Below are 72,089 nucleotides of genomic sequence, written 5' to 3'. Positions count from 1 at the left end.
ATCATCATCATATCATATATGCATAAATATATAAGCTACCCGTCCATATCGGATCGGTGTGATAATCATTAGCTTGCGTCTAGGCCTCCCGCGTCTGGGGTATCATGTCATGCCGCCCACTAGTGGTGTCTGGCCATGCCATCTGGCCATGGTGTATACGCTGCCCGCCATAGCGGTGACTGCCCGGCCATATAGGCGCGGTGTTATATCATCATCATAATATGCTCATCATAGTGCATGCATAAAGACTCAAGGACAACTATACTTTATCGGGGTGACGTAAGGTCGTGATCCCTCAATTTCATTATGGAGCACTCATTAACATTCTTCCTCACTTTGAAGGGAATATTATATGTGTTGAGTGTAAGAAATAAATGACATTATTAACGTTTTAGGAACATCATATCATGAACATCTAGAATCTCTATACTTTAACTCATCATCATCATTACTGGGCTCATAACATAACTCTTACCTCATGTAGCTATTCATGAACATAGGCTCAGAGTTTTCCGGAATTTAAGAGATTCAAGAAGAGGAAGGAAAGTCATACTATAGGATTCATGCTATAGAAAGAAAGGACTAGCCTCACATACCTTTGTTGTTTAACTATTCTATCACTTAATCGTCCTCCTTTGTTGCTCGCGTTTCTACCTTCAAGACGATTCGCATTAACATTAGTTACTCGGCTATAAGAGCATTTTACTATTTCTAGGGAAAATTGGGCAGCATTTCCTTTGTTTCTACTACTTTCCCCACATTCTATATCAACTCTCAAACGTTCATAACAATATTCACAATATCGCAACAACAATCATCAATCATTTACATTTACCCCAATTCACCATTTCCCTTCAATTTCTCCACAATTATAGTTATAGCTCATTATCGCGTTTTCTCATATATAATACTTATTGCATGGTCTAGATGTCATTTATAACATATTTACAATCACAACATATCGATAATCACGACTCAATCCAAACCTTTTACCCAACAATGTCACCATTCCCATATTTATGACCCATTTTCTACATCCTTCTATAATCCAAGTGTTTCAACTTTTCAATACCTTAAATATCATGTAAATACCATAAAACTCACCTTGGATGATGGATGAACAACCTTTGAGTGGAACTTCTCTTCTTGCACCAAAATCCTAACTCTTCTCTTGAGTTTTCTTGGCTTAGATGAACTTTTAAATACACTTGATTTCATGGATTTGGTATAGTTGATCATGGTTTTTCCCTTGAATCCTTGTGGATGAATGATGGAGAAAGTTCTAGAGGTTTCTTGGTGTGTGGAGAAGTGAGATGAAATGAATTAAAATGAGGGAGGGGTCCTTATATAAATTTATAAAATCATTCCCAACTGAGATATACGGTACGATCGATGGAGCGCCGATCTGGTTGTCAAAGTCGTTAAATTTCCAATGAGAAATCTGTCGTTTCCTTCATTCTACAGTGAGAAGGACGGTCCGTTGAACTGATCGATAGAGCGTCGACCTGTTCGTCGAATGGTCTTCGCTCTAGCTCAATTCTATGGCACAATCGATGAAGCGTCGACTCATCCGATGGTACAAAGAACGACCGTCGAACCCCCTTTTCGCAGAACTGTGGTGGAGTTTCATTTAACGAACTTTTCTCCCTTGCCTCTAACTTCTTTGGAATCTTAATTAGAATTATTCAGTATCCCTTCTTACTTGTAGGGACATAATGTACACCTTAAGTTACGTTAGTCCATTCACCGCTCAACAACCCAAAGTTCCGAGGTGTAACATTAGGAATGATTGACCTTCTTTCTTCATAACATCGTGCGATAGAGCTATGATATAAGAACTTCATTCTCCTTAACCGTGTATTGTGTATTTTAGAGATGCCTGTGAAAAGAAAGGCTACAGCAGCCCAAAAGCGAAAAAACAGTGGCAGAAAAGTGGGCAGAAAGAGCACCGCCAACAGTTGTAGAGGAAAGTGAGTCCCAGAATGCGGCTCCATCTCAGTCCTCCCAGACAGTACCTATTTATGAGGAGCGTGAGGGAGCCTCAGCCAAAACTCCAGCACCTCCGGCTCCTCCACCGGATGCTTCAGGCCATGATGTAAAAGAGACCATTCATTTGCTTACTCAATTGGTTGCAGCTCAGACTCAGCGGCAAAGTACAGGGAAAGGTGATAGGGCTGTTAGTGCAAAGGCCTGTGACTTCATTAGCTTAAACCCTCCGGAATTCTTTGGATCAAAGCCGGATGAGGACCCTCAGAATTATATTGATGGAATGTTGAGGACGCTTCGATTGATACATGCTTCGGACATCGAATCGGTGGAGTTAGCATCCTATAGATTGAGGGATGTCTCGATCCATTGGTACACGGTTTGGATGGCTTCACGGGGAGCCAATACGCCTCCCCCGGTATGGCAAGAATTTGTTGATGCTTTCCTCCGACACTATATGCCTCTAGAAGTTCGGCGAGCTAGAGCCGATAAATTCTTGAATTTGAAGCAAGGTAGCATGAGTGCTTTAGAGTATAGTCTCCGCTTCAATTCTTTGGCCAGGTATGCTTCGGCCATGGTAGCGGATATGAGTGACTGAGTGCATCGATTTGTGAAAGGCCTAGGGCCACATTTGATGGATAGATGCTTGACTGCGTCCCTTCAGGACAATATAGATATTTCACGCATTGAAGCCCATGCTCAAAATTTAGAAGAAAGCCTACAACAACAAAGATGTGGTTACAGGTATATTGTCGGTCTTTTCTCATGATGTATATGCTTTGATAGATCCGGACTCCACATTGTTATATGTTACTTCGTATATTGCGGGTCGATTTAGAGTCGAACCGGAGTCGATCAAACCTTTTTAGGTGTCTACACCCGTTGGTGAATCGGTAATAGCTAGCTGAGTATATAGAAACTGCATAGTTGTGGTTTGCGACCGTCGTACTATGATTGACTTGCATGAGTTAAAAATGATAGATTTTGATGTTATTATGGGCATGGATTGGTTGGCTTCTTGCTATGCCAATGTTGATTGTAGAATGAAAATGGTTCGTTTCCAATTTTCGGGAGAACAGTTTTAGAATGGAAAGGGAATACTGCGTCACCAAAAGGTAGGTTTATTTCCTATCTAAAGGTAAGGAAAATGATGACAAAAGGTTGCATTTATCATCTAGTGCGGGTTCAGGATGTAGAAGCTGAATCGCCAACTCTTCAGTCAGTTCCCGTGGTGAATGAATTTCCGGATGTGTTCCCGGAAGAGCTTCTAGGCCTCCCTCCTGAGCGGGAGATTGATTTTGCTATTAATGTATTGCTAGACACTAAGCCCGTATCTATTCCTCCTTATAGAATGGCACTCGCAGAATTGAAAAAGTTGAAGGAGCAATTGAAAGACTTGCTTGAGAAAGACTTTATTAGGCCTAGTTCATCCCCATGGGGAGCACCTGTATTGTTTGTCCGAAAGAAAGATGGCTCCTTGAGAACGTGCATTGACTATCGGCAATTGAATAAGGTGACGATTAAGAACAAATATTCTCTTCCAAGGATTGATGACTTATTTGATCAATTACAAGGTGCCAAATGGTTTTCCAAGATAGATTTGAGGTCCGGGTATCATCAAGTGAGTGTTAGGGGGAAAGATATCCCTAAGACAGCCTTCAGAACAAAATATGGCCATTTTGAGTTCCGAGTAATGTCATTTGGGCTAACTAATGCACCGGCAGTATTTATGGATTTGATGAACAATGTGTTCAGGCCCTTCCTAGATCTGTTTGTGATTATATTCATAGACTATATCTTGGTGTGTTCTAGGTCCGAGGTAGAACATGCGAATCATTTACGTACCGTCCTTAGAGTTCTTCAAACTCGAGAGTTGTTTCCAAAATTTTCTAAGTGTGAGTTTTGGTTGAACTCAGTGACATTTCTGGGGCACATTGTTGCAGCCGATGGTATTCGGGTAGATAGCCAAGAGATTGAGTCCGTGAAGAATTGTCCATGGCCCACAACACCTACGGAGGTTCGTAGCTTTCTGGGCTTAGCAGGTTGTTATAGGAGATTTGTTGAAGGTTTTTCTTCTATTTCTGCAACACTCACAAAGTTGACCCAGAAATCAGCAAAGTTTCAATAGACAGATGCTTGTGAACGTAGTTTCCAAGAGTTAAAAGATAGATTGAATTCTGCCCTAGTCCTGACACTTCCAGAGGGATTGGAAGGATATGTTGTTTATTGCGATGCTTCAGGCATTCGGCTAGGCTGTGTGTTGATGCAACATGGTAAGGTGATTGCATATGCTTCAAGGCAATTGCGAAAACATGAGAAATATTATCCAACCCATGATCTAGAATTGGCTGCAGTGGTTCATGCATTAAAGATATGGATACATTAATTATATGGTGTCCATGTGTATATTTATATAGATCATAAGAGTCTTCAGTATATCTTCAAGCAGAAAGAGTTGAATTTGTGGCAACGATGATGGTTGGAATTGCTGAAGGATTATGATGTTGATATCCTATATCACCCCGGAAAGGCAAATGTTGTGGCTGATGCTCTTAGCCGTAGATCTATGGGAAGTTTTTATGATGTACGACTAGAGAAGAGAGAAATGGCTCGTGAGCTCTAGCAGTTAGGTAACCTAGGAGTTTGAGTAGTGGACTCAGGTAGCAGGGGAACTACCATTCAGAATTCAGCTGTCTCGTCGCTAGTAGCGAAAGTCAAAGAGCGACAATATGATGATTCCATGCTAATTCATTGTAGAGATACACTCCATCAGAAGGAGGAGTCATCATTTGATCTTGCAGGAGACGGAGTTCTCCGATGCCGAGGCAGATTATGTGTTCCTAATGTGGCAGGTTTACGCCAGCAAATATTGGAAGAAGCCCATTGCTCCCGTTATTCTGTCCACCCCGGAGCAATGAAAATGTACCATGATCTTAATTCTATATATTGGTGGAATGGGATGAAGAAAGATATAGCGGAATTCGTAGCTCAATGACCCAACTGCCAACTAGTGAAAATCGAGCACCAAAAGCCGGGCGGGTTGCTACAAGCCATAGGAATTCCAACTTGGAAGTGGGAAGAAATTAACATGGACTTCATTACAGGCTTACCCCATTCTCGATGTAAGTATGATTCTATATGGGTGATTGTGGATAGACTCATGAAGTCAGCTCATTTCTTACCATTCAGAACGACGTATGTGGCGGAAGATTATGCAAAGCATTATGTTGAAGAGATAGTGCGACTCCATGGTGTCCCAGCATCTATTATCTCTGATAGAAGGACTCAGTTTACAGCTAATTTTTGGAAGTCCTTCCAAGAGGGTTTAGGGACCCAAGTGAGTCTTAGCATGGCATTTCACCTGCAGACTGATGGACAAGCTGAGCGTACCATTCAGACTCTTGAAGATATGTTACGGGCATGTATGATAGATTTTGGAGAAAATTGGGATGATCACTTACCACTCATTGAATTTGCTTGTTATTCTAGCATCCAAATGGCACCGTATGAGGCTTTATATGGGCAAATGTGTAGATCCCCAATTGGGTGGTTCGAGATAGGAGAGACTAAATTGATGGGGCCAGACTTGGTCCAGTAAGCCATAGAGAAATTCAAGCTTATACAAGATCGGTTATTAGCAGCTCAAAGTCGTCAAAAGTCCTATGCGGATAATCGTCGAAGGGACTTAGAGTTCCAAGTGAAAGATTGGGTATTCTTAAAAGTGTCACCAATGAAGGGTGTAATGAGATTTGGCAAAAAGGGGAAACTTAGTCCCCGATACATTGGGCCTTATGAGATTATGCGCAAAGTAGGCAAAGTGGCCTATGAGTTAGATCTACCTCCTGATTTGGAGTCAGTTCACCCAGTTTTCCATGTCTCGATGCTTCGTAAATGTTTTGGAGATCCTACTAGGATCATGCCAGTAAGTGATGTTCAAGTGACGGAAAAGCTGACTTATGAAGAGGTACCCATTGCCATATTAGAGAGGCATGTACGGATGCTTAGAAACACAGAGGTGGCCTCAATTCAAGTTTTATGGAGAAGCAATAAATGAGAAGAAATGACATGGGAAGCAGAATAAACTATGTGATCCAAGTACCAGCATTTATTTCATCCCCTAGAAGAGATCCAAGATGAGACGTCAAGATCATAAGGTATGTATGTTTTCCTTTTATGCGTTTGGGTCGTGTGTGACCAAATTCTATTGCTATTATGTTGTGGCCCTGTGAGGCAATGTTATTATGGGTTGTTGTGACAGGATGGTAGTGCCATATTATAGGGAAAACTCTGGCAAAATTTTATAAAATCCCCGAGAACCTAACATTCGAGGACGAATGTTCACAAGGGGGAGGCGGGAAAATGTTACACCTCGGAAAATTTTCCGTTGATGCACAGTGAATAGGCTAACGAAGAGCACGAAGTATGCGGTATTTTAATAAGTAAGAAATAACATTCGATGACCCTAATTAAGATTTCAAAGATGTTTGAGATAGGGGAATAAAGTTTGCCAAGAGAAGGCAAGGCGTACGATAGGTATCGAAAAGAAATTACGAGTAACAAGTTAACGAGGATTTAATAATGCTTTGGAAAAAAGTTACAACGTCCCTTAGATTGTTAATGATGTGATAAACAAGTGCTAAGAAGGTTCCATAAGGATTGGAGATCAAACGAGTCGACGAGAACGAACCTCGGAAAACTGGGGATTATACGGCCAAACATACTGGCCGTATAAAACATACGGACTGTATGTTGGTCCGTAGAACTGGTCGGGACAGAATTTGGTGTATTAAATAAGGGATCCAAGTTTCATTTCATTTCCCTATCACACCCCTTCTCTCTAAAACATCTCTCTACATTTCCCCCACAACAATTCAAGAGATATTAGTAATCAACAACATAAACTAAGTGAATCAAGTGTAAGAAACCCATTAAAGATCATCCAACTCAAGAAATCTCATTAGAGATGAACTAGGGTTTTGGCTCAAGTGAAGTATTTCCCCCCAAAGCTTTTTCCTACAACATCTAAGGTAAGACTTATGGTATTTCCATGTTGTTTAAGGTATTTGAAAGTTGAAATACTTGGATTGTAGAAGGATATAGAAAAATGGGTCATGAATGTGGAAATAGTGCCATTTTGAGTAATAGCTTGAATTGAGTCATGATTCTTGATGTGTTGTGATATGGATATGTTATAAATGATGGTAATAACATGGGATAGGCAATGTATATGAATGAACGTAGTCGTGTGTTATGACCATGGATATGGGTGATTGGCAGTGAATTGAGAAATATAGATAATGCGGATGAATAAAGACTATTGTTATGATATTGTGAATGTATTATTGACGTTTGGGAGTTGATATATGATATGGAGGAATATCATATAAATAAAGGAGATGCTGTCCGATTTTCTCTAGTTTTGGTCGTGTATGCTAGCTATCGATTTCTAATGATAGTATAACTTTAATGAAGGTAGAAACGTGAGCGTTGAAGGAGAACGTGCAAGTGGTAAAATAGTTGAACGGAAAGGTATGTAAGGCTAACCCTTCTTTCATAAGGCATGGTTCTTTGGCCAATCATCCAAATGATTCTATCTTCAGAGCTATTAAGCTCATGATTCTTGATATGTATTACGATTGTACTAAATTCCTGATATGGCGAATAATCCTATAAGGATAGATGTAATGAAAAACGATAATTATAACGACGATAATAGCGATGATGATAACGATGACGATGATGACAGTGATTATAATAGTAAAGATGCTTATGAGCTATTATATATATATGCCTATGTATGACTATTACGGAACCCCGAGCTTATAAGGTCGGGTATAATATGTATATATTTATGTAATGCGCGCGCACCTCTGGAGTTGGGTATGGATAACCTTGAAGCTTTGGTAGGGCCAAGTATGTGCAACCCTGAAGCCTTGGTTGGCTAGGTATGTATGATAACCGAGCCTAGGCGTGGTCGGGTATGTGAAACACCGGACCTTCGTGATCGGGTATGCTATGTAAATTCTATGTATATGATGTGAATATGTATACGATATAGATATGATTATGAATACGAATATGATACGAATACAGATAAGAATATGTATATGATAAGAATACGAATAAGGATATGTATATGGATACGAATGTAAACGAGCACGGATATGAGTACGGATACGAATACGGAGGTATGTACGTAATCTCGCATTAGAAATGGAAAGTCCCTATGAAAGGCAAGTAAGTGCTTATGACGATGATTCTACTATCTCCCATCTTATGTTATTTATTATGTTGCTTATTATGCTTCTATATTGATATTGATCATGTTTTACATACTCAGTACATTTTTCGTACTAACGTCCTTTTGTTGTAGACGCTGCGTCATGCTCGCAGGTGGCCAAGGAGACAGACTTGATTCATAGCTACATTACTCAGGGACTACATAGTTGAGCTCCATTTCTTTCGGAGCTAAAGCTTTTGGTACTTATTCTTTTGTGTATATATTTATGGGCATAGCGGGGTCTTGTCTCGCCTATATGATATGATATACTCTCCTTAGAGGCTCGTAGACATGTGTATATAGTTAGATGTGTTTGGCCTTGTCGGCCTATATTTTGGATATCATTTTGTTAGCCTCGTTGGCTTATGTACATAGATATGGGCTTAGTTTCTAATGTTGATATAAAGGTATTGTTGCCCAATGGTATTCGTATGATTGAAGAATAGAAATGTATGATTTAATATGTGGCTCACCTAGATGTGAATGTAAAGTTATGTTAAGAGGTGCCCGGGTGGGCTAGCACCGGGTGCCCGTCGTGGCCCTCCGGTTGGGTCGTGACAATCAGAGAATGCTTTTGGGTGCATGTTGGGGCAAAATGACGAAACATGCAAGAAAGAGAGAGCCATCTATTACATCTGTAAGAAGTTCACACCCTGTGAATCCAGATATTCCTTGGTGGAAAACACATGTTGCGCTCTAACCTGGGTGTCTCAGAAATTAAGACATTATATGGCTGCATACACGACTCATTTGATCTCAAGAATGGAACCCTTAAAGTACATCTTTCACCAACCTATGCCGATAGGGAAGTTGGCCAAATGAAAAATGCTATTGAGTGAGTTCGACATCTAATACGTCGCGCAGAAAGCAGTTAAGGGACAAGCATTAGCAGATTTACTGGCAGGAAGCCTAGTGGATGACAACCCCGTAACTTTTTGGACTTACTTCCTTGATGAAGAAGTGATGACAATTGAAGGGGAAGAAAATGAAGATGAATTAGGCTGGAAAGTATACTTTGATGGAGCGGTCAACTTTAAGGGATTAGGAATCAGAGCCGTTTTGGTTTCACACTCAGGCCAATATTATCCAGTGGCCACCAAGTTGAATTTCCATTGTACCAACAACATGGCAAAGTACGAAGCTTGCATCATGGGCCTTCATCTAGCCCTTGACATGGATGTGAAATATCTTCAGGTAATTGACGACCCGGATTTGCTGATTCATCAGGTTGGAGGAGAATGGGCCACCAAAAATGAAAAAATCATACCATATGTGGGACTTGTACAAAGGTTGGCAGATCGATTTCAAGAAATCCTGTTCAAACACATACCAAGAATCCAAAATGAGTTTGCTGATGCATTAGCAACAATAGCATCCATGATTCAACATCCTGACAGTATATACATTGATCCTGTTAAAATCGAAATCAAAGATCAACCAGCCCATTGTGCTTTGTAGAAGCAGCGATCGATGGGAAACCTTGGTACGCCGATATAAAAATGTTTTTAGAAGAAGGAGAATGTCCTGAAGGAATTACCATCAATCAAAAGAAAACTATAAGGAAGTTGGCAAATGGTTTCTCCCTCAACAAGAATGTTTTGTGCAAAAGAAACTCGGATTTAGGATTGCTTAGATGCGTTGACTCCGTCAAAGCCACAAGATTGATTGAAGAAGTGCATGCTAGAACCTGCAGGACTCACGTGAATGGGTTCATGCTAGTAAAGAAAATCTTAAGAATAAGTTATTACTGGATAACCATGGAGAACGATTTTAGCAAATTTGTCCAAAAATGCCTCAAGTGTCAGGTTCATGGAGACTTGATAAAGGTTCCTCCAACAGAACTAAACGCAATGACATCGCCTTGGCCATTCACCGTTTTGGGCATGGACCTCATAGGGCCAATTGAGTTGGTAGTGTCAAACAAACACCGCTTCATTTTGGTCACTATAGACTACTTCACCAAATGGTTAGAAGCAGCATCTTATGCATCAGTAACAAAGAAAGTGGGCACAGATTTTGTGCGCAACAACATCATATGCCGATTTGGCATCCTAGAATCAATCATAACAGACAATAGGGCTAATCCAAATAGCCACTTGATGAAAGAGATATGTGCTCAATTCCAAATCACTCATCGAAATTTAACTGCATACCGACCACAAATGAGAGGAGCTGTAGAAGCCGCCAACAAAAACATCAAAAAGATCCTAAGAAAGATGATTGATAACTACAAAGACTGGCATGAGCACTTGCCTTATGCATTACTGGGATATCGCACTACTGCCAGGACTTCAATTGGAGCCACTCCGTACCTGTTTGTGTATGGCACTGAAGCAATAATACCAGTTGAAGTATAAATCCCTTCACTTCGAATCATACAAGAAGCTGAATTGGATGATGCAGAATGGATTTGCAAGAGGTATGAACAACTAGCTTTAATAGATGAAAAGCGAATGATTGTAATTTTCCATGGTCAATTGTACCAACAAAGAATGGCGCGAGCTTTCAACAAGCATGTACGAACCAGGGTTTTTCAAATTGGGCAATTGGTGCTCAAACAACTATTCCCAAATGAAGAAGAATGCAAAGGAAAGTTTGCACCAAACTGGCAAGGGCCCTATATGGTGCGAAAGGTACTATCAGGAGGAGCAGTGGTACTTGCTGAAATGAATGGTCAGGAGTGGCCAAGAGCAATAAATTCAGATTCCATCAAGAGATGCTACGTGTGAAGAAGAAGACGACTACGAAGATTCAGAGTTTTTATAGTTTATGTTGCTTTAATTGCATTTTATTTGCTTGTAATTTTGCATTTTCTTAGAAAAACCAAATCCAAAATTATTTAAGAACTACGCGAGAACCTGACTCCCTATACTTATAAGGGGATACGTAGGCGCTTTTCGAAGCTCGGTCGCTTTAACCCAAAAATCCAAAATTATGTATTTTTGAACTACGTTATGACCTGATTCTCATTTGGGATACGTAGGCGCCCTTTGACTTCGGTCACACCAGAAAAATCCCAATATGTTTACTTCGAACTACGTTTCGACCTGATTCCCGAAACGGGATACGTAGGCACTCTCCCGAACTCGGTCATTCCAAACAAAATTCCCAACGAACCCTAGGAAACCTCAGAATTGATCTAGCAAGAGAGAGATGAAAGTAACCCCACATAGAAACTGGGGGAGAATTTTTTAGAGGACCTCAAAAATTCTATATGTATATCAGTTCAAAGGAATGAACCGATTAAAACTTCTAAACTGGACAGAATTTTTGAGTTTGACGCCATAAAATCCAAAATCAACAAGTGCACATTTACACAGGGGCAGAATTTTTGAAAGGGTCTCAAAAATTCCTTTGACATAGCAAAATTCGAGTTGGTACAAAGACATATACAAACTGGGGAAAAATTTTCGAAAGGGATTCGAAAATTTTACAAGCTGAGATCACGAAGAAGAAGAAGAAGAAGAAGAAGAAGAAGAAGAAGAAGAAGAAGAAGAAGAGATGGAAGACCTTGTTTGAGCAATTAATGTCATGACATTAAAAGGTTGTGTATAAAATATATCATTTTCAAAAAATATATAATATACCAAATATATATATATATGTTTTCCAAAATCATCGCCAAAATTTTTCAACTTTGCTAAAAAATAAAAGGATTTTTAAGGAAAATGAGCATTCTTTCCTGCCGAAGTATGAACAAAAGAAGTCCATGTGCAGGGAGAGCGGTCAACCATATAGGAAACTAACGAATTTTTCTATGGATGCAGGAACAAAGAAGCGTGACGCTTTTATGCTAACCTGTTTTCTAAGATGTTTGAAATGGGATAACAATGTTTGAAACAGGATAACAACAATGAGCAAAGTGAAGAAGAAATTTCAAGGAAAGCGGCAAAGAAGAGAACACGAAAGGGTAACAAAGCCCTCCCTAAGTAAGTTCGTTTACGCTGCCAAGTTTATTCGTTTTGTAGAGTACGGAGATTTTTACAAAAGAAATATTTTAAGATTACAAAAAGATATAATCACAATTTACTGAAGTCTGGTCTCCACTAAAAAGTATTGTATCAAAGTATTGAGACCCCGGCCTAGACGTTGCATGGCTTTCCTTGATATAATGACTTATTAGACGCCTTAAATTTGGTAAGCACAGTCCTCACTTAAATTAGGTGATGTAATTCTGATATCAAATTTAAGATCGTTGACCCAAAATGTCAGCAAAGATGGATTAATTTTGAACTGAAGTGTCACACCCTAACCTTGGTAGGGCATGATGGGCACCCGACTCCCTTCAGAGTCGAGCGAACCCTAAGATATTAGCTCTTATCAACATCTCTTATCAAAATCTGTTATCTCAAATTTTTTTTTTATTTTTTATTTTTTTAAAAGAGTGACATGAAACTTTCCAAAGTAGAGATCACTGTTTTTATACAGACCATAATACGTTTCAATCAACTATGTACTCCTTACCAACTAACGTTATCTGAAAATGCATACTCTTTTAACATATACACATGACATAGGACAAGGCGAGCCAAAGAGGCTACCTCCACTTCTGTACAACAAAATAATGGCCGATAAGGCCAAACAAAAATCATGACACACATGCTGTTCGCAGACTTCTAAAGAGTATGACCTGCAAAGTATATACACAAAATTATACCAAAACAGGGATAGCCTCCGAAGCAAATGGAGTTGTCTGACTCCCAGTGCTGACTCCCCCTAAGTAGCTGGGTCGCTGGGTCGCCGGGTCGCGTCCCTGAACCTGCGGGCATGAAACGCAGCCCCCCCCCCCCCCCCCCCCCCCGCGAAGAAAGGGGGTCAGTACGGAATATGTACTGAGTATGTAAAGCATCACTGAATCGTAAATCAGGAAAGTGCGACAATAAACGAGTTTAGAAATCAAACTGTAAATAACCGGATACAGCATTTCGAACCAAGACCTGTGACCTTTGTCCAAATTCTAGCATAGACAATATAAATACAACATACGCAAGTATTAGAATATACAATATGAATTTAGTATCATAATAGTCCCTTCGGACGGCCGCTTCCGGCCTAATAGTAAAAATAATAATGATAGTAATAATGATAATAATAATAATGATAATAGTAATAGCCCCTTCGAGCGTACCGGTTCCGACATACGTCTATCCTGGCCCCTTCGGGCATGCCGGTCCCGAAATAATAATGATAATGGCCCCTTCGGGCATGCCGCGTCCGGCGTAATAATAATGGTGCTGGCCCCTTCGGCATGCCGGCCCAACATACGGCTATCCTGGCCCCTTCGGGCATGCCACTCGTGACATACGGCTACCCTGGCCCCTTCGGGCATGCCACTTGCGACATTTTTAATAATGATGATGTCACTCAACCTAATCCATAACTGTGAATACAAGGAAGAAACGCTAGGGAGTGTAAACATAAATCGCAAGTGAAATGAAATGGTAAAATCTCGCACCCCCTTCGGAGTAGTTTTGGAAAATAAATTTTTATGTTTGTTTGTACAAAACTAGTTCCTTTTAAAATCATTAGTGAACTACAAGCACGTCTCAAATTAATCCGAGTTAGCTTACGAATATTAACGACCATATGCACACAAATCGATGTTAAGACTCGATAGACACGTTTGCTTATCGAGACCCGAATGATTAGAAACAAGTTTCGAGTCAATCCGGTTTGATATGAGGAAGTTATGAGCGTTTGAAGTATAGAACGTTCAACACATGTTTCAGAAGCTATCTTTTTGGAAGACCGAAGCAATAATCATATTAGAGACGTTATTACACAACAAAAGTATTATAGAACTTAATGAGGTAGTTAAAACACTATCCTTCGGTGGTCGGGACAATAGCCAAAGGTTTCCCTTAATTATTATACAGAAATAAGTCAACTGGAACAATACGAAAAAGGTTTCGAGGATTGTGGGCCCAACTCGGGTCAAGTCGAGGTGGCGTACATAGATTTCGAACAATAGGCTTTGTGAAGTCATCCATGAAAGTTTGTGGGGCGATCCGGTTCAGTATAAAAAGTTACGAACGTTTAAACTATTTTTCTATCACAACATAAGGTGCCTAATTCAATTACACTGAATGAATAAGAGTCAAAATTAGGCTCAGGTTTCTAGGAATAGAGTTTCCCCCGAGGCTTGTACCATAACCTATTATGTCTAGGACATGCCAAAAGAAAGAAAGGTTAGGCTTTACATACCTTATTTGCTTCTTACGCTCGTCCAAACTCAATTCCCGTTTCGTCCAAAATCTACAATTGGTCATAGTTGTCAAATGTAAGTCATATACTTTTAGAATTTAAATATTAAATTCATATTGTCTACCGAAATTTCGGCAGCATTTCCCCTATAAATTCAACATCCCCGAGATTTATCTCGGCCATACCACCAACAACAACACCCAACCATACCAACAACAACATCAACACTCATCACAAAACACATTATAGCACAAATAGTCTCTCTTCTACATTATGCAACAACTTCCATTCCAACTTCACAATTTCAAACTAATATCAATATTTCCATATTCGTTAATTTACTTAAGACCATATAAATACGATTCGGGGCCATTCACATATAATCCGAGAGCATTTCATATTATTCCACAAAATATACCATAATTCCATCAAAACCATAATTCACCTAAAACTTCCAATCTTCCACATAATCATTCACAACACATTTTCATTTTCCAATTTCACCATCAATCATCATAATTTGCATCTTCCAACTTCATTTTCATAGTTACATGGACTATAATAAAATCACACACTTTCCGACAACAACTTAGTACCAATTTTCTCATGCCAACTAAAACCATTAGCCTTCCATTTTCATCACAAGGCTACAACAACATGATTAACATACTAAATAATTTGATTTATGATCCTCTTCCACTTAATGTTCACGGCCAACACATATACATCCACAACACACAAAATTTTCATACTTTTCATTCATTCCTACATATTATAACATATATAACCTTCCATAACATGATAAGAACATGAAACTCTTACCTTTTTCCCAAGATTTCCACTTGCCACTAAAGTTGTTCCCTTGCCAAAATAATTATACCATGTTGGAGAGGGTTTTGAGCTTAATGAAAATACAAGAAAATTAGGATTTTTGGATCAAAGATTGAGGGGCAAAAAATTTTCTCTTCTCTTCTTTTTCTCCTCTTGGCCGAAGGCCTTTCTCTTTCTCCTCTCTATCTTCTTTTGTTTTACTTTGTCTTGAATCTTCTATGGATAATCATCTATTTATTTATCCTCTTAATTAATTTGTCACATGAAATAATTCCATGGACTTGGGCCTTTGGCCATAGGGCCGGCCACCCCCTCCAATTGGGCCTTAATTTTCATTACTTATTTTGAGCCCAATGACGTATGGATCACATTTTGTAATTCCCGAAACAAATTTTCAAAATTCCAAATTTGCCCTTGGCCTTCCTCAGTATTTCTGCACCCATATCTTTCATGAGTAACACACACATATTGGCTACAACCAAAATATGGCCTCATTTCTTACAAGCCAAAATTATTTCGAATTTCTTTCCGAATGTTCAAAATTACGGGATATAACATGAAGGGTGGTCACAATTTTCATCCTAACAATCTGTGATTTGAAGACGACGCATTGATATCGGCATTGAAATGTCGTATTCACAAAGAAAAGAGTCTAGTCCTTTCGGAAGATGTGAACTCTATCGACGGGTGGGTATTCTTCTCCGGAGTCAAAAAAAAGAAGGTATCAGTCTTGCCACTGAGGTAAGATTCAATCCTCAAGATGAAAATATGGATTAAAAGACTACGTGTCGAAGGGGCTGATTCGTTGCCCATATATATAGCAAAAAAATAGGCAGCCTAATTCCGATGTTGATGTCCACAATCGTTGAAATACGAATGTGATTCCTACATCAAGATTTGTGGTCGCTATTGCAGTTTATTTCAAGTTAATGTAATTCTGGTTCAGGGATAGCGGGTGTCATGAGAAAAAGCCTACACTTGAGTATGCAGTTGTTAACTTGAATATTCTGATCGAATGTTGTAATTCTGGACAAGGAGGTTAGAGGTTATCATGAAAGGAATATGATACTGCACTTTGATGTGCAGTCTTTATTTGTGCATTTTTGACTATAAGTGATGTAGTCCCAAACTGCTATACCGTGGACTTTGTATGAGGATAACGATGCAGTCGACACCAGATTTGCGACAGTCACCGCAATATGTGAAAATGATGTGATCCCAAATTCTCAAGGGTAGCAGATGTCATAAGAAACAAAAATGACCCCACACTTAAGAACATGGTCTTCGTAAATAGCATCCTACTTCCGAAAATGAAAACCATACTGGGGTCTGTAGGTTTCGCAAAAAATGTGGTATAGCCCAACCCAGATCCCAACAGAAGTTATTATTGAACAATGAAAATATCTGAAAATGACAAGAAAAGAGTCGGTCAAAGTGTCATGATCACTATCCAAAGTAGTCTAAAATTAATTTTTCAAAAATATACGAAAGCACACACTTACAGGAGAAGAAGAAAGAAAAGGGCCAAGCATTTGTGGAAAGACGGACATAATGTCAGAGGATGACAAGTCAAGGCCAATAAAATGAAAAAATGCCGCTCAGGTATGACTATGTTAAGATTAAATTTTTAATTAACTAACACGCAGGACTCAGCATTTGGAGGCGAGTTAGAAGCTACCAAGGACGGAAGCAAAAAGCCGAATTCAAAACATGCGGAGCATACGTGGAACTTTTTCTTGCACAACCGGTCAGAAACCATGTACAAGAGTCACGCTTTCTACACCAGGGATTGGAAAATTACTTCAAGCACCAACACTAATAAATCCTGTAATTTTATGCTGCTACTGTAATTTTTTCCTCCCTTTCTATTCTTCTCCTATTGTTGTGTTCATCTACTTCTTTAGACTTTAGCTTTTATATTATTTTTTTTGTATTTTATTTTTCCACAAATATAATTAAATTTTATTTAATTGCACTGAAGGTGTTTATTCCATCATGTGCTCTTTGTTTTTCAATTTGCTATTTGTAGAAGAATAGAATGTTGATCCATTTATATTTTGGTTTTGATTTTTATTTTAATCATTTATTTGTTTAAGGTTAATTTTAAATTTTCTTAAAAATTGCGCTTCGCTACTTCTCGCTTCCTGCTTTAAGTGAGGCGGACTTTTGTCTCTTTTTTCCGCTTCGCGCTTCTAAAAATTACTGGTAAAAATATTAGTAGCTTCTAGATCATACAAGGGAATGCTAGGTACAACATAAAAGTTACGAGTCTTATTAGATTTCCATACTAGCATGTTGTTCTTGAATCAACTGAAATTGTTGAAACTACTATGTTAAACCTGTATGTTTTTTCTTTTTTTGGTCTGCATGTTTGTAAATATATTAATCACATCACCGTGACATACAAATTAATTTGTCACTAGTAACTCTAAAGTTCTTAATTTCATATTGTTGGTTAAATTACTTATTTTTTAAAAAAAGATTGAGTTTTGTGTTTAATAATATTTGTGAAATGTTGCAGGATAAATTTGACAGTGATGACATGAATTATCAAAGAGATCATGTCTGGAAACATATGAGAAATTTATGGAAAAATTGGAGAGGATCGTTGCACAAGATTGTGAAGTCTAAGCCATTGCGTGATGTTCTAAAAGACGTTCCAAAGGGGGTAGACAAGGGTGATTGGGAATGGTTGATCAAGGAGCACTTTCTAAGTGAAAAATTTAAGGTATGACTTCATAACTATTTATTAGAATCTTGTTAACTTAAGCAGCATATCACACTTTCTACATTGTGTTGTTAATATAGGAAGCAAGTACAAGAAACTCAGCGAATAGGTCTAAGTTGATTATGCCGTATCGTACAGGTAGCAAGCCTACTAGAGAGATTATTTATCAAATGGTAAGTTAATCTTTCAATTGTGTTAAGAAACTCCTCTTTGTTGAAAAGATTTGCTTGACTTCTTTATTTATATGTGAAGGGAGGCAAAGATGGTAATCCACCAAACCTGGGGACTCTTTTCTTTGAGACTCATAAGAAGGACGATAATCTTGTCAAACCTGAAACCATTGAAATATATATGTATGTTTATTGGTACATTTTATTTTACATACTTCCTTTTATTTAAAGCGTTGCATTAAGTTAAATATTGTATGTTTTAGGCCGAAATCCAAGAAGTGATACAATCTGAGCCATCTCTTACAAACATTGAGGTAGTGGAAAGGTGCTTTGGACCTCAATGCAAGAGTCAAGTGATTGGATTTGGGGGTGGTACAACTGCAACGGAATTGAAAGGTGGTAACTCCTCGATGAGCTGAATACAACTCGAAAAGAAAATGCATCACTAAAAAAATGCATAGATGACTTAGAGAGTAGAGTTGAACAGATTGCAAGTGAACGGTCTTGTCATCCTCCATCAACACCATCTTCAAGTGAAAAAGATGCATGAATTTAACAGGTTTGTACCAACCATTTACAATTATAACGTGTCAGGTTCATTTATTTAGTAATCTTCCACATTTTCTTGACATGTTTTCTATATGCAAACTATAATTTTGTTATGATGTGATGAGTATTTGTAAATGGATCTAGTCCTTTATCTTCTTTTTGTGATGTGTGGAGTTGAATATGTAGTAGAAAGGTTTTCAAATTCTTCATTGAATCTGAATAGTAGATCATGTGGTGATTTGCCCGATTGTCTTACATTTTTGGGCCTTTTGAGTTTGTTTGTGATAAGAGACATGTAAGTGAAGCAAACAAAAACCAGTGAACAAATATACAAAATTCAGCACTTCTTGTTCTTTCAACTACCTATAGGAATATACACCGATGATCAATCAATGACCACTGCTTCTCTACAAACAGCAACTGCCACATCCCAATAGCCGTGTCCAAGGCCAAAGATTTCTAACCTGGAAAATTTAGAAGACTACATCTGTGTCTCTGTATCACTTTCGTAGTACTTTTGTTCCATCAATAATATGTCACGATCATCAAAAAAATACATTGAGGTTCTTATCTGAAAAAATAACAATTCTACTCCTACTCCCTTCCAATAACAAAGTAAGATTACAAAGACAAACTGGAGAAACTTCAGAACATTTCCTCCAAAAACCATGATTAATTATATACACATTAGGCTAAATACGGAGAGCTTCCTAGTTTAAGGAAGCAGTATGTATAATTAATACAAAGCAACGAAGAGTGGAAAACATAAACAGCTACTGCAAATTGGATTACAGATTTTTCGTTTTCTAGTTTTGATCATCTCAGCTATCTGTACAGAGCTGTTTTAACTTTATATATTTTCTTTCTTTACGCAAAGAACGGCAAACATGAGCATATGTGGTTTTTCTTTATTTAGGTGGTCAGTGAGTATGATTTCTGTTCTTTATAGGATATATGAAGTTTGTTCTTGGTGAGTACTGAAAAAGACTGAGCTTTTGCTCCTAAAAGCCTGCTAACTTCCTTTAAGTCGATTAAAGTTATCATTCTTAACTCTAAAACAACTTTGCTCTTAATTAATAGTGTGGTAACTGTAGTGCTGCCTTTATGGAATTTCCTTTTCAAATATGTTATGCGAATCAGTTTAGTTTCTCATCTAGTTCCTCTCAATAGAATTTGCACGTTATGCAGATTTCATGTGCATCCAAATGTTGGTTGATTGAAAGATGATCACTTTGAAATACATTTTCCCTGGCTTGAGACGAATTAGACTACTATTTATTACGTGATCAGCTCCTCTATTTAAAAAAAAAATCATTTGTGTGTTTTGCATCCATGGCATGGCAAGATTCTCATTTGCCTTGTCATAACACACATCTGAGCCCCATTTGCTTGAAGGGGAAAAAAAAACGAAAATCTTATTCATGATTTGGGTCTTATGATTTAGATTTAATGGCCACTTGATTTGTTCTCTCTGTTTAGTTAATATGGTTATTTAATTATTCATTTGTTTTCTAAATCAAAGTAGCTAGTGGGAGTTTTGTTACTAAACTGACATGAACTTGTTTTATCAACAAATCAAGAATTCAACGTATGAAGAAGGTGTAGTTGAAGAAAGTGTGAAGGAAGTTGATACACAATGATTTTTTGCTTTGTCAGTGATGGTATAGGGACGTCTGTCATTTCTACATATTCTACAATTTAATTCTCTTTTAAGAAGTTGATAGAGATAATGTCATACAATTTAGATGGATATATCGTTTGACACTTGGTGTTTTAGTTCTTTATAATTAACAATTTAATTTTATATGAGTATTGATTGTTTGTTATAATTTTAGCTGCATGTGTGAAAGCATATGAAATAACACTTACTAAAGTGAAACCACAAGAAAATATGAATTATTAAGATCTTACATTAGCGAAGGAAAATATGGTCTTTATGACTCTATAACGATGGGATTCTCAAGTTGTTAAATGGGCGTTAACGAAGGGAAATTTGGTTGTTATTGATGAAATTTATTGTTGTCTTAAAGAGTTCTAACAATTGGATAACAAATCAACGACGGGAAGATTCGGTCGCTAAAGAGGAACTATAACGACTGGAAATTTTGACGTCGCTAAAGAGTCTTGAACGACCGGATCGAAATCCGGTCGTCAACTTTTAACGATGGGGCTACTAATGACCTCCAACGACTAATTTTTTGTTGGTCGTTATTGTCTTATGGCAACTGGATTTGGGGTTTTAACGACCGGATTTCCCCTCGTTAAAAGTCACTTTTCTTGTAGTGCAATCAGTGTTGCGGTACATGCAACCTGATCCAAGTAAGTATTGTAGAATGTGCAACCCGGTCCAATATATATGTATATATATGTGTTGCAGCGTGCAACCTGATCCAAATATATGAGTATGAATGCATGCATGATATTAATTCCAACAAGAGTATATCAATGACAACCGTGCCACACATGGACTCATATCCCAACTTCAAGATTAAAATCAATTCCTTTCTCTTCACAAGTCAATAACCAATAACTGGGAGATATGGGTTCACAAACCTGAGCCGAAAGGGAAAAACTGTAACTTCAATGAAAAATCGGGTTCAATATAGTCAAAATAATACCCTACGAGTCTAAATGAGTCCAACGATACCCATATTAATATACTTTAATTTGAAACCCCAAAACGGTCACGACCCGACTAGGGGCCGTGACGGGTACCCGGGGCTTACCACCGAGCACCAATCATTCCCTTACTTATCATACTCATATCATAAGAAAATCATTTCTCAATTGAAGACATAATTACTTTTATATACATAAGCCTTTCGGCTATTAAAATAATACACGCATGCCTATATGCATATATACACTTATCAAAATCGCGAGACCATACTACCCACACATACGCATCTACGAGCCTCTACTAGAATACTACACATATGGATGGGACAGGACCCCGTCATGCCCAAAACATACACGTACATAAAATAGTAAATCAATGGCACGTCCGGTGTCACCACCCATCCCCGTGGGCCATGACTGGCACCCTACTTGGGCACCCAGATAGACTTACATATCCAATTATCATATCCAAACATAGCTCAGAGTTCACAATAGTTATTTCAAACATAATTTAAATCAAAACTTGTCTTAAGCGGTCGTGCATATCAAAATATCATATCGGAACAGATAGAAGCGGCGGAATGCACATCGCCGATCATGTGTACAAATATAAACATAAGGGCCATTTTGGCCACCATAACAGACGGACCACATTAAGACACAGATCGTAATCAAACAGACACATATAGGACCCTCGACCCACATATATGACTACAGGCCTTTACAAATACAAAACGAAAACATAAGACGAGACAGGGCCCCGCCGTACCCCAAATAGTCAAGTATACAGATACATATACATCACAAAAGATATATATACCGACATATGGGCTCCGAGTCAAAAGGAGCACTCTGTAATAGCAGGACGTGGAGCCTACAGTAGTGGATCACCGGCGTCTGTACCTGCGGGCATGAAACGCAGCCCCCGACGAAAGAGGGTCAGTACGAAAGATGTACTGAGTATGTAAAGCATAGAGTACAGAAGTATAAACCATAACTGAAAACAAACAGGATACAAAAGGGAATACTGACCAGTATATCAAAATTCGTACCAAAAACGTATATACATAATGCAGATAAAATCATGCAAAGCTCAGGAACGTGGTCACCACTCCGACGCTGGTGCCACACACAGCATAACACCAGAAGGTTCAAATCTCCGTACATCCCTGAACACACATATCATCATAACATATCACCAGCCATATCACAGCATAACTCCAAACGGAACCATAACCGGCCCGGGAACCGGTGAACGAAATCATAATAAGGCACGAGCGGAGTCGTGAGCAAACGATGCAATTTATATATCAAAATACTTTTGCAAACTTGATAAAATCATATGTTGACTCATTGGTCGAAATAGTTCGAACAATTAATCAAAACGGGGTTTATTTTACCAAAGTATTTCCAAAATAGTAATTATGGTTCAAAATATAATTTAGGATATCGTGGCAATCAAAACATTATTTTTCGATAGCCAATTTCACAAACGGAATTCCTTTGCCGACATTATACAAAAATGAGACTAATAGAGCAAACAAAAGAGTCTTGGAGTTAGCGGGCCCACCTCGGGTCTAGTCGAGGTCATGGACATGAATCGCGGACATTTGGGGTCTATGGAATCATACATGGAGGTTTCGAAGCAAATCGATTACATTTACAAAATTTTTGAACATATGGTCACTTTCCAACAAAATATGAGTTTTATAGTTCAATTCAATTGAATGAATAGTACTCGATTTCCATCTGGGATTTCAAGGAACAGAATTGCCCCCGGGGCTCCAATATCGACCTAGTATACCTAGGACATGCCAAAAGAAGGAATGGGGTAGCCTTACATACCTTTCTCACTTCTTATGCTTGTTCAAACTCGATTCCCGTTTCGTCCAAAATCTGCAATTGGTCATTGTTACCAATTAGGAATTGCAAGACTTAAGAATTCACTTAACTTCATATTTGTCTACCGAAATTTTGGCAGCACTTCCCCTATACATATAACATCCCCGAGGCTTAGCTCGGCTCAATATATATCAACAACACAACCCACAATACCAAAGTTATCACGAATCACATCAAAATGGTTCTAACGTCAATATTCTTCTTTTCTACATAAAGCAATACTTCCATTTCAAATTTCCAAACAAATCTCAAGGATTTCACAATATAATTTGAAAACATTTCATACCATTTGTACGAAATATTCATACGATATACCAAATATACAACCTTCCACCAAAGTCATAATTCATTCAAAACTTCTAATCTTTAACATACTTATTCATAACATGCTTCCATATCCCAAATTCATCAACCATCATCATAATTTTAACCTTAACAACTCCATCTTTATAATGTCATAAAATCATACTAAAACGACACAAACTTCTACATTCCATTTCAATGCAAACTTATATCATTTTATCTTCATTTACATTGCAAGCATCACAACAACACAACTAACATATTAAACAAAAGTGATTCATTCCCATTCCAATTCCAATACACCTCACGGCCACATACCATTTTTCCAACTTCAACCAAATTCATTCAACTTTCATTTCCAATATACATTCCACCCTACACGCAACTAGAATACAACATCAAATTCAACACATCTTAACTACACAACCAAGCACTTACACGGCCACATATATACATACACACCCGCTTTGCAAACTTCCATGGTTTCATGAATTCTACTCATTTTCATACACTACAACACAAACAAAACTTCATAACATAATAACATGGAATGAATTCTTACCTTTTTCTTCAATCTTCTTCACTCAACCATGTTGTCATATTGAAGAAACAAGGGCTCTTTCTTCCCAAACAATTGCACCATGTTGTAGAGGACACTCATTTTAGTAGGAAAATCACAAGATACAAATTTTTGGAGGAAGATTTTTGGGAGGTGAAAGTGGGAGCATGGGGCCGAATGCCCTTATTTTTTTGCTCTTCATTTGCTTTGTTCTTTCTCTTCCATGCTTCTTGAACCTTCAAAGGGATAAGACCACTTATATATTATACTTATATGAATTATAACACATGGAAAATTAATTAAAATGAGGGGTTGGGCCTTGGTGCTTGGCCGGCTACCCCATCTCTTTTTGGGCCTCATTTTTCTCTTTTATTTTGAGCCCAATTAATGATAATTCTTGTTTTGTAATTCCCGAAACTAATTTCCGAAATTCCAATTTTTGCTCTTGGCCTTCCTCCGTGTTTCCACACCAATATTTTCCATGAACAACACACACCTATGTGAATTCAAATCAACATATAACCTTATTCCTTACAATTCACAATCATTTCGAATTTTCCCGAATACGCGAAAATACGGGTTATAACATCCTCCCCCCCCCTTTAGAACATTCGTCCTCGAATGTTAGATTAGTCTTATAGGGTCTGTACATACTTCGGGGGAGTTTCTTTTTCGGTCAGCACAATTGATGCACATTCGTCTTTGAATATAATCAAGTAAGGAATTTAGATTACCGGTGGGCATAAGACATAAATGAGGACACTTCTTTTCCATTCCGTCCCTTACTTCCAAAGTCATTGCTTCTCCATTATTGTTTTGCCATAAGACCTTAATAGGGGTACATTTTTAGTGCGTACTCTCTGCACCTGGCGATACAGAATAATTACAGATTGTTCTTCGTCAGACAATCCTTCCATCATTTGAACCTCTCTGCACCTGGCGATACAGAATAATTACAGATTGTTCTTCGTCAGACAATCCTTCCATCATTTGAACCTCTTCTACTGGAATTATTTTGGGAGGGCCACCAACGCATTCGCGAAGCATAGGTACATAAAATGTCGGATGTATCGCTTCCAGATCAAATGGTAAATCTAACTCGTAGGCGACATTCCCAATCCTTTAAATAATCTGGTAAAGTTCGATATATTGCGGACTGAGCTTACCCCTTTTTGCTGAATCACGTTACACCTTCCATAGTCGATACTTTCAAAAATACCCTATCGCCGACCTGGAATTCCCAGGGTCGACGCCGTTTACCTGCGTATGACTTCTGACGACTCTAAGTTGCTAATTGTCTTCGTCGGATAAGTTTCACTTTATCGACGGCTTGCTGGATCATATCCGGACCGATTAAATTCTGTTTCACCAGTATCGAACTAGCTGATCAGTGACCTGAATTTTTCCTGTCATACAAAGCCTCATAGGGCCATCTAGATACTAGAATCGTAGCTGTTATTATGAGCAAACTTGATCAATGACAGATGATCGCCCCAGCTACCTACGAAGTCAATAATACAGGCCCACAACATATCTTCTAGCGTTTGTATAGTGTGCTCGGCCTGTCTGTTGATCTGAGGGTGGAATACTGTGCTCAGACTTATCCGAGCCCTTAATCCTTCCTGGAAACAAATCCCCAGAAGTTAGTTATAACTGAGTACCACTGTCAGTGAAAATAGATACAGTAACTCCGTGGAGTCTCACTATTCCTTTAATACATACAGTCTGGCATAATCCTCAGCTGAATCAGTGATTCCAACGAGAAGAAAATGGACTGATCTTTGTCAGTCTATTAACCATACCCCATATGGAAATCATACTTCTGTGAAGTGCGAGGCAAACCCGTAATGAGATCCATATTAATTATTTCCCACTTCCAAATCAGAAATTCCATTTCCTGAAACAGTCCACCCGGTTTCTGATGCTCAATTTTTGACTTGCGGACAATTCGGGCAACGGGCCTTGCAGTGTCCCATTTCATGCCATTCCATCAGCATAGACATCCGAGGTCATGGTACCCTTGAGTGGATTGGGGGTAAACAGAATACCGAACGTTATGCGCTCCGCTCATAATTGGCCATTGCCGTCCTATGATGTCGGGCACACATGATCTGCCTCGGTATAACAATACTCATCCGGTAAAATCTCGAGCTAAATCTTTTCCTTATGAAAGGTCGTCTCTCTACCATACCAGGACAGACTCCTCAAACTGGCGTTGTTTTACCTCTTCCATAATCGATGATTCTGCAACTTCTCAGACGAAAATTTAAATATCTTCAGAACCGACCAGACCGACTCCAAGGCTAGCCGACTGCTGAGTCCCACAGACCAATTCTTTATTTCTGAACGTACGCCGGTCAATGCCGTCCTTAGGTTCACGACTAAGTGCGTCTGTCACAACGTTAGCCCTTATAGGGTGGCACAAAATATTAACATCATAGTCTTTCAATAATTCGAACCATCTTTGCTGCCACGAATTCGACTCTTCTTGGCTTAAAATATACTGGAGGCTCTTAGGGCCCGTATAAATGTCAACGCGGACCCCATATAAGTAATGCCGCCATATCTTTAAAGCATGAATCGCCGTAGCTAATTCCAGATCATGAGCGAAATAATTTCTTCTCGTACGGTCTGAGCTACCGGGGAACATAGGCTATAATCCGACCGCTTCCAGACAACAACATATTTCAGTCGATGTCGAAGGCCTAGGCTAGTCCTTTATCACTTCAGTCTTCTGCATGTCAGTCGTTTTCATGTATACTTACTTTACTTACTCTCCTTCGTTCCCCTCTTTGGGGTTATACTTACACCATATTTGTATCTTTTCTTTCTAACCTACAACTTGGTTATTTTCGTACGAAACCTTAACAGAATCATAATTACGTAATACACAATCTTATCCAATAGCTGACACTCAGATATCGCAATTAATATAACAATTTATCTTTTAATAATTTCATCCTTCCTCATGGGATGATTTGGCCAAGTTATTCCTTCTTTCACACCCGTTCCTTATCCGTCGTTCTGTTTTTCTCGATATTCGAATTACCTGATATGCACATGATTCATCATTCCATGCCCTAGGTTTCCTTTGTCCTGCACTACTACATTTTAGTTCGTTCTCGCAAATAATTCTCGTGCTTTACCCGTTGACTCTTTTAGAGGCTCTGTTTAATTACGTTTCCTACGACTCACTTTTTCTGACATTTTGATTACCTTCCACTCAATCATTCTCTTTTCTTCCCAAACATCATCGTATTAGAATCTCCCAATCTCAACCGGTAGCGAAGTGAATATCAGTTTATTTCGTAACATCTGTGCCATACCTTTCGCTTTGTCTCATAAATTCTGTCCGGTTAACGTTTTCCATATATTACAACAATGGCTATCAGGGTTCTCCAATCAATCGACGCAGTCATAAATGGGGGCCCTACACATACATATATATATATCACTACTATTTGTTTTACAGTACATCTTCAATCACTCGCTCATACTTACTCTAGCTTCGGAGCTGCGCTGCTTTTTCTTCCCTTTTTAGCAATCTAATCCGTCTCAGCTCGTGTGGCCCCTATAAAGTTTCTAGCCATATCACACATCCTAATTCCCCTTTGATTACCCAGAATTTTCTATTCGTCTCTCATATCTAAGTTTGCGAAAATTTTTGTACACTTCCCACGGGGTCACCCATCCCAGAATTGCTCTGGCCCTGGCACGCTTAACCTTACAACTTTAATGAATTTAGGCACGTTAAGGCCGGTATAATTACGCCAATTTCCCCGCACAGCCTTTGTCACATAATTTAAGACAAATCGGGGTCTTAACAACTTTTCAAAATGTTCTCGTAGCGGGTCCTACCCCGGCCTAACGAGAATCTTTTTACTTTTCTGACTTTATGATTACCGTGTCGCCCCCCTGTAAACCCTCAATATTTACCTTCATGTATATATATGTTTCTAGACAGCCCACGAGTTTAAGTTTTTATCCCACAAATCCCATCTCCAACCAGTCGAGGAAAACTGATAAAATGTTACTGTAGGGTATCTTCTGACCACCAGCAAAAGGAAGCTAGAGTCCGACGAACTTCGCGGAATCTTTTAATACTTAATTCACATAATCACCTCCACGATTATATACATATATCCATATATTGGAGTCGAGAGCGAACCGCTCAGTTCTCAACTGCTTGTCATACATTTTGTATTTTTTTCAATTAAAGGAAACTTAATCGTCGGGCATTTTTGCCCTTCACATGGGCTGTGCTAAAACAAAATGGGTTGGAACATATTTCTGGTCCCTCCAATTAAATTGCAAATTTTCTACTCGTATATGCTTTCTCAAAATAAATTTTTTTGTCCGATAAGGGTAATGCTTCTTACAATTAACATGGAGGGTACCTCTTAAACTATTAATCCACCATAATAGATTTATCCTATCGGTATCGACCTTTAAGATATGTTAAGAATGTATATCTCATTTTCCTTTTCGTATTTCTAGAAAAATTTGGGCAGAGGTTCCTCTGTATTTCTTACTATCCCAAAACCTATACACAGGAAATACCAACCATGCCTCACAGGGCCAACACATATACGTATATACATATCACATCATGTCGCATCATAGCCACACGGGGCTAAAAATTACAATAGAAGTACACAGATATCGAGGCTTACCTCACATGCCCAATTCAACTACACCTGCTACACTTTCCTGTTTATTTTTCATTTCAACCTTCAGCTTTATGTTTCAATCGTATTTCAAACACCTTACCCAACATACATCTTTCATATCATTACTTACCTGTGTATTGTGTAGCTTCCAATATTATCAATCCCTATCTTACGTCGATACCGTTCTCCAGCTGCAATCAAGGGTTAGTAAGAAAACGGAATTCATTTCCTACAGCTGGCTCTATCGCACGATCTAAGATCCAAAGAAAAGTAACACCCTAAATGCCCTGTAGACTCCTGTTTATAGATGTGGTGCACAACACACCGATAAACAAGACTCTACGAGACACGGCCTGTAAACATTCCGAGGACAGACCGCTCTGATACCACTTTTGTCACGACCCAGCCGCGTGGGCCATGACTGGCACCCTACATGGGCACCCAGACAGACTTACATATCCAATTATTATATCCAAACTTAGCTCAGAGTTCACAATAGTTATTTCAAACATAATTTAAATCAAAACTTGTCTTAAGCGGTCGTGCATATCAAAATATCATATCGGAACAGATAGAAGCGGCGGAATGCACATCGCCGATCATGTGTACAAATATAAACATAAGGGCCATTTTGGCCACCATAACAGACGGACCACATTAAGACACAGATCGTAATCAAACAGACACATATAGGACCCTCGACCCACATATATGACTACAGGCCTCTACAAATACAAAACGAAAATATAAGACGAGACAGGACCCCGCCGTACCCCAAATAGTCAAGTATACAGATACATATACATCACAAAAGATATATATATCGACATATGGGCTCCGAGTCAAAAGGAGCACTCTGTAATAGCAGGACGTGGAGCCTACAGTAGCGGATCACCGGCGTTTGTACCTACGGGCATGCAACGCAGCCCCCGACGAAAGGGGGTCAGTACGAAAGATGTACTGAGTATGTAAAACATAGAGTACAGAAGTATAAACCATAACTGAAAACAAACAGGATACAAAAGGGAATACTGACCAATATATCAAAATCCGTACCAAAAACGTATATACATAATGCAGATAAAATCATGCAAAGCTCAGGAACGTGGTCACCACTCCGATGCTGGTGCCACACACAGCATAACACCAGAAGGTTCAAATCTCCGTACATCCCCGAACACACATATCATCATAACATATCACCAGCCATATCACAGCATAACTCCAAACGGAACCCGACCCTATGGCGAGGTCTCAGGAACCGTAACATAGCATATGGCCGAATTTATCATAGTGCGCACGAACCATAACCGGCCCGGGAATCGGTGAACGAAATCATAATAAGGCACGAGCGGAGTCGTGAGCAAACGATGCAATTTATATATCAAAATACTTTTGCAAACTTGATAAAATCATATGTTGACTCATTGGTCGAAATAGTTCGAACAATTAATCAAAACGGGGTTTATTTTACCAAAGTATTTCCAAAATAGTAATTATGGTTCAAAATATAATTTAGGATATCGTGGCAATCAAAACATTATTTTTCGATAGCCAAGTTCACAAACGGAATTCCTTTGCCGACATTATACAAAAATGAGACTAATAGAGCAAACAAAAGAGTCTTGGAGTTAGCGGGCCCACCTCGGGTCTAGTCGAGGTGGCGGACATGAATCGCGGACATTTGGGGTCTATGGAATCATACATGGAGGTTTCGAAGCAAATCGATTACATTTACAAAATTTTTGAACATATGGTCACTTTCCAACAAAATATGAGTTTTATAGTTCAATTCAATTGAATGAATAGTACTCGATTTCCATCTGGGATTTCAAGGAACAGAATTGCCCCCGGGGCTCCAATATCGACCTAGTATACCTAGGACATGCCAAAAGAAGGAATGGGGTAGGCTTACATACCTTTCTCACTTCTTACGCTTGTTCAAACTCGATTCCCGTTTCGTCCAAAATCTGCAATTGGTCATTGTTACCAATTAGGAATTGAAAGACTTAAGAATTCACTTAACTTCATATTTGTCTACCGAAATTTTGGCAGCACTTCCCCTATACATATAACATCCCCGAGGCTTAGCTCGGCTCAATATATATCAACAACACAACCCACAATACCAAAGTTATCACGAATCACATCAAAATGGTTGTAACGTCAATATTCTTCTTTTCTACATAAAGCAATACTTCCATTTCAAATTTCCAAACAAATCTCAAGGATTTCACATTCATCATTAACCAAGATCGTCACAATATAATTTGGAAACATTTCATACCATTTGTACGAAATATTCATACGATATACAAAATATACAACCTTCCACCAAAGTCATAATTCATTCAAAACTTCTAATCTTTAACATACTTATTCATAACATGCTTCCATATCCCTAATTTATCAACCATCATCATAATTTGCACCTTAACAACTCCATTTTTATAATGTCATAAAATCATACTAAAACGACACAAACTTCTACATTCCATTTCAATGCAAACTTATATCATTTTATCTTCATTTACATTGCAAGCATCACAACAACACAACTAACATATTAAACAAAAGTGATTCATTCCCATTCCAATTCCAATACACCTCACGACCACATACCATTTTTCCAACTTCAACCAAATTCATTCAACTTTCATTTCCAATATACATTCCACCCTACACGCAACTAGAATACAACATAAAATTCAACACATCTTAACTACACAACCAAGCACTTACACGGCCACATATATACATACACACCCGCTTTGCAAACTTCCATGTTTTCATGAATTCTACTCATTTTCATACACTACAACACAAACAAACCTTCATAACATAATAACATGGAATGAATTCTTACCTTTTTCTTCAATCTTCTTCACTCAACCATGTTGTCATATTGAAGAAACAAGGGCTCTTTCTTCCCAAACAATTGCACCATGTTGTAGAGGACACTCATTTTAGTAGGAAAATCACAAGATACAAATTTTTGGAGGAAGATATTTGGGAGGTGAAAGTGGGAGCATGGGGCCGAATGCCCTTATTTTTTTGCTCTTCATTTGCTTTGTTCTTTCTCTTCCATGCTTCTTGAACCTTCAAAGGGATAAGACCACTTATATATTATACTTATATGAATTATAACACGTGGAAAATTAATTAAAATGAGGGGTTGGGCCTTGGTGCTTGGCCGGCCACCCCATCTCTTTTTGGGCCTCATTTTTATCTTTTATTTTGAGCCCAATTAATGATAATTCTTGTTTTGTAATTCCCGAAACTAATTTCCGAAATTCCAATTTTTGCCCTTGGCCTTCCTCCGTGTTTCCACACCAATATTTTCCATGAACAACACACACCTATGTGAATTCAAATCAACATATAACCTTATTCCTTACAATTCACAATCATTTCGAATTTTCCCGAATACGCGAAAATACGGGTTATAACATCCGGAATAATGGAGTGCTCTCAAAAGTCTGCTTATCGGCTTTTATAAATCTGGGACGCCTCCCTGTCTACCTGTGGGCATGAACACAGCGTCCAAAGAAAATGGACGTCAGTACGAATATTGTACTGAGTATGTAAGGCATGAATGAAATGAACATGATAGAGAAATCATAAGTCATAAGGTGGAGATACAACTTGCGTAACATTTAAGGGAGGATACCTTTCATGCCTATATCATATATAATCACAGTACATGTATTATCATAGCGCATACATTATCGTATCATACATATATCATAGTACCGTATCGCTCATACACATTAAACATTATCCGTATTCGGCCACGTAGTGGCTCGACAATATCACATGCATAACTTTCGGGCTTTTCATACATATATCATATATATAATCATAGTACATGTAACGTTATAGAGAATTCATCATCGTGTCGTATAAATCATCATCGTTAACCCACATCCGGATAACCATCATATGCCGCCCACTAGTGGTGATCATGTCCGGCTTTCTAGGCGCGGTGGAATCATAAGCATCCCGCTTTAGCGGTGACATAGGCACGGTGGAATCATAAGCAGCCCGCCTTAGCGGTGACATGTCCCGCCTTTTGGGCACGGTGGAATCACAAGCAGCTCGCCTTAGCGGTGACATGTCCGACCTTTTGGGCACGGTGGAATCGTATCGTCATATAATCAATCATAAACTCATAGGCATATCATAACTTTATCATAGTTTAACATCATCATACATTCATCATTACCCTCGTCACTATCAACATCGTCATCGTTATCATCACATATATCGCATAAGCTTATCATAACTTCTCATAAAGCATGCATTTGAATTTAAGGACAATCTATGAAAATCATATCATATTCGTAGCCTGAACTTTGTAAAAAATATCGTATGATAGGCTTTATAATCTCTAAACTTAGGCCCATCATTACCATTTTCGTATCTATAGTATATCTCTTTCCTTTATCTCATATGGAACCCCTTATTAACATAGACTCGTAACTTTTCGGAACATTGGTCATAGGACATGCATTAGAGCTTATAGACAATCTATAACAGTGTCGGGGTGACATAAGGTCGGGAACCCCTGATTCCATTATGGGGCATTCATAAGCATTATGCCTCACCTTGAAGGAATTAACATACACTACTAAAAAATCAGCGTTTAGTGACGGAATATTAGCGACAGACCATATTTTGTCGCTAATTAACGACGGATTAGCTACGGATTTCTCATTTTGTCGCAAGAAAAGCAAATAAAATTTTATCTCATTATATAGTGACGGATTAGCAACGAAAACTGAGTTTCGTTACTAATAATTAGCGCGAATTTTTGGCGCCTTAAATTTCACTACAGATTTAGCAACAGAAGAGGCGCGACAAATTTTATTTTTAATTAGTGACGGATTCAGCAACGAAATATCCGTCGCTAGGCCTTTAATTTTTCTACAAAAAAATATATATTTGCAGCAACGGAATATTTTGTCGCAATATTAATTATTAAAAGAAATGAATGCATTATTTAGCGACGGAATATAAAATCCGTCGCTATTCCGTCGTTAAATGTAAAAAAAACAAAAAAGATATCTCCTAGCTAGGATACACATTATTTCATTTCCAAACACAGCAGCCAACACGGATAGAGAGATAGACTGTGCGAAATTGCTAACATAGAGAGAGAGAGAGAGCACAACATAGATCAAAATAATGTGAATCTAGGGTTTCTATTGTGTTTTTCTCTTCTTCTACTACAACTTTTATCTAAAGGAAAGGTATGTTTTGATTTTTCTATGTTTTATGGGCAGTTTCTTTCTTCTTTATCTCCTTCTTTGTATTTTCTGACATTAAATCTATCTGTGTTTTCTTGCTTATTATCTAAAGGACAGAGTGTCTTTAAGTATTTGTTTGGGCTAAAATCGAAGTTGGGTGTGTTGAAAACTGTTGGGTTTATAATTTATTTGAAGGTTAAGTGTTGGGAATCTCTATTTCAGCCAAAATCTGATGAAAATGGAAATTCGACCTTTGTTTGTGCTAAATCTTGTAGGATAATATTATTTGGTGGTTAAAGTTTGTTTTAATTCGTTGCATGTCGAGAAAAATCTTGAAGAACTCAACATTTTTTATATTCTGTGATTTGAAATCAGTGTTAGTGAACTGGGTTTCTTACTCGATTTTTTTTTGTTTCAGTTTGTCATTTTTTTTAACTAAAAGGTGAATGATATTTTCTGTTTCAATAAGTTATTTCAGCTTGTTCTTCTCTCTTAGCAGCATTTCTCATTAGCAAAATGTATCGTTTTGTAGCAAATCTTGCTTCCAAAGCCAGGTAATATTCACATTTTATAACTTGGATTTTTCTGTTAGAAAAATGTATTCTTTATTACTTTTAAGAAATACCCATTTTCTTGTTTTTCTTTTTTGTGTTAGAAAAATGTAATCTTTATTACTTTTAACAAATACCCATTTTCTTGTTTTGTACAGAGTGGCAAGAACCAACACCCAACAAGTGAGTACTATTTTGCAAGATACTTTTTTTTTTTTTTTGGTATAGATCAAGAAGAGCTGTATTTTGGATTGTCTGTTTATAAATGGTTTTTGTTGCAGATTGGTGGAAGGTTAAATTGGAGTAGAAGTTATGCTGCAAAGGATATTAGATTTGGTGTTGAAGCTCAAGCTGCAATGCTTAAAGGTATTGAAGAACTTGCTGATGTTGTTAAAGTCACTATGGGTCCAAAGGTGAATTTTTTATCAACCCCATTAGTCAATACACTCTGTTTGTTACATAGATTGTTTATATATTTATATGTAAACAATTCAACCCCATTAGTGAATACACACTGTTTGTTACATAGATTGTTCATATATTTATATGTAAACAATGTTTAGTATAAAATATTGTGACTTATAGTACTTGAAATGTTACTGCATCTTTAGAAGCTGAAATAAGTGTCAGGTTGCTGATTGTTTTTTAGGCAAGCAACTGCTATAGTGGAGACATATTTTGTGTCTTAATTTGCTATTTGATTAACTGCTACTACATTTGAATGAGTTTTGTATCTGCACTTTGAGAGTTGTTTACTGTGTTTGAATGATTGCATTTACAACAAACATATGTGGTCTTTGAGATAGAAACTCCTATACTTGATTGGTGCCTACTTTTGCCAAACAAGAATTGATGCTACATTGCGAAAATCCTGAATAAAAATTGCTGCACTTTTAGTCATTTTGCTGTTGTATGTTGGGGTAAAACTGTTGCTCTTAATATATAGTTGTGCATTTGATAGAAGCTGTTACACTTGACATGATTGTTGGCTTTTAGAAGGCAAAGAAATGACTGCATTTTGTTAAAACACAGAAGATGATATACTTTTTTAAAATGACATTTATTGAGACTGCAAGATCTGCGTAGTTCCTAGAACTCCTTCCGTCATTTTGTTATTAAAATGTTCATGCTGTATTGTGGAGAACTAGTACGATTACTTGAGATAAGACGATTACTCATGTCAAAATTCAATTATTATTGACAAAACGGTGAGAATGATTTCTGCTGAGTCTATTTGGGGCGTTTCGGCAGTTCTTGCTCTTTTCGTATTGTAGCTATGTGTGCAGGCATAGATTGACATCATGCCAAGTTTATGTTTCTGTGCTTTACTGATTCTACTTGCGGAGTATAATATGCCCTTTGCTATTTGGTGATTTGTAACACTATGAAGTTGTAATTGCAAGACTATAGCAGCCAACCGATATATGTATGCTTTTGTTACAAATGGGATATAAAGCTGCATTGCTGTTGATGTTCTATGTTGTTACTGGTGTGCTTTTAGTACAGTATTTTTAGCATTTTTGTACTGCTAATGCTAATGAAATGCAGTGCAAAAATGCTAGTTTTTCAGCATTTCTACACTGCGTTTTCAGCATTTCTGCACTGCGTTTCAGCATTTCTGCACAATTTTTCAGCATTTCTGCACAGCGTTTCAGCATTTCTGCAATGCGTTTCAGCATTTCTGCACAATTTTTCAGCATTTCTGCACAGCGTTTCAGCATTTCTGCAATGCGTTTCAGCATTTCTGCACAGTTTTTCAGCATCTCTGCACTGCGTTTCAGCATTTCTGCACAGTTTTTCAGCATTTCTGCACTGCGTTTCAGCATTTCTGCACTGCGTTTCAGCATTTCTGAAATGCAGTGCAAAAATGCTAAAAATACTGTACTAAAATGCTGAAACTTAGTAAAGAAATGCTAAAAAACCTATGCAGAAATGCGAAAAATGCAGTGAAAAAATACAAATACGCAATGCAGAAAAAAAATCACTGCTGAAGCACAACACTAAAAAAATACTGAAACGCAGTTTAGAAAATCGTGCAGAAATGCTGAAACGCAGTGCAGAAATGCTGAAAAACTGTGCAGCAATGCTGAAACGCAGTGCAGAAATGCTGAAACGTTGAAAAATTGAAACGCAGTGCTGAAATGCTGAAAACGCAGTGCAGAAATGCTGAAAAACAGTGCAGAAATGCTGAAACGTTGTGCAGAAATGCTGAAAAATTGTGCAGAAATGCTGAAAAACTGTGCAGAAATGCAGACCATATCTCACCATATCTCCAATAGTTCCTTTGGAGGATCACAAGATCTTCAAATTATTGAGAAGTGCTATCCCATGCAGAAAAGTATATTCTTGACGTTGACAAATGAGTAGGTTTATTCTTAACTTTCTAATATATAGGTGTTGATCGTGTTCGTTTCCTTTGAACTTGAATGCCAATAAAGATGGCTGAATACAATCTATGAATTACCAATGTCGTTTCATGGTTTTCAATTACTGTTTATTAACTTGTCTATAAGAATGATTTGCTTGGAATAAGAAATACGTTTTAGTAGGAAAATTGCAATGTAAATTGGCTACTTCGATTGAGTCTTTGTATATGTAAAACCATTATTCTAAGAAGTTACATTTTGCATAACTTGGGGGCTTATCGAAATCCCTAATTTGCTGCTAAACTTGAAATGGAGTGACTGCTGCCTGCTGTTGGTTTTTCGAGCCACATTTGGAGTTGGGTTTGTTGGTAAGAAACTGCTGCATTTTGGATCATTTCGCTGCTGAACTTCAGGTAAGCTATTATTGCATATTTTTGGTTAACCGTTACTGCAATTGGAGCCTTATCAGTGTTAAATTGGCAGGCAGTAGTTGCCACATTCTGTTGTATAAAACACTGCTAAGATCAAGGGTGCTATGTTGTTACATCTCCTTGTCAAGGTGTACTGTCTTAAAGGCTGTTGTGGCACTTTTAAATTCATTGTTGGGACAACCTTGAGATAATTTTGAGTGTTGCTGCACTGAGAACATATTGCTGCACTTGGTTTCTATTTTGAGAACTAAGGTGTAACGGTTGTGCAGTTCTGAATTTTAATGACTCCTGCCTTTACATTTTGTTGTTTTGTTGCTTGGCCATTACCTACAGTTGGCTTCTATGATCGGTAATGAATTGAGATTAAATGGTTGCTTGGTTTTTGCCATAGCATTTTGGCCTAATAGTGAACGACATGTGCTACTACATTTTATGGGCTGTTGTTGTATTTGTGATTTGGCCAGCAAGCTAAGTTATTCAAGTTTGCTTGGGAGCATTAATCCTATGAGCAGATCTAGAGTTTATCAAGCTGTGGCAGAAGAAGATATTGAAGCTGTAAGTAGATGAAATTCAAAACTAATGAATTATGAAATAGGGTCACTGGAAATCATACCTTTCTTATACTTAAACATTTGGATACTTTTCTCCATGTTACTTATAGTTTTGGTGTAAAGAGTTCTAGCTATGACGTGTAGATAATTGGGATATTTTGTTAAAATGGATGTGGTTGAACAACACAAGCATAGTGTATTGTATACATTTTCCAACCATCTAAGTGCTATTAATGCAATTGATTAAACTTATCAGTAAAACAGAAAGGAAAATATGAGCAGAAGGTGTAAACTTGTGGTATATGGTATTAGCTTAGTGCTAGCAGCCAATTAACTTGTGGTATATGGTATTAGTTTAGTGCTAGCAGCCAATTAACTTGTGATATATGCATTTTGTGGGGCTTGTTTTAGTTTCTTTATAGTCTAAAGTTTTGGTTTCAAGTCTGTTTTGATGTTGATAAGTAATGAAACATTATTGATTGAGAGTAGTTCTTTCTCAGGATTATACGGCTTAAGCTGTAACTGTGACAAGATATCGGATGGCTAAAGCTCTTTTAATTTTTGCAGGATGCCAAGGGCAATGATGTTGATCTCAGTCTGATATTGATCAATGTGAAGCATATTACGAAGCTGCTAGGGGAACAAGGAAGAGAAGAATATATGGTCTTGGATCTCAAGCACAAAGTTATCTGCTTTTTGTTGGAAAGAACAAAATTATGCACTAATAATACTTGATGGATGTGTGGGTTCTTTTGGTAGTTGACAGCTTGGTGTTGTCGGTGTTTTGGACTTAACGATTAGGATTTCGCTACCTATTTTGAATCTTTTTTATAAATATTATTTTATGTGAATGTCAGTTATTTTTAAGGGTATTTATTACTTTGTATTTAGTATGTGTTAACAGGTGTATTTAAAATAAAATAAAAAATTGGAAGAAAAATATTTGTGCAGATTTGCGACGGATTTTGGTCGTTGCTAGAGGGAAAACCGTAGGCTACAGACTGCGACAAACATTGTATTGTCGCTAAATGCAGGCACAAATAATTCAAAGATTTTGCGACGGATTAGCGACAATATTTTCGTCGCTAATTTACTAAAACGACGAAATGAAATATGAAATTAGTCACGGAATTCATAACAATAGCAACAAAATAATCCGTTGCTATAATGTGGAACGGATTTCATACGTCGCTACTCTGTCGCTAAGTTTGCTACGGATTTCATTTTTCCATTGCTAATAGGTTAGCAACGCGCAAAATCGCAACAGACGACATTCCGTCGCTAATCCGTCGCAACACATGTTTAGCAACAGATATATGCTGATTAGTGACGGAATACGTCCGTCACTAAACGCTGTTTTTTTAGTAGTGATATAAGGTGAGTGTAGTCAATGAACAACATCAATGGATCGTAATATGGATCATTAGCCTTGTAGAACCATAATATTATAGGCCTTAGAATCTTTAGACTTAGACTCATCATCATCAGTATCATATTCGTAACATACCTCTTATCTTATCCCATATAGCTATTCATGAACATAGGCTCTTAGTTTTCCGGAAGGTAGGAAAGTCATGGAGAGGTAAGGAAATAATATCATAGGAATCATATAGGGATCATTAGCTTCGTAGGAATATCATATCATGAACTTTATGACTTCTAGACTTAGATTCATCATCGGTATTGTCATATTCGTAACGTATCTCTTTTCGTGATCTCATATAAAGCTCTTTATACTCGTAGACTCGTTATTCCCAATACATAGGAAAAATCATGAAGAAGGAGGGGATATCATATCATTGGATTCATGCCTTAGAAAGAAGGGACTAGCCTTACATACCACTTTCATTTAACAATTTCCATTGCTTGGTTGTTCTCCTTCAATGCTCACGTTTCTACCTTCAAGAGAATTCGCATTCACATTAGCTAATCAATTACATGAACGTGCTTACTAAAGCTAGAGAAATTGGGCAGCATTTCCTTTGTTTATACAACCTTTCCCATATTGTATATCAACTCCCAAACATTCATAATAACATTCACAATATCATAACCAACAATCTTCATTCATCTACATTACCCTCGTTTCACAATTCCACTTCAATTCATCCATAATCATGGTCATAGTATACTAGTGCGTTTTCTTGCATATAATACCTATCCCGTGTCCTCAATATCATTTATAGCATAACCATATTACAACACATCAATAATCATGACTCAATTCAAGTTATCACTCAAAATGACACTATTCACTCTTTCATGACCCATTTTCCATATCCTTTTACAATCCAAGTGTTTCAACTTTCAAATATATTAAACATCATGTAAATACTATAAAAGATACCTTAGATGGTGTAGGAATGAACCTTGGGTGGAAACTCCTCACTTGAGAAAAACCCTAGTTTCACGTTCCGTTGAATTCCTTGTCTTGGATGAACTTTAATAAGTTTCTTACATTTGATTCACTTGGTTTGATGTAATTGATCATAAATACCCCTTGAATTCTTGTTGGAGAAGTGTAGAGAGATGTTTTAGAGAGAAGGGGTGTGAAGGGAAATGAAATGAAAAGAACTTGGTACCTTATTAAATACACACAATTCTGTCCCGACCCATTTATACAGACACACATACGGTCCGTACAATTATTACTGTCACGACCCGTCTAGAGGGCCGCGACGAGCGCTCGGTGGAAGCCCACCCGGGCACCCCTTGGCTTACACTTACACTTACATCTAGGTGAGCCACATAATAAAACATACATTTCTATTCATCCGTCATACTAGTCCTATTGGACAACAACATCTTTTATATCATCATAGGCTTCTATGCCACATCAATGTACATGAGCCGACAGGCCAGCAAAATAATATACAAAAAAAAAAATGTAGGCCAACAAGGCCAGACATACCTAACCACATACACATGTCTACGAGCCTCTAAGGAGAGTATAACATATCACATAAGCGGGACAGGACCCCGCTATGTCTATAATATATACACAAAAGAATAAGTACCCAAAAGATATAGCTCCGAATGAAATGGAGCTCCGCTATGTAGTCCCTGAGAATGTGGCTATGGATCAAGTCTGTCTCCCTGTGCACCAGCAAGCATGACGCAACGTCCACAAACAAAAGGACGTCAGTACGAAGAATGTACTGAGTATGTAAAGCATGATCAATATCAATGTAGAAGCATAATAAGAAACCTGAAAGGTAACACAGGATGGGAGATAGTAATATCATCGTCATAAGCACTTACTTGCCTTTCATAGGGACTTTCCATTTCTAATGCGTATTTGTGTACATATATCCATATCCATATCCGTTCCGTATTTGTACTCGTATTCGTATACATACCCTTATTCATATTCATATCGTATCATATTTGTATCCATACTCGTGTTTATATCATATACACAATCATATCATATACATAGCATACCCGACCATGCAAGATCGGTGTTTCATACATACTTGGCCAACCAAGGCTCAAGGTTACACATACCTGGCCCTACCAAGGTTTCAAGGTTATGTCACACCCCGACTTTACTAGGGTGTGATGGGCACCCGACCCTTACTTAGGGCCGAGCGAACCCTCCGACTCCTATTACATACATAATCTTTTGAACCTCTAAATCAAGTATACATAATAAAGCTTACTGAAATATTCTTTTTGTTGCTTTCAAATCAAATAAAATCTGTAACTGTGTAAAACTTATATCATAATACAAACTGACACATCGGCTGATGGAGCCGCTGACAGAACCGTCACCCTATACCCACGAATCAGTCTGCAAAGTCTCTAACATCGAACAAAGCATCATAGCACATATACTCTGACTCGGCAACACTCCAGGACAAGTGGAGCCTACCAACTCTGCTGGAACATCTTCTATGCTAGCTTCAGCTCATCTGGGTGTACCTGCGCGGGATGAAACGCAGCCCCCAAAGAAGAGGGGTCAGTACGAGCAATGTACTGAGTATGTAAGGCACAAATGATAACATAATAAAATGGACAGAATATGAACAACAACATAATAAGGAACATATGGAAGGTATAAGAAAAGATACGACTGTAACGGCCTGCCTCTTAAGGCGGAATCATGCATGCTTACTTTTACCTTCATATATACATACATAACCCGTTTGAATCACATACATCATTAGCCCGTGTCCGGGGTAATCATCTCATGCCGCCCACTAGTGGTGATCATGCCCGGCCCTCTAGGCTCGGTGTAAACATAGCAGCCCGCCTTAGCGGTGACATGCCCGGCCATCTAGGCACGGTGTAAACATTGCATCCCGCCTTAGCGGTGACATGCCCGGCCATCTAGGCACGGTGTAAACATAGCATCCCGCCATAGCAGTGACATGCCCGGCCATCTAGGCATAGTGTAAACATAGCAGCCCGCCTTAGCGGTGACATGCCCGACCATCTAGGCACGGTGTTATTATCCATCATAAGCATGCATAAGAGCCCAACCAAATGCTATAACTTTATCGGAGTGACGTAAGGTCGGGAACCTCCGATTACATTATGGAATAATCAGGATCGTCATGTCTCACCTTGAAGGGACTAGTATCATAAGGCGAGACTATCAATGAAGAATAACATTAAGAGAAAACGTAGGATAAGATCATAAGCCTCATAAGACATTAATTCATACACTTTGGAGTCGTTAGAAAATAGAGTCATAACAAGGGAATAGAATTGAAATTAAGAACTAGCTCATTGTTCTATATTCATATTGAATCCTTAACTTAAGACTTTAGACATGAAACCATTCTTGTCATAATCATTCTAGACATATTCTCTTCTTTGGCATCATCATTATCATTACCAAAGCATATTCAACGTTGTAGTCATAAAAGTTTACAAAATCATGAACCTTTGCTTTGGAAAAGTATAGACATTTTGGAAAACATTACGGGTTATTAAGAAAGAAATCATGTCTTGGAACCCTAGATTTTTATCTTTTGAAAACAAGAAAGATATGGAACATTTATAAAATCATAACGCAGGATTCATGCCTTTGAAAGAAAGAGACGAGCCTTAACATACCTGTGCCGCGCCTTACTAGCTACGCTTATCCGTCCAACTTGTTAGTCTACATTCAAGAAAGTTGACGTAATCATTAGATCATTGTCACATACACTTGTCTTAGCCCTCTAATTAAATTCACTTATGACCTGCCGAAATTTCGGCAGCATCTCACCTGTAAATATACCACTCCCGAGAATCTAACTCGCCTTAAATCATCAATCAACAATACCAACAATCTTGCCAATACGTCAACAACACATTCAAGACACATTCTAACAATGACAACCTCTGTCATACAATTCAACAACATTCTTTTTATATTCAATTCAATTCACATAACTTTCGAAACAATTTAATCAACATACTACTCCATCCAACACCTTCCAAATTTAACAAAACCAATGACAACCCATTTCCTTCTCCCAAATTTAATCACAACAACCCAACTTACAATCTTCCAAACAAATGTCTCACTTCCAATTTCATGAATTACATTTGCAACCTACACATTAGCAACATTATTCCTACAAATACAAGAATCATACTAATGTCACACTAACTCCTTCCATGATCCACAAGATATCACAACTTCATTTCTAACCATTAAGTCCCCATTTAACATCATGGAATTCATAACACAACAATTAAAATACTTAATAAAATTAATTCATCATTTCTCCACAAATGCAACTATATTCGGCCAACACAACTACATGCATATTTTCATGAATTCTTCACCTGTGTCTATACATTACAACAACAACCAATATACTACATAAAATTAATCCATTCTTCTAGCACAACATCACACACACACACACACGGCCAATACCATGCACACTCGGCCATATTCACAACTTCCATATTTCCATGAATTCCATTCATTTCCACATACCACAACATACATAAACATCCATAACATATAAAAGAGGATGAATTCTTACCTTTTTCCTTTAACCCTTCACTTAGCTATGATTTGCAACTTGCAAGAATACATGTTCTTCTTGCCCCAAAAATTTTCTCATGTTAAAGAGGACCTTCCAATCACTTGGAATACCACAAGAAAATATTTTTTTTTTGGATCAACTTCCATGGCCTCCATGTTTGGCCACCATGGCCGAACCACCTCCTCTCCTCTCTTCTTTCTTTTGTTTTTTGTTCTTTCTTCCAATTTCTTGAATTAATATGATAAGCTCTCTCATATATATATAGTCCTTACAAGCATGTGAGGGGCACATGCCCCTCCTTCTTTCTCCTTTTTTTTTCTCTAGACTTTTCTCCTTTTTTCTTGAATTTTCCTATTATAACAAAGAAGACTAGTTGTCTTCTTATGCAAGCTTTGACCCCCATGTCTTTTTAATTTACACTTAGCCCCCCATTAGATAATAAGAATGTGGACACATATTTATGCCACACGGCCACATAGGGCCTTCAAGAATTTTCTTGAACTTTTCGTGAAATTTCCATTTTGCCCCTAAGCTTCCTCAATATTACCATGAACCATTTTTATGAATTTTCCTTTTTGCCCTTGACCATTCTTAATATTCTCACTTCAAAATTTTCATAAGCAACTTATGCACCAAACAAGATCAAAATTATGGTCTTGCTCTTAACCTCCCGCAATTATCTTAAATTATCCGAACGCGAAAAATGCGGGATATAACATGCTCCCCCCTTTAGGACATTCATCCTCGAATGTTCAACTGATCTTATGGGTGTCATAATACTTCGGGAGGGTTCCTTCTATAGTTTCCCTTTCTCCGTGCCCGTTGCTTATCTTTTATCCCATTTTTCTCATAATCAAACTCCTGGGTCCTTACACGAATCTTCATTCTATGTCATGGGTTTCCTTTTCTGGTACTTGAAAATATTGTGACCCCCTTTTAATGGGTTCCTTATATGCCAACAGTCCTTCTATAAAGTCTTCGTCTATACTTTATTCCTCACCTTCTTTCCAACTCTGTACCTAACATATCGAAAACTTCTTATCCTAACTTTTTCTTTTACTTTCTGTCTATGTCCTCATTTTGTCCACATTTCCATCCACTATTTGTCCTTCCACTTGCTTAATTCACTTGCTGGTAATTCTTCTTTAACTACGTGTTTTTGTTATAGCTGCGTCCATTTTCCTTAAGCGTTTCGCTACTTTGTTCTTAACACAGAATCCTTACAATTTTTCACTCTCCCTATCCTTGTTCGTCGAGCCTTTGACTATATTAATATAGCCATATATCTATTCCTTTATATTCCTTACAAGGGCCCAAGTCTCTTAATACTGGCACAGAGCCTAAACATTCCTTCTCTTACCTTACATTCCCTCTATCCTAGTCACTATTCCTTTAGCCTCACTTATCGAAATCGGCTCTCGAAACTCATACACTCCTCTCACTGTTTCCTTTTACCACACTCTATCTGTTTTCACATGCCTACTTGACTTCTTACTCAAATAGTCTCATACTTAGCCGGTAGTTTCTCTCGGTAGCTTCCCTTACTGAGGTTTCTTACCTTTCACCTCCCTCCGACACTTCATTCTCTTGGTTTTCCAGCTACTCATTCTTTTCTTTTCCAATTATCGTTATACTAGAATTTTTCAAGCTTAACCTATAGTAAAAATAATAGCAATTTACCTGGTAACACTTGTACCATTTATTTTTGCCGTCCCTCGAACTTCGGTACCCTTGCGTGATCAATGCCTTCTTTACCGTGGCGCCGATTGCTGGAACTCACATGTCCACCGATACGATCATATGTGGGATATCCTACGCGTCCGTATATATATATATATATATATATATATTATTACCAACTAGCCCACAAAGTACTTCCAAACGTTGTTCAAGCCTGTCCTAATTCCAGGGCTGTAATGCACTTTCTGTCCCTTCACCGAGCTAGTCTGCCTCGTCCTGCGCGTCTTCCTATGGTCTCCTACCATCCCATATGCTCTAGTTTCCCTTAGGCTACCCTAACTTCTCATTTGTCTCTTATGTCCGAATATGTAGAATTTCTTGTAAACTTCCCAGGGGGTCACCCATCCTCCCACTTTAGCACGCTTAACCTCGAAACTTTGGTGGAATTCAGTGCCTTAATGATGCTATAATCGCGTCCACTTCCTCGTATGACCTTTGTTACCTGATCTGGAGCAAGTCGAGGTTTCACAGACTTCGAGGCATTTTCGTAACACGTCCTTTCTTTTACAATTACCGTTTTGCCCTTCTTAATTTCCAAGGTTCACCTTCCGTCTGTGTGTATGGCTACCTCCTATCCTGGACTTCCAGTTTCCCGATAGTAGTGATTGCACCTTCATCGCCACGCCAGACCCATAGGTCCTCTAGAACAACACATCCCATTTATTGTCTGTTTAAGGCATTCCCTTTCCACGTTTCCTTCTGTTAAGCGTATCCATTCTAGTAGAATCTCCTCCACCACTCCCACTATTCAAAATCTCTGTGACTTGCCATATTGTCACTCGCCTTCTTCCGTCGCTACTAGGCGCCTGCGGAAATCAACGATTAGTATTAGGAATCTTATTTCCTATGACTTGGTTCTATCGCACGATCTAAGACAGAAAGAAGGTCAACAATCCCTAGATGCCCCGCAGCCTCCTGTTTATAAATGTGGCCGGCTTCACACCCATAAACAGGACTCTACTGGACACGACTTTGCAGACAACCCTTAGACCGACCTGCTCTGATACCACATTGTCACACCCCGACTTTACTAGGGTGTGATGGGCACCCGACCCTTACTTAGGGCCGGGCGAACCTTCCGACTCCTATTACATACATAATCTTTTGAACTTCTAAATCAAGTATACATAATAAAGCTTACTGAAATATTCTTTTTGTTGCTTTCAAATCAAATAAAATTCGTAACTGTGTAAAACTTACATCATAATACAAATTGACACATCGGCTGATGGAGCCGCTGATAGAACCGTCACCCTATACCCACAAATCTGTCTGCAAAGTCTCTAACATTGAACAAAGCATCATAGCACATATACTCTGACTCGGCAGCACTCCAGGACAAGTGGAGCCTACCAACTCTGCTGGAACATCTTCTATGCTAGCTTCAGCTCATCTGGGTGTACCTGCGCGGCATGAAACGCAGCCCCCGAAGAAGAGGGGTCAGTACGAGCAATGTACTGAGTATGTAAGGCACAAATGATAACATAATAATATGGACAGAATATGAACAACAACATAATAAGGAACATATGGAAGGTATAAGAAAAGATACGACTGTAACTGCCTGCCTCTTAAGGCGGAATCATGCATGCTTACATTTACCTTCATATATACATACATAACCCGTCTGAATCACATACATCATTAGCCCGCGTCCGGGCCTCCCGCGTCCGGGGTAATCATCTCATGCCGCCCACTAGTGGTGATCATGCCCGGCCCTCTAGGCTCGGTGTAAACATAGTAGCCCGCCTTAGCGGTGACATGCCCGGCCATCTAGGCACGGTGTAAACATAGCATCCCGCCTTAGCGGTGACATGCCCGGCCATCTAGGCACGGTGTAAACAAAGCATCCCGCCATAGCGGTGACATGCCCGGCCATATAGGCATAGTGTAAACATAGCAGCCCGCCTTAGCGGTGACATGCCCGACCATCTAGGCACGGTGTTATTATCCATTATAAGCATGCATAAGAGCCCAACCAAATGCTATAACTTTATCGGAGTGACGTAAGGTCGGGAACCTCCGATTACATTATGGAATAATCAGGATCGTCATGTCTCACCTTGAAGGGACTAGTATCATAAGGCGAGACTATCAATGAAGAATAACATTAAGAGAAAACGTAGGATAAGATCATAAGCCTCATAAGACATTAATTCATACACTTTGGAGTCGTTAGAAAATAGAGTCATAACAAGGGAATAGAATTGAAATTAAGAACTAGCTCATTGTTCTATATTCATATTGAATCCTTAACTTAAGACTTTAGACATGAAACCATTCTTGTCATAATCATTCTAGACATATTCTCTTCTTTGGCATCCTCATTATCATTACCAAAGCATATTCATCGTTGTAGTCATAAAAGTTTACAAAATCATGAACCTTTGTTTTGGAAAAGTATAGACATTTTGGAAAACATTACGGGTTATTAAGAAAAAAATCATGTCTTGGAACCCTAGATTTTTATCTTTTGAAAACAAGAAAGATATGGAACATTTATAAAATCATAACGCAGGATTCATGCCTTTGAAAGAAAGGGACGAGCCTTAACATACCTGTGCCGCGCCTTACTAGCTACGCTTATCCGTCCAACTTGTTAGTCTACATTCAAGAAAGTTGACGTAATCATTCGATCATTGTCACATACACTTGTCTTAGTCCTCTAATTAAATTCACTTATGACCTGCCGAAATTTCGGCAGCATCTCCCCTGTAAATATACCACCCCCGAGAATCTAACTCGGCTCAAATCATAAATCAACAATACCAACAATCTTGCCAATACGTCAACAACCCATTCAAGACATATTCTAACAATGACAACCTCTGTCATACAATTCAACAACATTCTTTTTATATTCAATTCAATTCACATAACTTTCGAAACAATTTAATCAATATACTACTCCATCCAACACCTTCCAAATTTAACAAAACCAATGACAACCCATTTCCTTCTCCCAAATTTAATCACAACAACCCAACTTACAATCTTCCAAACAAATGTCTCACTTCCAATTTCATGAATTACATTTGCAACCTACACATCAGCAACATTATTCCTACAAATACAAGAATCATACTAATGTCACACTAACTCCTTCCATGATCCACAAGATATCACAACTTCATTTCTAACCATTAAATCCCCATTTAACATCATGGAATTCATAACACAACAATTAAAATACTTAGTAAAATTAATTCATCATTTCTCCACAAATGCAACTATATTCGGCCAACACAACTACATGCATATTTTCATGAATTCTTCACCCATGTCTATACATTACAACAACAACCAATATACTACATAAAATTAATCCATTCTTCTAGCACAACATCACACACACACACGGTCAATACCATGCACACTCGGCCACATTCACAACTTCCATATTTCCATGAATTCCATTCATTTCCACATATCACAACATACACAAACATCCATAACATATAAAAGAGGATGAATTCTTACCTTTTTCCTTTAACCCTTCACTTAGCTATGATTTGCAACTTGCAAGAATACATGTTCTTCTTGCCCCAAAAATTTTCTCATGTTAAAGAGGACCTTCCAATCACTTGGAATACCACAAGAAAATATTTTTTTTTTGGATAAACTTCCATGGCCTGCATGTTTGGCCACCATGGCCGAACCACCTCCTCTCCTCTCTTCTTTCTTTTGTTTTTTGTTCTTTCTTCCAATTTCTTGAATTAATATGATAAGCTCTCTCATATATATATAGTCCTTACAAGCATGTGAGGGTCACATGCCCCTCCTTCTTTCTCCTTTTTTTTTCTCTAGACTTTTCTCCTTTTTTCTTGAATTTTCCTATTATAACAAAGAAGACTAGTTGTCTTCTTATGAAAGCTTTGACCCCCATGTCTTTTTAATTTACACTTAGCCCCCCATTAGATAATAAGAATGTGGACACATATTTATGCCACACGGCCACATAGGGCCTTCAAGAATTTTCTTGAACTTTTCGTGAAATTTCCATTTTGCCCCTAAGCTTCCTCAATATTACCATGAACCATTTTTATGAATTTTCCTTTTTGCCCTTGACCATTCTTAATATTCTCACTTCAAAATTTTCATAAGCAACTTATGCACCAAACAAGATCAAAATTATGGTCTTGCTCTTAACCTCCCGCAATTATCTTAAATTATCCGAACGCGAAAAATGCGGGATATAACATGCTCCCCCCTTTAGGACATTCATCCTCGAATGTTTAACTGATCTTATGGGTGTCATAATACTTCGGGAGGGTTCCTTCTATAGTTTCCCTTTCTCCGTGCCCGTTGCTTATCTTTTATCCCATTTTTCTCATAATCAAACTCCTGGGTCCTTACACGAATCTTCATTCTATGTCATGGGTTTCCTTTTCTGGTACTTGAAAATATTGTGACCCCCTTTTAATGGGTTCCTTATATGCCAACAGTCATTCTATAAAGTCTTCGTCTATACTTTATTCCTCACCTTCTTTCCAACTCTGTACCTAACATATCGAAAACTTCTTATCCTAACTTTTTCTTTTACTTTCTGTCTATGTCCTCATTTTGTCCACATTTCCATCCACTATTTGTCCTTCCACTTGCTTAATTCACTTGCTGGTAATTCTTCTTTAACTACGTGTTTTTTATTATAGCTGCGTCCATTTTCCTTAAGCGTTTCGCTACTTTGTTCTTAACACAGAATCCTTACAATTTTTCACTCTCCCTATCCTTGTTCGTCGAGCCTTTGACTATATTAATATAGCCATATATCTATTCCTTTATATTCCTTACAAGGGCCCAAGTCTCTTAATACTGGCACAGAGCCTAAACATTCCTTCTCTTACCTTACATTCCCTCTATCCTAGTCACTATTCCTTTAGCCTCACTTATCGAAATCGGCTCTCGAAACTCATACACTCCTCTCACTGTTTCCTTTTACCACACTCTATCTGTTTTCACATGCCTACTTGACTTCTTACTCAAATAGTCTCATACTTAGCCGGTAGTTTCTCTCGGTAGCTTCCCTTACTGAGGTTTCTTACCTTTCACCTCCCTCCGACACTTCATTCTCTTGGTTTTCCAGCTACTCATTCTTTTCTTTTCCAATTATCGTTATACTGGAATTTTTCAAGCTTAACCTATAGTAAAAATAATAGCAATTTACCTGGTAACACTTGTACCATTTATTTTTGCCGTCCCTCGAACTTCGGTACCCTTGCGTGATAAATGCCTTCTTTACCGTGGCGCCGATTGCTGGAACTCACATGTCCACCGATATGATCATATGTGGGATATCCTACGCGTCCGTATATATATATATATATATATATATATATATATATATATATATATATATATATATATTATTACCAACTAGCCCACAAAGTACTTCCAAACGTTGTTCAAGCCTATTCTAATTCCAGGGCTGTAATGCACTTTCTGTCCCTTCACCGAGCTAGTCTGCCTCGTCCTGCGGGTCTTCCTATGGTCTCCTACCATCCAATATGCTCTAGTTTCCCTTAGGCTACCCTAACTTCTCATTTGTCTCTTATGTCCGAATATGTAGAATTTCTTGTAAACTTCCCAGGGGGTCACCCATCCTCCCACTTTAGCACGCTTAACCTCGAAACTTTGGTGGAATTCAGTGCCTTAATGCTGCTATAATCGCGTCCACTTCCTCGTATGACCTTTGTTACCTGATCTGGAGCAAGTCGAGGTTTCACAGACTTCGAGGCATTTTCGTAACACGTCCTTTCTTTTACAATTACCGTTTTGCCCTTCTTAATTTCCAAGGTTCACCTTCCGTCTGTGTGTATGGCTACCTCCTATCCTGGACTTCCAGTTTCCCGATAGTAGTGATTGCACCTTCATCGCCACGCCAGACCCATAGGTCCTCTAGAACAACACATCCCATTTATAGTCTGTTTAAGGCATTCCCTTTCCACGTTTCCTTCTGTTAAGCGTATCCATTCTAGTAGAATCTCCTCCACCACTCCCACTATTCAAAATCTCTGTGACTTGCCATATTGTCACTCGCCTTCTTCCGTCGCTACTAGGCGCCTGCGGAAATCAACGATTAGTATTAGGAATCTTATTTCCTATGACTTGGTTCTATCGCACGATCTAAGACAGAAAGAAGGTCAACAATCCCTAGATGCCCCGCAGCCTCCTGTTTATAAATGTGGCCGGCTTCACACCCATAAACAGGACTCTACTGGACACGACTTTGCAGACAACCCTTAGACCGACCTGCTCTGATACCACATTGTCACACCCCGACTTTACTAGGGTGTGATGGGCACCCGACCCTTATTTAGGGTCGGGCGAACCCTCCGACTCCTATTACATACATAATCTTTTGAACCTCTAAATCAAGTATACATAATAAAGCTTACTGAAATATTCTTTTTGTTGCTTTCAAATCAAATAAAATTCGTAACTGTGTAAAATTTATATCATAATACAAACTGACACATCGGCTGATGGAGCCGCTGATAGAACCGTCACCCTATACCCACAAATCTGTCTGCAAAGTCTCTAACATTGAACAAAGCATCATAGCACATATACTCTGACTCGGCAGCACTCCAGGACAAGTGGAGCCTACGAACTCTGCTGGAACATCTTCTATGCTAGCTTCAGCTCATCTGGGTGTACCTGCGCGGCATGAAACGCAGCCCCCGAAGAAGAGGGGTCAGTACGAGAAATGTACTGAGTATGTAAGGCACAAATGATAACATAATAAAATGGACAGAATATGAACAACAACATAATAAGGAACATATGGAAGGTATAAGAAAAGATACGACTGTAACTGCCTGCCTCTTAAGGCGGAATCATGCATGCTTACATTTACCTTCATATATACATACATAACCCGTCTGAATCACATACATCATTAGCCCGCGTCCGGGCCTCCCGCGTCCGGGCCTCCCGCGTCCGGGGTAATCATCTCATGCCGCCCACTAGTGGTGATCATGCCCGGCCCTCTAGGCTCGGTGTAAACATAGCAGCCCGCCTTAGCTGTGACATGCCCGTCCATCTAGGCACGGTGTAAACATAGAAGCCCGCCTTAGCGGTGACATGCCCGGCCATCTAGGCACGGTGTAAACATAGCATCCCGCCATAGCGGTGACATGCCCGGCCATCTAGGCATAGTGTAAACATAACAGCCCGCCTTAGCGGTGACATGCCCGACCATCTAGGCACGGTGTTATTATCCATCATAAGCATGCATAAGAGCCCAACCAAATGCTATAACTTTATCGGAGTGACGTAAGGTCGGGAACCTCCGATTACATTATGGAATAATCAGGATCGTCATGTCTCACCTTGAAGGGACTAGTATCATAAGGCGAGACTATCAATGAAGAATAACATTAAGAGAAAACGTAGGATAAGATCATAAGCCTCATAAGACATTAATTCATACACTTTAGAGTCGTTAGAAAATAGAGTCATAACAAGGGAATAGAATTGAAATTAAGAACTAGCTCATTGTTCTATATTCATATTGAATCCTTAACTTAAGACATTAGACATGAAACCATTCTTGTCATAATCATTCTAGACATATTCTCTTCTTTGGCATCCTCATTATCATTACCAAAGCATATTCATCGTTGTAGTCATAAAAGTTTACAAAATCATGAACCTTTGTTTTGGAAAAGTATAGACATTTTGGAAAACATTACGGGTTATTAAGAAAAAAATCATGTCTTGGAACCCTAGATTTTTATCTTTTGAAAACAAGAAAGATATGGAACATTTATAAAATCATAACGCAGGATTCATGCCTTTGAAAGAAAGGGACGAGCCTTAACATACCTGTGCCGCGCCTTACTAGCTACGCTTATCCGTCCAACTTGTTAGTCTACATTCAAGAAAGTTGACGTAATCATTCGATCATTGTCACATACACTTGTCTTAGTCCTCTAATTAAATTCACTTATGACCTGCCGAAATTTCGGCAGCATCTCCCCTGTAAATATACCACCCCCGAGAATCTAACTCGGCTCAAATCATAAATCAACAATACCAACAATCTTGCCAATACGTCAACAACCCATTCAAGACATATTCTAACAATGACAACCTCTGTCATACAATTCAACAACATTCTTTTTATATTCAATTCAATTCACATAACTTTCGAAACAATTTAATCAACATACTACTCCATCCAACACCTTCCAAATTTAACAAAACCAATGACAACCCATTTCCTTCTCCCAAATTTAATCACAACAACCCAACTTACAATCTTCCAAACAAATGTCTCACTTCCAATTTCATGAATTACATTTGCAACCTACACATCAGCAACATTATTCCTACAAATACAAGAATCATACTAATGTCACACTAACTCCTTCCATGATCCACAAGATATCACAACTTCATTTCTAACCATTAAATCCCCATTTAACATCATGGAATTCATAACACAACAATTAAAATACTTAGTAAAATTAATTCATCATTTCTCCACAAATGCAACTATATTCGGCCAACACAACTACATGCATATTTTCATGAATTCTTCACCCATGTCTATACATTACAACAACAACCAATATACTACATAAAATTAATCCATTCTTCTAGCACAACATCACACACACACACGGTCAATACCATGCACACTCGGCCACATTCACAACTTCCATATTTCCATGAATTCCATTCATTTCCACATATCACAACATACACAAACATCCATAACATATAAAAGAGGATGAATTCTTACCTTTTTCCTTTAACCCTTCACTTAGCTATGATTTGCAACTTGCAAGAATACATGTTCTTCTTGCCCCAAAAAATTTCTCATGTTAAAGAGGACCTTCCAATCACTTGGAATACCACAAGAAAATATTTTTTTTTTGGATCAACTTCCATGGCCTCCATGTTTGGCCACCATGGCCGAACCACCTCCTCTCCTCTCTTCTTTCTTTTGTTTTTTGTTCTTTCTTCCAATTTCTTGAATTAATATGATAAGCTCTCTCATATATATATAGTCCTTACAAGCATGTGAGGGGCACATGCCCCTCCTTCTTTCTCCTTTTTTTTTCTCTAGACTTTTCTCCTTTTTTCTTGAATTTTCCTATTATAACAAAGAAGACTAGTTGTCTTCTTATGCAAGCTTTGACCCCCATGTCTTTTTAATTTACACTTAGCCCCCCATTAGATAATAAGAATGTGGACACATATTTATGCCACACAGCCACATAGGGCCTTCAAGAATTTTCTTGAACTTTTCGTGAAATTTCCATTTTGCCCCTAAGCTTCCTCAATATTACCATGAACCATTTTTATGAATTTTCCTTTTTTCCCTTGACCATTCTTAATATTCTCACTTCAAAATTTTCATAAGCAACTTATGCACCAAACAAGATCAAAATTATGGTCTTGCTCTTAACCTCCCGCAATTATCTTAAATTATCCGAACGCGAAAAATGCGGGATATAACATGCTCCCCCCTTTAGGACATTCATCCTCGAATGTTCAACTGATCTTATGGGTGTCATAATACTTCGGGAGGGTTCCTTCTATAGTTTCCCTTTCTCCGTGCCCGTTGCTTATCTTTTATCCCATTTTTCTCATAATCAAACTCCTGGGTCCTTACACGAATCTTCATTCTATGTCATGCGTTTCCTTTTCTGGTACTTGAAAATATTGTGACCCCCTTTTAATGGGTTCCTTATATGCCAACAGTCCTTCTATAAAGTCTTCGTCTATACTTTATTCCTCACCTTCTTTCCAACTCTGTACCTAACATATCGAAAACTTCTTATCCTAACTTTTTCTTTTACTTTCTGTCTATGTCCTCATTTTGTCCACATTTCCATCCACTATTTGTCCTTCCACTTGCTTAATTCACTTGCTGGTAATTCTTCTTTAACTACGTGTTTTTTATTATAGCTGCGTCCATTTTCCTTAAGCGTTTCGCTACTTTGTTCTTAACACAGAATCCTTACAATTTTTCACTCTCCCTATCCTTGTTCGTCGAGCCTTTGACTATATTAATATAGCCATATATCTATTCCTTTATATTCCTTACAAGGGCCCAAGTCTCTTAATACTGGCACAGAGCCTAAACATTCCTTCTCTTACCTTACATTCCCTCTATCCTAGTCACTATTCCTTTAGCCTCACTTATCGAAATCGGCTCTCGAAACTCATACACTCCTCTCACTGTTTCCTTTTACCACACTCTATCTGTTTTCACATGCCTACTTGACTTCTTACTCAAATAGTCTCATACTTAGCCGGTAGTTTCTCTCGGTAGCTTCCCTTACTGAGGTTTCTTACCTTTCACCTCCCTCCGACACTTCATTCTCTTGGTTTTCCAGCTACTCATTCTTTTCTTTTCCAATTATCGTTATACTGGAATTTTTCAAGCTTAACCTATAGTAAAAATAATAGCAATTTACCTGGTAACACTTGTACCATTTATTTTTGCCGTCCCTCGAACTTCGGTACCCTTGCGTGATAAATGCCTTCTTTACCGTGGCGCCGATTGCTGGAACTCACATGTCCACCGATATGATCATATGTGGGATATCCTACGCGTCCGTATATATATATATATATATATATATATATATATATTATTACCAACTAGCCCACAAAGTACTTCCAAACGTTGTTCAAGCCTATCCTAATTCCAGGGCTGTAATGCACTTTCTGTCCCTTCACCGAGCTAGTCTGCCTCGTCCTGCGGGTCTTCCTATGGTCTCCTACCATCCCATATGCTCTAGTTTCCCTTAGGCTACCCTAACTTCTCATTTGTCTCTTATGTCCGAATATGTAGAATTTCTTGTAAACTTCCCAGGGGGTCACCCATCCTCCCACTTTAGCACGCTTAACCTCGAAACTTTGGTGGAATTCAGTGCCTTAATGCTGCTATAATCGCGTCCACTTCCTCGTATGACCTTTGTTACCTGATCTGGAGCAAGTCGAGGTTTCACAGACTTCGAGGCATTTTCGTAACACGTCCTTTCTTTTACAATTACCGTTTTGCCCTTCTTAATTTCCAAGGTTCACCTTCCGTCTGTGTGTATGGCTACCTCCTATCCTGGACTTCCAGTTTCCCGATAGTAGTGATTGCACCTTCATCGCCACGCCAGACCCATAGGTCCTCTAGAACAACACATCCCATTTATAGTCTGTTTAAGGCATTCCCTTTCCACGTTTCCTTCTGTTAAGCGTATCCATTCTAGTAGAATCTCCTCCACCACTCCCACTATTCAAAATCTCTGTGACTTGCCATATTGTCACTCGCCTTCTTCCGTCGCTACTAGGCGCCTGCGGAAATCAACGATTAGTATTAGGAATCTTATTTCCTATGACTTGGTTCTATCGCACGATCTAAGACAGAAAGAAGGTCAACAATCCCTAGATGCCCCGCAGCCTCCTGTTTATAAATGTGGCCGGCTTCACACCCATAAACAGGACTCTACTGGACACGACTTTGCAGACAACCCTTAGACCGACCTGCTCTGATACCACATTGTCACACCCCGACTTTACTAGGGTGTGATGGGCACCCGACCCTTATTTAGGGCCGGGCGAACCCTCCGACTCCTATTACATACATAATCTTTTGAACCTCTAAATCAAGTATACATAACAAAGCTTACTGAAATATTCTTTTTGTTGCTTTCAAATCAAATAAAATTCGTAACTGTGTAAAACTTATATCATAATACAAACTGACACATCGGCTGATGGAGCCGCTGATAGAACCGTCACCCTATACCCACAAATCTGTCTGCAAAGTCTCTAACATTGAACAAAGCATCATAGCACATATACTCTGACTCGGCAGCACTCCAGGACAAGTGGAGCCTACCAACTCTGCTGGAACATCTTCTATGCTAGCTTCAGCTCATCTGGGTGTACCTGCGCGGCATGAAACGCAGCCCCCGAAGAAGAGGGGTCAGTACGAGAAATGTACTGAGTATGTAAGGCACAAATGATAACATAATAAAATGGACAGAATATGAACAACAACATAATAAGGAACATATGGAAGGTATAAGAAAAGATACGACTGTAACTGCCTGCCTCTTAAGGCGGAATCATGCATGCTTACATTTACCTTCATATATACATACATAACCCGTCTGAATCACATACATCATTAGCCCGCGTCCGGGCCAACCGCGTCCGGGCCTCCCGCGTCCGGGGTAATCATCTCATGCCGCCCACTAGTGGTGATCATGCCCGGCCCTCTAGGTTCGGTGTAAACATAGCAGCCCGCCTTAGCTGTGACATGCCCGTCCATCTAGGCACGGTGTAAACATAGCAGCCCGCCTTAGCGGTGACATGCCCGGCCATCTAGGCACGGTGTAAACATAGCATCCCGCCATAGCGGTGACATGCCCGGCCATCTAGGCATAGTGTAAACATAGCAGCCCGCCTTAGCGGTGACATGCCCGACCATCTAGGCACGGTGTTATTATCCATCATAAGCATGCATAAGATCCCAACCAAATGCTATAACTTTATCGGAGTGACGTAAGGTCGGGAACCTCCGATTACATTATGGAATAATCAGGATCGTCATGTCTCACCTTGAAGGGACTAGTATCATAAGGCGAGACTATCAATGAAGAATAACATTAAGAGAAAACGTAGGATAAGATCATAAGCCTCATAAGACATTAATTCATACACTTTGGAGTCGTTAGAAAATAGAGTCATAACAAGGGAATAGAATTGAAATTAAGAACTAGCTCATTGTTCTATATTCATATTGAATCCTTAACTTAAGACTTTAGACATGAAACCATTCTTGTCATAATCATTCTAGACATATTCTCTTCTTTGGCATCCTCATTATCATTACCAAAGCATATTCATCGTTGTAGTCATAAAAGTTTACAAAATCATGAACCTTTGTTTTGGAAAAGTATAGACATTTTGGAAAACATTACGGGTTATTAAGAAAAAAATCATGTCTTGGAACCCTAGATTTTTATCTTTTGAAAACAAGAAAGATATGGAACATTTATAAAATCATAACGCAGGATTCATGCCTTTGAAAGAAAGGGACGAGCCTTAACATACCTGTGCCGCGCCTTACTAGCTACGCTTATCCGTCCAACTTGTTAGTCTACATTCAAGAAAGTTGACGTAATCATTCGATCATTGTCACATACACTTGTCTTAGTCCTCTAATTAAATTCACTTATGACCTGCCGAAATTTCGGCAGCATCTCCCCTGTAAATATACCACCCCCGAGAATCTAACTCGGCTCAAATCATAAATCAACAATACCAACAATCTTGCCAATACGTCAACAACCCATTCAAGACATATTCTAACAATGACAACCTCTGTCATACAATTCAACAACATTCTTTTTATATTCAATTCAATTCACATAACTTTCGAAATAATTTAATCAACATACTACTCCATCCAACACCTTCCAAATTTAACAAAACCAATGACAACCCATTTCCTTCTCCCAAATTTAATCACAACAACCCAACTTACAATCTTCCAAACAAATGTCTCACTTCCAATTTCATGAATTACATTTGCAACCTACACATCAGCAACATTATTCCTACAAATACAAGAATCATACTAATGTCACACTAACTCCTTGCATGATCCACAAGATATCACAACTTCATTTCTAACCATTAAATCCCCATTTAACATCATGGAATTCATAACACAACAATTAAAATACTTAGTAAAATTAATTCATCATTTCTCCACAAATGCAACTATATTCGGCCAACACAACTACATGCATATTTTCATGAATTCTTCACCCATGTCTATACATTACAACAACAACCAATATACTACATAAAATTAATCCATTCTTCTAGCACAACATCACACACACACACGGTCAATACCATGCACACTCGGCCACATTCACAACTTCCATATTTCCATGAATTCCATTCATTTCCACATATCACAACATACACAAACATCCATAACATATAAAAGAGGATGAATTCTTACCTTTTTCCTTTAACCCTTCACTTAGCTATGATTTGCAACTTGCAAGAATACATGTTCTTCTTGCCCCAACAATTGTCTCATGTTAAAGAGGTTCTTCCAATCACTTGGAATACCACAAGAAAATATTTATTTTTTTGGATCAACTTCCATGGCCTCCATGTTTGGCCATCATGGCCGAACCACCTCCTCTCCTCTCTTCTTTCTTTTGTTTTTTGTTCTTTCTTCCAATTTCTTGAATTAATATGATAAGCTCTCTCATATATATATAGTCTTTACAAGCATGTGAGGGGCACATGCCCCTCCTTTTTTTTTTTTTTTCTCTAGACCTTTCTCCTTGTTTCTTGAATTTTCCTATTATAACAAAGAAGACTAGTTGTCTTCTTATGCAAGCTTTGACCCCCATGTCTTTTTAATTTACACTTAGCCCCCCATTAGATAATAAGAATGTGGACACATATTTATGCCACACGGCCACATAGGGCCTTCAAGAATTTTCTTGAACTTTTCGTGAAATTACCATTTTGCCCCTAAGCTTCATCAACATTACCATGAACCATTTTTGTGAATTTTCCTTTTTTCCCTTGACCATTATTAATATTCTCACTTCAAAATTTTCATAAGAAACTTATGCACCAAACAAGATCAAAATTATAGTCTTGCTCTTAACCTCCCGAAATTATCTTAAATTATCCGAACGCGAAAAATGCGGGATATAACAGGTTACCCGTACCATCTGCAGAGGTGTGCGCGCGTTACATAATCATATACATATTTACTTACATATCCTACCCGGCCTCATAAGCTCAGGGTTCCATAACAGTCATACATAGATACATATACATACTAGCTCATAAGCATCCTTACTATTATAATTACTATCATCTTCATCATTGTTATCGTCATCGCTATTATAATCATTCATCACCTCTATCTTTATAGGCTTACTCGTCATACGAAGAACTTAGTACAATCGTAGCGTATCAAGAATCGTGAGCTTACAAGCTGGGAAGATCAAATCATTTGAAAGATATCATAATCTTATTGAAGATTTAGACGTTTGGCCAAAGAACCATGCCTTATGAAAGAAGGGTTAGCCTTACATACCTTTCCGTTCAACTATTTACCACTTGCACGTTCTGCTTCAACACTCGCGTTTCTACCTTCATTAAGGTCATACCATCATTATAAATCGATAGCTAGCATACATGACTGAAACTAAAGAAAATCGGACAACACCTCCTTTATTTATACGGCATTCCTCCATAGCGTATATCCACTTCCAAACGTCAATAATACATTCACAATATAATAACGATAGTCATTATTCATCCACATTATCCATATTTCTAGACTTACTTTCAATCACCCATATGCATGACCATAACACACGACGACGTCCATTCACATACATTGCTCATCTCATGTTCTCAATATCATTTATAACATATTTACATCACAACCCATCAAGAATCATAACTCAAATCAAGCTATTTCTTAAAATGGCACTATTCCACATTCATGGCCCATTTTTCTATACCATTCTACAATCCAAGTATTTCAACTCTCAAATACCTTAAACAACATAGAAATATCATAAATCTTACCTTAGATGTCGTAGGATCAAGCCTTGGTTGATAATACTCAACTTGAGCAAAAACCATAGTTCACCTCCATTGGGATTTCTTGACTTGAATGATCTTTAATGAGTTTCATACACTTGATTCTCTTGAATTCTTGATATTGATCTTTAATTTCCTTTGTTTTCTTGTAGATGAAGAGTGGAGAATATTCTAGAGGTTTCTAAAGAGAAGTGGTGTGGAAATGAAATGAATTAATGCGCTTGGGTCTCCTTTTTAATCACTTAAAATCTTATTTGAAATGAACAGTAGTTGAAAGTGTAACAGTGGTCGTAAACTCAGTTTACGGTCCGTATTCTATGGGCGTATTAAAGGATGGCAGAACCAGAAAGTCAGGCTGACGACATGGTGGTTTACAAGCTCAGTTTACGGTTCGTATTCCAGTTTACGGTTCGTATTTCAAGTCATCTTTAACCATTCGAGCACTTGACAGAAAGTTGAAGTTTTGGGATTTGAAATACGACATGGCAGTTTACGGCCCGTAAACTACTTTACTGTCCGTATTTCATTTTATGATCGACTGGGCCGAAGTGCAAAGCTGCAGCTTTCACGTCTTCAGAACCTATAATTAGTCATTATGGAGCATAACCTATCTCTGTTTACAAATGCCCACTGAAATCTTACTTAGGGTCGTCAAACATCGTTCCCTTCTTATTAAAACATCGTATATGCTATACCTTTTGTTTGCCTATCCACTGTACGTTCGCGGGGAAATTTTGAAGGTGTAACATTCTTCCCCCTTTTGGAACATTCGTCCTCGAATGTTAAACACTCGGGATCCTGCAAAAACTTCGCCACAGTTTCTCCTGTAATTTGGCACTACCAACCTGTCACAACAACCCATAATATCATCGCCTCACAGGGCTACATCACAATATCAACATATATATGGCCACACACGACCAAAAGCATGAAAAGTAAGCATATATACCTTATATCGTTGGTGTTTCATCTTGAATCTCTTCTGAGGGTTGGAATAAATGCGGGTATCTGGATCGCATACTTTCTTCCGCTTCCCATGTCATTTCCTCTCATTTACTACTCCTCCATAGAACCTTAACTGAGGTCACCTCTTTGTTTCTAAGCCTCCGTACTTGCCTATCTAGTATGACAATGGGTACTTCTTCATAAGTCAACTTTTTTGTCACCTGCACATCACTTATTGGCACAATCTTAGTAAGATCTCTAACACATTGCTGAAGCACCGAGATATGAAAAACTGTATGGACTGACTCCAAATCCAGAGGTAAATCTAGCTCATAGGCCACTTTGCCTATCTTTCGTACAATCTCATAGGGCCCAATGTATCGGGGACTAAGCTTTCCCTTTTCGCCAAATCTCATGACGCCCTTCATTGGCGAAACTTTCAAGAATACCCAATCGTTAACCTGGAACTCCAAGTCCCTTCGATGATTATCCGCATAGGACTTCTGAGCTGCTAATAACCGATCTTGTATGAGCTTGACTTTCTCTACGGCTTGTTTGACCAAGTCTGGCCCTATCAATTTATTCTCTCCTATCTCGAACCACCCAATTGGGGATCTACACTTTCGCCTATATAAAGCTTCATACGGTGCCATTTGAATGCTAGAATGATAACTATTGTTGTAAGCGATTTCAATGAGTGGCAAATGATCATCCCAATTACCTCCAAAATCTATCATACATGCCCACAACATATCTTCAAGAGTCTGGATGGTGCGTTCAGCTTGCCCATCGGTCTGTGGATGGAATGTCGTGCTAAGGCTCACTTGGGTCCCTAAACCCTCTTGGAAAGACTTCCAAAAATTGGCTGTAAACTGGGTCCCTCTATCAGAGATAATAGATACTGGAACACCATGGAGTCTCACTATTTCCTAAACATAAAGCCTTGCATAATCTTCTGCCACATACGTCGTTCTGACTGGTAAGAAATAAGCTGACTTAGAGAGTCTATCCACAATCACCCATATGGAATCGTACTTACGTCGAGAACGAGGTAAGCCTGTAATGAAGTCCATGTTAATCACTTCCCATTTCCAAGTTGGGATTTCTATCGCTTGCAACAATCCACCCGGCTTTTCGTGCTCGATTTTCACCTATTGACAGTTGGGACATTGAGCTACAAATTCCGCTATATCTTTCTTCATCGCATTCCACCAATATACAGACTTAAGATCATGATACATCTTCGTCGCACCGGGGTGAACAGAATAACGGGAACAATGAGCTTCTTTCAATATCTGGTGGCGTAAACCTGCCACATCGGGAACACATAATCTGCCTCGACATCGAAGAACTCCATCTTCTGAAAGCTCAAATGATGACTCCTCTTTCTGAGGGAATGTATCTCGGTAATGCATTAGCATAGGATCTTCGTATTGTCGCTCTTTCACTTCCGTTACTAGCGACGAGACCGCTGAATCCTGAATAGTAGTTCCCTTGCTACCTGAGTCCACTACTCGAACTCCTAGGCTAGCTAATTGCTGGAGCTCACGGGCCATTTCTCTTTTCTCTGGTCGTACATCACATAAACTTCCCATAGATCTACGGCTAAGGGCATCAGCCACAACATTTGCCTTTCCGGGGTGATACATGATATCGACATCGTAGTTTTTTAGCAATTCCAACCATCGCCGTTGCCGCAAATTCAACTCTTTCTGCTTGAAGATATACTGAAGACTCTTATGATCTGTATAAATATCCACATGGACACCATATAAATAATGTCTCCATATCTTTAATGTGTGAACCACTGCAGCCAATTCTAGATCATGGGTTGGATAATTCTTCTCGTGTTTCCGCAATTGCCTAGAAGCATACGCAACTACCTTACCACGTTGCATCAATACACAGCCTAACCCAACACCTGAAGCATCGCAATAAACAACATATCCTTCTAATCCCTCTGGAAGTGTCAAGACTAGGGCGGAAGTCAATCTATCTTTCAACTCTTGGATGCTACGTTCACAAGCATCTGTCCACTGAAACTTTCCTGATTTCTAGGTCAACTTTGTGAGCGGGCAGAAATAGAAGAAAAACCTTCAACAAATCTCCTGTAATAACCTGCTAAGCCCAGAAAGCTACGAACCTCCGTAGGAGTTGTGGGCCTTGGCCAAGTCTTCACGGCCTCAATCTTTTGACTATCCACTCGAATACCATCGGTGACAACAATGTGCCCCAGAAATGCCACTGAGTTCAACCAAAACTCGCACTTGGAGAATTTTGCAAACAACTCTCGAGTTCGAAGAACTCCAAGGACAGTACGCAAATGATCCGCATGTTCTGCCTCAGATCTAGAATACACCAAGATATCATCGAGGAATACAATCACAAATAAATCCAGGAAGGGCCTGAACACATTGTCCATCAAATCCATAAACACTGCCGGTGCATTAGTTAGCCCAAAAGACATTACCCGTGTCACGACCCGACTAGGGGCCGTGACGAGTACCCGATACTTGTACCGAGCACCCCTTGTCTATCATATTACCTTTATCTCTTAGCAAGCTGTATAAGCAGTGCCATTTTTTTTTTTACATTAACATTAGCGGCGTCATTATGAACATAGACTAGTAAACTTCGTTATCACTTTATACAACAACCATGCCAAGACACCATATATCTAACCGTACCTGAATGACTGTACATATCTATCTACGAGCCTCTAGACATAGTTCACTTATACATAGAAAGGGCCGAATACTATCGTGCCCGAATAGACATACCCAAAATAGTACGGCTGGAGTGAGGCTCCGAAACAACTGGAGCACTGTAGAGTACTGCTGGTAAGCTCCTAAAGATCAAGTCCACCTGTCTGCTGACCTGCGCGGCATGAAACGCAGCGTCCACAAGAAGGGACGTCAGTACGAATAGTGTACTGAGTATGTAAGGCATGGAAAATAATGCAAGCAGTAACATAGAGTACGATTAATAGTATCACGGAGTCACAGGGCATATAACGAGGCAAGGAAGTAACCTGTACATAGGAAGGCCCTTTTTCAGGCCGGCTGTCATGTAGGCTTGTCCTTTCGTCTTTGAAACGTTTCTTTTCATAGCATAGGAATTAACATTTATATATTACTTATTCTCATGTGCAGAAAACAGTACATTTCTGTAACGGTACCTTTTGCTCACATTTACAGACGCCGAATACAATCGGCTCCACCCCCACGGTGTCCCTTATTCTCGTATACGGAAAACAGTACAATTCAGTAAACAGTATCTTTTATTCACATTTACAGACGCCGAATACAATCGGCTCTCCCAACCCCCTCCCCGACGGTGTCCCATCATATCATATCATACATATACCATACATTATATATATACAGACGCCGCGTACGGCTCTCCCATATCCCGCGTCCGGGCATCCCGCGTCCAGGATGGAATCCAGCTGAATCAGGTGGTGATATAACAGTGGCCCTTCCCCTTTCCCCATACACATATACATATACATTTGCTTATCTGTTATACATATACACGTCTCATATACAATTACTTATCTTATTTATATATACATATCCATACACATATACCTGTTTATTATACATATATCATATAAGCACACAAGAGCCAAGGAAAATCATATATCCATCGGAGTGACGTAAGGTCGGTGACCTCCGATTACGTTATGGAATGCTAGTTATAACTTTGTCTCACCTTGAAGGAACAAGTATTTTAAGGCGAGACTATCAACGGAGAATAGTGTTACAGTAACCGCGGAATGAAATCGGGGACGTTATGGATGACGGTTATAGGCCTTGGCGTCTTAGAAAATAAAGTTATAACTAGGAAACATAAATACGATTTAGAAATTAGTCTATCAATTTCATATTCATATTGGATACTTAGTTTAGAAATCTCAGTCATGGGATCGTTCCGGTCGTACTTATCATGCGCACATTCTCTTGTCTAACATTGTCGTTATCATTATCCCCATTGAAACATTCTCGGAAGAGTAGTCATAGTACTTATCATTCGGTAAGGAGATCGGGATCAAAAGCCCCCTTTGGACTCACTTCGAGTAAATTAACCAGGATTATAGGAAAATCCGGGGGTAACGGGTCCACCTCGGGCCGGATGAGGTAGCGTGTCACAGCGTTGCTTGTGAGGGTCTTAGGGTAACCGGGTCCCATTTATACACGTTATAGGGGTCTAGGAGGTCTTTTAATCATTTGGCACCTTTCTAGTTCAATTCTAGTGAGCAAAAAGTAGAAAACTTTAGGTGCGGTTTCCGGGGAATAGGGTTGTCCCCGAGGCTCGTACCCGACTTAGTACAACTAAGACATGCCATAGAAAGAAGGGTGAAGCCTCACATACCTCTTTCCGCTCCTTTTGCTATCCCAAATTCACGTCACAATCTCGTCGAAATCTGCGAATTGGTCATTTTTACCAAAACTTTCATTAGTATACTTTTAGTTAAAATCTTAAGGAAACACTTTGCTACCGAAATTTCGGCAGCATTTCCTCTGTAAGTGTACCAATCCCGAGAATAAGGCTCGGCCCCAAATCAACAACAACCATCCGGGAATGTAACCCGGCCAAACCAACAATGATATTAACAACACCAATAAGAGGTTCAAAGCTCATTCTAACATTAATAACTCTTTATTATACCATTCGACGCTATTTCGTTTTCATTCAATCTACCGCATACGATCGACCCAACACCCACGCGCACACGTTCAAGTACCAACATAAACCATTTGAACAAGATTCAAAAATGCCTCGGACAAACCACAAAATAGTCAAGCAATTCAAACAACGCACCATAGAATCCAAAATCTTCCAACTTCCATAGGAACCATCACAACACATTTCTTTCTCCAAAATTTCACAATCTATACCCACAAACCATACTTTTACCACATTATTATCAAAATTACAAGAACTATATTTGGCTCACATTAGTTTCCACAACAAACCATAAACTACTATAATCTCAACTTTGAATCATTAAACTTCTTTTTGCGTTATAAAATCCACAACGACACAACTAATATACTAAATAAAATTAATTCATCCTTCCTTCAATAAACAACATCACACACGGCCTCAACACTACATACACATTTTCATGCATTCCATCCATTCCTCCATTCTACAACATCTACAAATCACCCATAACACAAACAATAATCACAATACTAAATAAAACAATTGAATCATTGCCTTGCAACTATCCATACACACGGCCACACATCAACACACACATATTTCACAAATTTCACTCATTTTTACATACTACAACACTTCAAGAACATTCATAACACATAAAAGAGGGTTAGTTCTTTACCTTCATTCTTCAACTTTTCCACTTGGTTAAAGCTCATAAACCATCCATATAAGTGTTCTACTTGTTCCAACAACTCCACCATGTTAGCAAGCACCTTCCACTTAGCAAGAAAACCAAAAGAAAATGATCCTTGATGAACAAAATAGAGGGGCTGGTTTCGGCCAGCCCCTAGCCGAACCCTCACCCTATTTTTTTTTTTGTTTTCTCTTCTTTTCTCATGTCTTGAATTAATTAGGCACTCATATATATATACATATAATTCAAGCATGTGAGGGGCACATGCCCCCTCTCTAGAAGATTCTTTAATTTTCTTGAAATTTTCCTTGAATTAAAAGATGAATCAAGTCTTGCCATGTGCACTTTGACCCCTATGTTCTCCAACACATGGCCAATGTGGCCCTTTGAACCTTCATGATTTTTTTTTTTGTGAAATTCCAATTTCGTCCCTCGACTTTTCTCAATATGACCATTTTACCCCTAACCTTCCACATTGTTTCTATTGATCATTTTGCAATTTCTCTTCTTGCCCTTAGCCTCTCACAATATTTTCATACTAATAATGGTCATAAATAGTATTCTTAACGACTTGTGCATTAATGTAATATTCGAAAAGGTTTTCGTCCTTGACTTTCCGCGACGACTTTGAAATATTCAAACGTTCAAAATGCGGGCCATAACAACCCGGAACTCAAAATGACCATATCTTGTTCTGAAAACTGTCTTAGGGATATCTTTTTCCCTAACTCTCACTTGGTGATACCCGGACCTCAAATCGATCTTTGAAAACCATATGGCGCCTTGCAATTAATCAAATAAGTCATCAATCCTCGGAAGAGGACATTTTTTCTTAATCGTCACCTTATTCAATTGCCGATAATCAATGCACATTCTCAAGGAGCCATCTTTCGTTCAGACAAACAATATGGGTGCTCCCCACGGGGATGAACTAGGCCTAATAAAGCCTTTCTCAAGCAAGTCTTTCAACTGCTCCTTCAACTCTTTCAATTCTACGGGAGCCATTCTATAAAGGGGAATCGATATAGGCTTAGTGCCTGGCAACACATCAATGGCAAAATCAATCTCCTGCTCGGGAGGAAGGCCTGGAAGCTCTTCCGGGAACACATCTGGAAATTCATTTACTACAGGAACTGATTGAAGAGTTGGCGATTCATCTTCTAAATCTTGAACCCGAACTAGATGATAAATGCATCCTTTCGTGATCATTTTCCTTGCCTTTAGATAGGAAGTAAACCTACCTTTTGGTGACGCCGTATTCCCTTTCCATTCTAAAACTGGTTCTCCCAGAAATTGGAAACGAACCATTTTCATTCTACAATCAACTTTGGCATAGCAAGAAGCCAACCAATCCATGCCCATAATAACATCAAAGTCTACCATTTGTAACTCATGCCAGTCAATCATGGTACGACGAACACAAATCACAACTACACAATTTCTATACACTCGGCTAGCTATTACTAATTCACCCACGGGCGTAGACACCTCAAAAGTTTTGATCGACTCTAAATCAACCCGCAATATATGGAGTAACATTGTTACACCTCAAAAATATCTCCGTGAACGTACAACGAATAGACCACCGAAGAGTATGAGTGTACGATGTTTTGCTAAGAAGGGGATGACTACATATGAGTTTTGAAAATGCGAAAGTTACAGATTTGCACTTCGGCCCAGTTGGTCGTAAAATAGAATACAGCCTGTAAAGTGGTTTACGGACCATAAACTACTATCGTCTTTCAACATTCCAAAACTTCAACTTTCTGCCAAATGTCTAAATGGTTAAATACGACTCAGAATACGGACCGTAAATCGATATACGGCCCGTAAACTCTGACCGTAAACCACCATGACTCCTGCAAACCTTTCTGGTTCAGTTATGCTTATATACGGTTGTGAAAGACGGACCAAAAACTAGAATACGGCCCGTAAACTGGGTTTACGGCCACTGTGCACTTCGACTACTGTTCATAAAAATCAGATTTTAAGTTAAGTATAAGGGACCTTTTTTCATTCCATTCATTTCATTTTCGCTCCACACTTCAAGAAACATCTAGAATACTCTCTAATATTCATCCACAAGAGAAACAAAGGAAAATCAAGATCAACAACACTAAATCCATGAAATCAAGAGTGTGAAACACATCAAAGTTCATCTACACCAAGAAATTGCAAAGGAAGTGAAGTAGGGTTTTTGGCATAGAAGAGTATTGCTACTCAAGGCTCATTCCTACCCACATCTAAGGTAAGTTTTATGACTTTCTGTCACGACCCGTCTCGGGGCCGCGACGAGCACCCGGTGCTAACCCACCCGAGCACCCTCTTAGCTTACTCTTATACTTACATCTAGGTGAGCCACATAATTATACATGCATTTCCATTCATTCGTCAACTAGTCCCATATGGACAACCGCACATTTATATCATCATAGGCATTTATGCCACATCAATATACATGGGACAACGTGGCCGACAAAATGATATACAAAACATAGGCCGACAAGGCCAAACCCATCTACCCACACACACACATGTCTACGAGCCTCTAAGAGTATAACATATCACATTAGCGGGACAGGACCCCGCTATGCCCATAATTATATACACAAAAGAATGAGTACCCAAAAGATATGGCTCCGAAGGAAATGGAGCTCTCTATGTAATCTCTGAATAGGCAGTTAAGGATCAAGTCTGTCTCCCTGTGCACCTGCGGGCATGACGCAGCGTCCACAAACAAAAGGACGTCAGTACGAAGAATGTACTGAGTATGTAAAGCATGATCAACATCAATATAGAAGCATAATAGATATCATATGAAGATAACATAGGAGGGAGACAGTAATATCATCATTATCATATTGCTTACTTGCATACATCGTCGTTCGTATCCCATAATAATACTCGTACCATACTTGTGCTCATATTCGTATACATGTCCTTATTCGTATTCTTATACATAGTCTTATCACCTTCATATTCATATTATATACAGAGCCATACACTTATCTACATACATAGCATTTACATAGCATACCCGACCTCATAGGATCGGTGTTTCATACATACTTAGCCAACCAAGGCTCAAGATCATACATACCTGGCCCTACCAAGGCATCAGGGTTATCCGTACCTTCTGCAGAAGTGCACGAGCGTTACGTAATCATATACATACTTTATACATAGTTATATACATATAGTCTTACCCGGCATCATAAGCTCGGGGTCTTATCATAGCCCTTCATAGGCACATATACACATATATCATAGCTCGGCAGCATCTCTAGTCTCATTTTACTCTCATCATCATTACTATCCTCATCATTATCGTTACATTTACATTATAGACTTACTGGTCATACGAGGAACGTAGTATAATCATAGTACATATCAAGGGTCGTGAACTTATGAGCTCGGAATGTCAACCATGTGAAGACAACATACTCATATAGAGGAATTTAGGAATTTGGCCAAGAACCATGCCTTATGAAAGAAGGGTTAGCCTTACATACCTTTCCGTCGAACTATTCTACGCTTGCACGTTCCCTTCCAATGTTAGCGTTTATACCTTCATTAATATCATAACAATGGCCATTAGTCATTCACATTATCCACATTATCTAGAATTCCTCAATTTGCCTCTAATTCACCGACATTCATGATTATAACACCCATCTTCGTCCATTCGTCTAAAGTGTTTAGTTCATGATCTTAATACCATTTATAACACATTCATATCACAACACAACAACATTCATAACTCAATTCAAACTATTTCTCAAAATGTCACTATTCATCATTCATGACCTAGTTGACCACATTTTCTACAATCCATGTATTTTAATTCTCCAATACCTTAAACATCTTGTAAAAATCATGAATCTTACCTTAGAAGTTGTAGGAACAAGCTTTGGTTGATAATACTCTTCTTTGAGCAAAACTCTAGTTTTTCTCCATTTGGATTTCTTGACTTGGATGATCCTTGATGATCCCCTTATCCTTGATTCACTTGTCTTAATGTTATGGATGACTTATAATCCTTGAAAACTCATATAATAAATGTAGAGAGAAGTTCTAGAGAGAAGTTCTAGAGAGAAGTGGTGTAATGTTGTAATGAAATAAAATAAGTCTTGATCCTCATATTTAATGAATTGGAAAATCTGTGCTGGGTGAACAGTGGTCGTCTATGGAGGTTTATGGTCCGTATTTCAGTTTACGGACCATCCCTCGTGGTCGTTTTTAAGCTTAAGTAGAACCAGAAACTTTGGCCTGCATGCATGGTGATTTACGACCATGGTTTACGGGCCGTAAATCACTTTACGGTCCGTCCACCAGGTCGTATTTTAGCCATTTCCTCAGCTGGCAGAAAGTTGAAGTTGGACATGCCAGTTTACGACGTCAAGTTTACGGCCGTATTGCACTTTACGGTCCGTATTTTGCACTATACGACCACTGGGCAGTTTTGCCAACTTTCAATTTTTC

At 38.7% G+C, this 72,089-nt stretch overlaps 2 protein-coding genes across 2 annotated transcripts; both read left to right on the top strand.

Moving 5' to 3' along the window:
- Nucleotides 1–34,327: 34,327 nt before the first annotated feature.
- On the top strand, nucleotides 34,328–35,321 carry LOC132633960 (chaperonin CPN60-like 1, mitochondrial). The gene is made up of 3 exons (XM_060350308.1): nucleotides 34,328–34,604; nucleotides 34,760–34,784; nucleotides 34,883–35,321. The coding sequence occupies exons 1-3, from the start codon at nucleotides 34,567–34,569 to the stop codon at nucleotides 35,162–35,164; spliced, it is 345 nt and encodes a 114-aa protein (XP_060206291.1). The 5' UTR covers nucleotides 34,328–34,566; the 3' UTR covers nucleotides 35,165–35,321.
- A 2,418-nt stretch (nucleotides 35,322–37,739) lies between these two features.
- LOC132633959 (uncharacterized) lies at nucleotides 37,740–38,744 on the top strand. Its single transcript, XM_060350307.1, has 2 exons — nucleotides 37,740–37,953; nucleotides 38,517–38,744. Exons 1-2 carry the CDS (start codon nucleotides 37,741–37,743, stop codon nucleotides 38,682–38,684), a joined length of 381 nt encoding a protein of 126 aa, XP_060206290.1. The 5' UTR covers nucleotide 37,740; the 3' UTR covers nucleotides 38,685–38,744.
- The last annotated feature ends 33,345 nt before the right edge of the window (nucleotides 38,745–72,089 follow it).

This window comes from Lycium barbarum, chromosome 3, assembly GCF_019175385.1.
Source record: "Lycium barbarum isolate Lr01 chromosome 3, ASM1917538v2, whole genome shotgun sequence".
Taxonomy (NCBI): domain Eukaryota; kingdom Viridiplantae; phylum Streptophyta; class Magnoliopsida; order Solanales; family Solanaceae; genus Lycium; species Lycium barbarum.
The sequence above is the reverse complement of the archived record's forward strand: the minus strand, read 5'-3'. Positions and strand labels throughout refer to the sequence as shown.

Coding starts and splice junctions, on each gene's coding strand:
- LOC132633960 (XM_060350308.1), top strand. CDS start 34,567: ATGTATCGTTTTGTAGCAAATCTTGCTTCCAAAGCCAG. Junction 34,605..34,759: donor AATCTTGCTTCCAAAGCCAG/GTAATATTCACA, acceptor TGTTTTGTACAG/AGTGGCAAGAACCAACACCC. Junction 34,785..34,882: donor CAAGAACCAACACCCAACAA/GTGAGTACTATT, acceptor TTTTTGTTGCAG/ATTGGTGGAAGGTTAAATTG.
- LOC132633959 (XM_060350307.1), top strand. CDS start 37,741: ATGATCGGTAATGAATTGAGATTAAATGGTTGCTTGGTTTTTGCCATA. Junction 37,954..38,516: donor CAGAAGAAGATATTGAAGCT/GTAAGTAGATGA, acceptor TAATTTTTGCAG/GATGCCAAGGGCAATGATGT.